At 40.0% G+C, this 61,652-nt stretch overlaps 2 protein-coding genes across 2 annotated transcripts; one reads left to right on the plus strand and one right to left on the minus strand.

Moving 5' to 3' along the window:
• The first annotated feature begins 4,062 nt into the window (after positions 1-4,062).
• LOC139550376 (carbonic anhydrase 4-like) lies at positions 4,063-9,873 on the plus strand. The gene is made up of 9 exons (XM_071361240.1): positions 4,063-4,123; positions 6,571-6,637; positions 6,729-6,755; positions 6,923-7,093; positions 7,237-7,385; positions 8,016-8,111; positions 8,225-8,303; positions 8,477-8,640; positions 9,427-9,873. The coding sequence occupies exons 2-9, from the start codon at positions 6,571-6,573 to the stop codon at positions 9,616-9,618; spliced, it is 945 nt and encodes a 314-aa protein (XP_071217341.1). The 5' UTR covers positions 4,063-4,123; the 3' UTR covers positions 9,619-9,873.
• A 23,112-nt stretch (positions 9,874-32,985) lies between these two features.
• Positions 32,986-47,456, minus strand: LOC139550374 (carbonic anhydrase 4-like). Its single transcript, XM_071361238.1, has 9 exons — positions 47,415-47,456; positions 41,648-41,714; positions 41,530-41,556; positions 41,192-41,362; positions 40,900-41,048; positions 40,158-40,253; positions 39,966-40,044; positions 39,625-39,791; positions 32,986-36,159 (listed from the first exon to the last, which is right to left on the minus strand). Exons 2-9 carry the CDS (start codon positions 41,712-41,714, stop codon positions 35,953-35,955), a joined length of 963 nt encoding a protein of 320 aa, XP_071217339.1. The 5' UTR covers positions 47,415-47,456; the 3' UTR covers positions 32,986-35,952.
• Between the last annotated feature and the right edge of the window lie 14,196 nt (positions 47,457-61,652).

The following is a 61,652-nucleotide window of genomic DNA, read 5'->3' on the forward strand; positions in this document are numbered from 1 at the left end:
TTCTCTGCACGTCTGTCTCACCCCGGCTTGTTTGCAGGATAGAGTTTTTCATCATGAATCTTGTTCTGGAGGCAGCTTTGCAGATTGGTCACAAGCTGGCACAGCCACAAAGTCATAAAATCAGATTTGAAAACTAATCCTACTCACTGAGCACACACTGGTTGCATCAACGTTGTGGAACCAATGTGGAATAGACATTGAATTGACGTGTGTACTCGGTGCGTAATCTTAACCCTAACCTTAACCACACTGCTAACCCCAATGGCTAACTCTAACTTTAAATTAAGATCAAAACGCACATTTTTGTTATAATTAATATTTACAATGTACTGTTGCTAATTTTGACTTTGCAGCTGGCCCATCAAACAGAAATCACTCAATTCTGCTTCCAGGGCAAGATTCATGACAATAAACGTCAACCTGCGTCTCTGTCGTTTTCATTAACCTTCTTCCTCTACCTCCTTCTTTTAAAGTTATCACATAATAGGCAAAGGTTTCTGCAATAGGCCAACACAAAAATGAAGTGTAATGGTACTGGTATTTATGGGAGTTACTATTGGCAATGATCCTGCAGCTGCCCCTCTCTCTCTCTACCTGCATCTGTCTCGCTCTCATTGTCTCTTTATCTCTCTGTTAGATGAAGATGCCCCCCCCCCCACACAGGCTACCACGACATCTACCACGGCTAGCAGTCCCTTCACGGCAGGATAGTGTACACCAGTGCTGCCCCCAGTGTTCCAGGAATGCTGACCCTCCTCCTCCTCTTCCCACAAAGCAGATAAACCTGATAATCAATGCCATGGAATGTGAGTATCTTCACAAGTTAGACACTGATTATCCAACGTCAGAGAGGAGAGGTGGTGCCGGATGTCACAAGTTTAAAATGCATTGATACCATCATTACCGCCATTCTTACTCTCCCTTATCTCAATCTTAATCTCAATCCATTTGTCGCATTCTCTTGACTGTCACATGTACATTCCAGGCGAAATTTCAGAATTTTTAGAGTAGAGCATGACACTGGTAGTCTGGCTGGCTGACAACAAACTTGAAGTTCCCCTGACTTCAGAATCTGGAAAGGCTGTTTCTCCTCTGTGTCTTCTCACTCACAACCCAAATGGACAGCCACACAGCCCCCGAGCACTGCACCCTTCCAATACAACTGTTGGCTTTTCAAATCCATACAACGAGAGGTCTCAAGCCCACAGGATTTTTGTTGTTGTTGTTGAGAGAACCAATCAAAGCTCAAGCTAAATTCTGCACTAACAACGGACTCCTGTCCAGATCAGTGTGTCACTGCTCTCCCTTGCTGTGTACTATGTGAGTTTTGTCAGCCAAGCTACAACGCAGAAATATGAGCATTCACTATGGCCAATGTATTGACCACGCTACAATGAATTTATCAATCATACCTCTCAAGTACATTGACATGTTTGACGTCATGTCCTGGCTAAGTTAACAGTCATCATTGGTAGCAAACTCCGTAACCTGGCTATATTTGCCAACCAAGGATTAAACACTGTAGTACATTTTAGTTGCAGACACCTTGTTAGTAATCTGAAAAGAATGACTAACAACGTAACCAAAATGTCATTCAAGTTATGGATTATGGAAAGTGGGTGTCTGATGTATCTGCCTTGTGCCCTGGGCTTAACAGTATGCTCTTGTTTTTAATGAAGTCTGAGACACTGTACTGAGGGTTTAACACTATCTGCCCTGACAATGACTCAGATTATTGCAATGGATCATAAATAATAAGATGACTTGCCAGTACATATTGACATGCATCTTCAATAGGATCTACAAATCTATGCCGAGAACCAGTTGTCTCATAAAAATCTCAGGGATGATTGATTCAATTGGCACATAATGGTGTCTGCCTGGGTTTCCTTGCTTCTATTCAATACTTTGTTATTTTTATTATTCCCACAGTTCATATCAGTGTGTATTGTAGGTCGCACTTGAATGTAAAAGGTGGAGACAACCAAGCTTGGACATAACGTTCTGAGAACCAAATATTTATCAGAGTTTGGTGAGAGCGTGGTTGTCCTATCGTTATTTTGAGTACAACCTTCCCACAACTTTCTAGTAAAGGTGCAGAATAGTTGCTTGGATTTGGAACATTCTCAGAATTCTCAGCACAGAAAAACATGATTTTCTTGTTGTTTCATTACTTTAACAGGTTTCCTAAAAGTTCTAAACATTTAGTTTCAATTATTGTAATGTTCTAGGAACATTCTGCAACTGGCTTGACATTGGGAATGTTCTCAAATATTTCAGAGAAAGTTATGAAACAACGTTCTTTTGTGGGAATTTCAGTATTTCAGCATAACGTCTCTTACAGGCAGGGACGTATTTATTTATTTGTATTTATTTAACCTTTATTTAACTAGGCAAGTCAGTTAAGAACAAATTCTCAATTACAATGACGGCCTGCAAAAAGGCAAAAGGCGTCCTGCGGGGACAGGGGCCTGGGATTAAAATAAATAAATAAATAAATATAAATATAGGACAAAATACACATCACAACAAGAGAGACAACACAACACTACATAAAGAGAGACCTAAGACAACAACATAGCAAGGCAGTAACACATGACAACACAGCACGGTAGCAACACAACATAACAACAACATGGTAGCAACACAACATGGTAGCAACACAAAACATGGTACAAACATTATTGGGCACAGACAACAGCCCAAAGGGAAAGAAGGTAGAGACAACAATACATCACACAAAGCAGCCACAACTGTCAGTTAGAGTGTCCATGATTGAGTCTTTGAATGAAGAGATTGAGATAAAACTGTCCAGTTTGAGTGTTTTTTGCAGCTCGTTCCAGTCGCTAGCTGTAGCGAACTGAAAAGAGGAGCGACCCAGGGATGTGTGTGCTTTGGGGACCTTTAACAGAATGTGACTGGCAGAACGGGTGTTGTAGTGGAGGATGATGGCTGCAGTAGAAATCTCAGCTAGGGGGGAGTGAGGCCTAAGAGGGTTTTATAAATAAGCATCAACCAGTGAGTCTTGCGACGGGTATACAGAGATGACCAGTTTACAGAAGAGTATAGAGTGCAGTGATGTGTCCTATAAGGAGCATTGGTGGCAAATCTGATGGCCAAATGGTAAAGAACATCGAGCCGCTCGAGAGCACCCTTACCTGCCGATCGATAAAGTATGTCTCCATAATCTTGCATGGGCAGGATGGTCATCTGAATCAGGGTTAGTTTGGCAGCTGGGGTGAAAGAGGAGTGAATGCGATAGAGGAAACCAAGTCTAGATTTAACTTTAGCCTGCAGCTTTGATATGTGCAGAGAGGACAGTGTACCGTCTAGCCATACTCCAAAGTACATGTATGAGGTGACTACCTCAAGCTCTAAACCCTCAGAGGTAGTAATCACACCTATGGGAAGTGGGGCATTCTTCTTACCAAACCACATGACCTTTGTTTTGGAGGTGTTCAGAACGAGGTTAAGAGTAGAGAAAGCTTGTTGGACAGTAAGGACGCTTTGTTGTAGAGCATTTAACACGTAATCCTTCTTTTGAAGCAGGACAGTTTTTCTTCTGAAAAGAGCAAACATCCTTTTATTCAAAAGGGAGTCAAGGAGTGTGAAAAGATTCCCCCAATCTATCTGTTCATCTATGCAGTTTGTCTCTATGTCAGGTTGGAAATAAAGTTCCATTTTGTATGTATTTTGTCTGGAGCAACTGTATTGTTTAAAATACTATGATGAACTTCAGCCCAAATAGCCTACTGTCAAATCATGTCACTTTATTTAGGTTGACTGGGTCACTATGAGGACTACTCTGAAACCAAGATTTTGGAGTTTGCTAAAGCTGCACTGTTTCATTGTTCTTACGGTACAAGTTAATATTTCATTATTGTCATTGTCACGGGTACTGCATACATTTTCCTGGCAAAGCTCACCTGACCTTCTGCTTTCCAAATGGGCGTTATTTTTACAATATTACACAATTTTGAACACACAACTTGAAACCCACCGGCTGAGTGAAAAGAGGAGGTGTGTTTAATATTTCTAGTTGAGGTGTGCCACTGAATATAAAGAGGAAGGATGGGAGTCTGAGCGCACAGTACTGACAGGTAAAGACAGGTGCGGCTTTAAGGTAAGATGATTCTGGCATTGATGCTCACAGACATATACATTTATGGAACAATATGCCCTGCTTTTAAGATATGACATGTTTGAAATGGCACACATCTCATTGACTAGGCTAGGCTAAGAAGTTACCGCTGTTTCACTGCATTTATGCCTAATCATGTGATGGGAAGTCAGTGACTGTTCATTTTTGTTGTTTTCATGCTTCCTAGTAATTTACCAAGGTATGAATTGCAAAGAGTGTGAGGTTGGGGTATCGAAAATACATTGTTTATTAATGTTTAAAATAATTTTCCGGACGTTTCTATGGCCAAATTTCAGCCATACTTAATCACTTATATCTACATGTCAACGAAGAAAGCATTATGTGCATGTTCAAAAGTAACATTTCCAATTAATATAGGATTTTTAGTGTGGAATAAAATATTGCAGTAGGCCTATGGAATATTTAGAATTGCTGCCATCTTTTACTTGCACTTATCAAAAGCATCAGAACTGTCAGTGGTCATGTGCAAAGTTCTGAAGAACCAACAGAACACTTCAACAACGGTTACAGAAACGTTTCTAAAAATTAGTGTTGGCACTCGGGTGACTGGTTAGGCCAGGGGGACTGGTTAGGCCAGGAGAAGAAATTGGTGAACAGGTGAACCAAACTAAGATGGTTTGGCAGAAGGAAGGAAACTGAGTTGGTTAGTCTCAGTCTGGTTGAGTTTTAATTGATTCATTGTGTGCTTGAATGAAAATCTGAGAACAAACAATAATAAATAAAATGCCATAATCCATAAATCAAATCATAAAGATAGTCACTATTCAATAATGGCAAACAATCAGAATTCATCCCGGTAGTTTCAACATGACATAATTCATTCTAACTAATTTCATAACTCAGACCAGAAAAAAATTGCTCTAATTAACAGAATTAATTCAGAAATAAAAGAGATAGGAAACGGAGTAATCAGCTCGATACTTTACCCGGCAACATAACAAAGGAAAATGTGCTCCGGGAGCCGTATATAGGTTTACAAACAATCGTGAAGCAACTCAAAACATTCACCCGCATCAGTGAAAACTGTCAAACAAAATACATGTCTATTTACTCATGTTTGCTTCTTGGATACACAAAGAAAACAAAAAGGATTCAGTGTTGCTGGAGAACCTGACAGATATCCAACAACAGATAAAAGTGGAGTTTTAATGCCAGCCTTTCCCAAAATACATTTTGGTCGCATTCCCCTGCTTAGATGTTGCATACATTAACCAATAGCTGCGTGCCATGTCAAAGACATTCATCGACTGACAGATTGCTATAACATATGATGTGGTTATTTGGTATGTAAAAATCCTATCTGGGTCAAATGAAGATCTTACGTCTGTAGCCAGGACACCGGGGTTAACACCCCTACTCACTATGACTGTGATATTGTATGTGGTTGTTTATCTACCTTAGTTGAATGCACCGACTGTAAGTCCCTTTGGATAAGAGTGTTTTCTAAATGACCAATATATAACAATTAACATGGTCAAAGTGTAACAGTAGTACTTTACGTCTGTCCCCTCGCCCCGACACGGGCGCGAACCAGGGACACTCTGCACACATCAACAACGGTCGCCCACGAAGAGTCGTTACCCATCGCTCCACAAAAGCCGCGGCCCTTGCAGAGCAAGGGGCAACACTACTTCTAGGTTTCAGAGCAAGTGACGTAACTGATTGAAACGCTACTAGCGCGTACCCGCTAACTAGCTAGCCATTTCACATCCGTTACACTCACCCCCCTTTCAACCTCCTCCTTTTCCGCAGCAACCAGTGATCCGGGTCAACAGCATCAATGTAACAGTAGTATAACTTTAGTGCGTCCCCTCGCCCCGACCTCGGGCGCGAACCAGGGACCCTCTGCACACATAAACAACAGTCACCCACGAAGCATCGTTACCCATCGCTCCACAAAAGCCACGTCCCTTGCAGAGCAAGGGGCAACACTACTTCTAGGTTTCAGAGCAAGTGACGTAACTGATTGAAACGCTATTAGCGCGTACCCGCTAACTAGCTAGCCATTTCACATCCGTTACAAAAGCACACTGGGTATTATACTAATGAGCTCCGCCCTCAAACAAGACCAAATTTGGTCGGTCTGGACCAAATCTGAATCAATCATAGATGTCCATGTTTCACAAGTTTGGACAGCACAGTACAGTAGAGCATAGTAGAGTACAGTAGAGTAGTGTCCAAACTTGTGAAATATCAATGCCTATATTTTGGTCAAATCAAGGCCAGTACGGATTCGACCAAATCGCAACCAATCATAGATGTCTACGTTTGTGGACGTTGTGGATGTTAAAATTAAGACCAGAGCGGACTGACGAAATTTCAACCACTTTTCTACGTGCATGGACGTCTCGTGTTGGTCGGTGATTTAGTGGTCTCTCCATTCATAATTGCCTTTATCTCGCTTTCAGATGAATCGACTTGTGGTTATCGTTGCGACACTCTTTGTCCCCACTACATACAGTGCTGCAGGCGGTTGTAAGTGATTATTCCATTATTATGTTGGACTGTGACTCTTCTATCAATGTTGTGACTCTGCATAACTTCTTCCCTTCTTCAATTTTAACAGTGTGGTGTTACCATGATCCTAGTTGTGGTAAGTATTGGTTTTACCTCCTGGTTACAGTGTAATTTGTATTCACAAATTTAAGTGATTGTGATGGCAGTGGATAATAGACTATAGAATTGATGTATTAGCATATTATATGACCCTTATAAAGCGACGGTACATTGACACCATGGTATGATTGATTCCATGTTAAGACGACACCACTTGGTCCACCATTGCCAGTGAACATTGTAATGGATCCCGTCAGTCTCCCATCAACATCGTCTCTGCATCGGCAGTGGGCGATGAAACCCTGACTTCCTTCACTTTCACCAAATACGGAGACAACTCTACGATGAAGAATATCAAGAACACTGGCAAAACTGGTGAGGAGAATGGATGGATGCCTTGCTTTCTCAATCCATACACACAAAGTCCCACTTGAGGATAATGTATGAACCAAACCAGGAACCCTTATGTGCAAAATGTAACCAATTCCTCTGTTTTGTTCCTCCTCTCTTTCTTTCAGTCAAAGTGGAGCTGAGGAGTGGAGTCCAGGTTACAGGTGGGGCACTGTCTGAGGCCTATGACAGCCTGCAGTTTCACCTCCACTGGGGGAATGGTACCTCAGTACCTGGGTCGGAGCACACAGTGGATGGAACACGCTACCCCATGGAGGTATGGGAGGTTCAACGCAACATTACTGCTTTCCGATTCTCTAACCTTCTCCAGAAGTGTCCCCTCATCTACCCCCCCCCCCCCCCCCCCCTTCAAGGATTTGTGCAAGCATGGCTGGAGGGAGTTTCCACCATATTGCAAGCACTAATCCATTACTTTTAAATGCATGTGTGGAAGTGTATTAGTACACTTTGGGAGAAGGGTTAAGAATCTGAATGTAGCCCATGTCACATGGGGTGTCACTTCTCATACTGATGCACATATAACACACTGAAATGGATCAATGTCAAGGTCTTCATTTAGCCTTAGTCCAGTCTGAATTAATTCCCCTCCAGCCAAACTGCATCCCTGCCACTTGGTTTACTAGAAAGCTGACAGATGGGGAGACGTAACCTCTCTCAAATTCATAAATGGTGAAATAATCCGACTGTTGTACTGAGCTCATGAGGCATTTATAAGTTCTATTCCTCAAGAATCATTGGGCATATATGTCATTAATTTAAATGACCCTTGAACAGCTGTACATATGGCAGATTGTAGTCCACCTTTTTAAATGTATCATTACAACATTTGAATTTTCCAATGGATTTAGATAACTTTTTACATCAACTGTTATGCTTCCCCTTTCAGTTGCACATAGTAAATGCAAAGTCTTCGCACAACGGTAACACGACCACGGCTGTTACAGACAGCACGGGACTCGCTGCTCTTGGATTCTTCATAGAGGTGAGTGAATGCTTTAACCTTCCTAGAAATGGCATCCATTTTTCCACAGTAGATTAGCATTTAAATGTTTTATTGATGTTTTTTTATGACTAAAGTCTTTGTTCTTCAAACAGGCCATGCCGGGTAATGCAACTGGTTCCCCAGCAGCATGGAATACTCTGACATCATACTTGGCCAACATCACACTAAAAGGTGAGAGGAGAGATTTGACTGGTTCTGATCTGATCAAGAACTACTTTTTCAAAATAAAGTTTGGAAGAGGATTTGGCATTAGTTTTCTCTTTGAATTCAAAATGAGTCATTTTCTTGTTCAATTTCAGTTGCATATGATTTCATATACGTTGTTTCTTTCTCTCTTCCTCAAGATGATATTGTAAACATTGCTCATGCTATTTCATTGGATGAGCTCCTGGAAGGGGTGGACCGTACCAAATACTACCGTTACCTTGGCTCCCTGACCACTCCAAATTGCAATGAGGCTGTGGTTTGGACCGTGTTTAAGGACCCGATCAAAGTCAGCCAGGACTTGGTGAGTTTGTACAACAATTTCACCAGAAACTGAACACCATTTCTACGTACCAGAAAATAAACATAGCTCCGACAAAAAACATGGACTGTATTCAATTATCTTTAAGTGCAGGATCCATTCCTTTATTTATTCTACTTATGAAACATTATAAAAGTAATGATTCAAAAATATTACCAAACATGATTTCATCTTTCATCTGGGGTGGTACAACAAAATTGATTGTGATGTATTAATTGGCTCTTCAAGAAGTCATGAACATACAGATCCCGTATCTTAATTTGAGACAGTTTCAAACAGCAGGAAATAGACCTGCAGCAAAAGGAAATATGAATTGTTATGTGGATTATAATTAAAGGACTTTTTTTATAGGGGTTGCTACATTTTTTCTTAAGGCAAATCAAGTCGGAAAATGTAATGTGGCGATTACAAACTTTAGAAGCCTTTTAAAAAACTCGAGCACACTAAAAGTTAGCATGTCATGCTGTGCAGGAAAATTCATGCAACAGGATGTACGGCATATGTACACATATTTCATACATTTCTTATTTTAATCACATTTTTAACCGAAATGCAATGACATGCCTTAAAGCTGTTGTTTTTGTGATCTATTTATGTATTTACTTGGAGAGCAATTGCCTCAAAGTTTAGTTGATTTCACATTACTTGGCAGCTCAACTAAAACTAGATGTTTAACTGACGTTTGTGCCCAGTGGGTAAAGCCATTGGACCAACCTGATGTCACACTTATGTCTATGATCCAGTAATTCATTAACCTTCTCCCCTCAGATTGATCTCTTCAGCACAACATTGCACATTGACCACAACTCCACCTCTGCCTTGATGACCAACGTCTTCAGGAACATCCAGCCTGGCAATGACTGGGTGGTGACGACCCAGGGCCGTCCAGCGTCGGGAGCCTCCACAATGTGCTCTTCTCTGGGCCTCATGGCCCTGGCCTGGATGCTGCTGAGGGTTTAGTGACGGCGAATAACTCCTTACCTGAAGTGCACTGCCATATCTCCATGAACCCTTAATCTACCAACACATTTTCCTTATATCGATTACCAACAAGGGTCATCTTGACCCCAAGGAGAAACTATTGGAAAAAGCAACAATCATAGCGAAATGTGTTTAATCCTTGGTTGGCAAATATAGCCCCAGGTTACAGAGTTTGCTACCAATGATGACTGTAAAATAAGCCCGAGCATTGAGTCAATAAAGAATGTAATTTTACTTGAGAGGTATGATTGATAAATTCAATGTAGTTTTGTTATTACATTGGCTATAGTGACTGCTCGTGCGCCCATGTTGTAGCCTGGCTGATGCGACTCACATGGTACACAGCGAGGGAGATCTGTGCCACACTGGTCTGGACTGGAGTCTGTTGTTGGTGCAGTATTCACGCAAAAGTTGGCTTGAGCTTTGATTGGTTCTCTCAACAACAACAAAATAATTCCTGTGGGCTTGAGACCTCTCATTGTTTGGATTTGAAAATCAAACAGTTGTATTTGAAGGGGCAGTGCTGGGGGGCTGTGTGGGTGTCCTTGTGAATGCTTGAGTGAGAAAGATACAGAGGAGAAAAAGCCTTTCCAGATTCTGAAGTCAGGGGAACTTCAAGTTTGTTGTCAGTCAGCCAGACTACCAGTGTCATGCTCAATTTCTCAAATATTCTGACATTTCTCCTGGAATGTACATGTGATAGTTAAGAGAATGAGACAAATGGATTGAGATAAGGGAGAGAAAGAAAGGCAGTAATGATGGTATCAATGCCATTTAAACTTGTGACATCACCTGTCTTGACATTTGCCACCACCTGTCCTCTCTGATGTTGGATTGTCAGTGTCTAACTTGTGCAGATACTCATATTCCATGGCATTTATTATCAGGTTTATCTGCTTTCTGGGAGACTGTGGGTGTGTTTCATGTGATAAGTGCACACGTCATTTCACTGAAGCACTGCCAAGATATCTGAAAGCAAGCTGCATTAGCATCAATGCAAGGCTGTACAGTCAAACTGTATGTTACACTTGTTCACATACCGTGAACTGCTTTGTGTGAATGACAAATGTAACAGATTGGAAGCCCAAATAAGTGTGTGTGGGGAGGTTCAGGGTTCAAAGTTGTGTAATACTGTAAAAGAACGTCTGATTGACGCTCAATTACCGTTGACCTGAACAGGGCCCAGGACCAGTGGAAGCAAAATTGCCCCACGACATCAAAGATCCACCACCAAATTTGAAAGTAAGTATGGGTTTGTTTTCTGCACATGCATCTTTCTTCATCACAAAACCTACCACCGTTATGAGTGGCCAAAGAGCTTTGGTGGGTTTTGCCTCGAAAGAAGTATGCATATGCCGAAAAGAGCACCCATACCTACTGTGCTGGTGGATCTTTGATGTTACTGGGCCATTTTGCTTTTACTGGTCCTGGGGCCCTTGTTAAGGTCAAGGCATCATTAACTTTACCCAGAACCACAGCCTGGTCTCATAGACTAGATGTAACATAGTAAAAGTAAATCCAGGACACTCAAAATAGTTTGATATGTTACGTTTGGTATGGTTACATAAGACAAATGGTTACTTAAGGCAAAAACGAAGTAGGGTGGTTGGTCGGGGTGGATGGGTAGGCATATACCGTAAGTACTCAGACACATTCCCTTTTGTTACGTTACAGCCTTATTCTAAAATGGATTAAATAAAACATTTTCCTCATCAATTTACACACAATTCCCCATAATGACGTAGCAAAAACAGGTTTTTGGAAATGTTTTAAAATGTATTAAAAATGAAAAACAGATAAAGCCTATTTACATAAGTATTGCTATGAGACTCAAAATTGAGCTCATGTGCATCCTGTTTCCATTGATAATCATTGAGATGTTTCTACAACTTGATTGGAGTCCACCTGTGGTAATTTAAATTGATTGGACATGATTTGGAAAGGAACACACCTGTCCTTATAAGGTCCAACAGTTGACAGTGCATTTCAGAGCAAATACCAAGTCATGAGGTTGAAGGAATTGTTCGTAGAGCTCCAAGACACGATTGTGTCGAGGCACAGATCTGGGGAAGGATACCAAAACATGTATGCAGCATTGAAGGTCCCCAAAAACACAGACGCCTCCATCATTTTGGAAGAAGTTTGGAACCACCAAGACTCTTCCTAGAGTTGGCCGCCCGGCCAAACTGAGCAACCGGGGAGAAGGGCCCTGGTCATGGTGGTGACCAAGATGATCAGTCTGACAGAGCTCCAGAGTTCCTCTGTGGAGATGGGAGAACCTTCCAGAAGGACAACCATCTCTGCAGCACTCCACCAATCAGGCCTTTATGATAGAGTGGCCAAACGGAAGCCAGTCCTCAGTAAAAGGCACATGACAGCCTGCTTGGAGTTTGACAAAAGGCACCTAAAGGACTCTCAGACTATGGGAAACACGATTCCCTGGTCTGATGAAACCAAGATTGAACTCTTTGGCCTGAATGCCAAGTGTCACGTCTGGAGGAGACCTGGCAACATCCCTTCGGTGAAGCATGGTGGTGGCAGCATAATTCTGTGTGGATGTTGTTCAGCTGCAGGGACTGGGAGACTAGTCAAATCATATCAAATTGTCTTGGTCACATACACATGGTTAGCAGATGTTATTGCGAGTGTAGCGAAATGCTTATGCTTCAAGATCCGAGTGTGCAGCAGTATCTAACAGGTAATATCTAACAATTCCACAACAAAATCTAATATCTAACAAATTCCACAACAAAACCTAATACATACAATCTAATAAAGGGATGGGATAAAAAATATATAAATATAAAATATATGGATGAGCAGTGACAGAGCGACTAAGATGCAATAGATACACCTTAGCCAAATACATTTAAACTCAATTTTTCACAATTCCTGACATTTAATCCTAGTAAAAATTCCCTGTCTTAGGTCAGTTAGGATCACCACTTTATTTTAAGAATGTGAAATGTCAGAATAATAGTAGAGATAATGATTTATTTCAGCTTTTATTTCTTTCATCACATTCCCAGTGGGTCAGAAGTTTACATACACTCAATTAGTATTTGGTAGCATTGCCTTAAAAATTATTTAACTTGGGTCAAATGTTTCGGGTAGCCTTCCACAAGCTTCCCACAATAAGTTGGGTGAATTTTAGCCCATTCCTCCAGACAGAGCTGGTGTAACTGAGTCAGGTTTATAGGCCTCTTTGCTCTCACACACTTTTTCAGTTCTGCCCACACATTTTCTATAGGGTTGAAGTCAGGGCTTTGTGATGGCCACTCCAATAACTTTGGAGTGGCCATCACAATCTTTCTGGCGCAGGCGTTCCGCTAGCGACCCACCTCGACAACATCCGGTGAAATTGCTGAGCACGAAATTCAAATTACAGAAATAGAAATATATAACATTTATGAAAATACAAGTGTCATACATCAAAATAAAGCTTAACTTCTTGTTAATCCAGCCGCGGATTTCAAAATGGATTTACAGCAAAAGCACACCATGCGATTATCTGAGGACAGCACCCCGCATATAAAAGTATGAAAAACATTTTTCAACCAGGCAGGTGCACAACGAAAGTCAGAAATAGCGATATAATAAATGCCTTACCTTTGAAGATCTTCTTTTGTTGGCACTCCAAAAGGTCCCAGCTACATCACAAATGGTCCTTTTGTTCGATAAAGTCCTTCTTTATATCCCAAAAAACTCAGTTTAGCTGGCGTGCTTCATTCAATAACCCACCGGTTTCCCTCCTTCAGAATGCATACAAATTGAATCCAAAACGTTACCAATAAACTTCTCCAAACAAGTCTAACAACGTTTATAATCAAACCTCAGATACCCAAATACTTAAATAAATGACAAAATTTAAGACGGAGAATCCTTATTGTCTTTACCGGAGATAAACAACAAAGAACACGCTCTCATCCACGCACATAAAAACACTACAGCCAAAACGGGAGCCACAACAAATTCAACTGCCCCCTAGCCCAAAGAGGTTCATCCATTTTTGCTTTAACTTTGGAAGTATGCTTGGGGTCATTGTTCATTTGGATGACCAATTTGCGACCAAGCTTTAACTTCCTGACTAATGTCTTGAGATGTTGCTTCAATATATCCACGTAATTGTTCTACCTCATGATGCCATCTATTTTGTGAAGTGTACCGGTCCCTCCTGCAGCAAAGCACCCCCACAACATGATGCTGCCACCCCCGTGCTTCACGGTTGGGATGGTGTTCTTCGGCTTGCAAGCCTCCCCCTTTTTCCTCCAAACATAACGATGGTCATTATGGCCAAACAGTTCTATTTTTGTTTCATCAGACCAGAGGACATTTCTCCAAAAAAGTACCATCTTTGTCCCCATGTGCAGTTGCAAACCGTAGTCTGGCTTTTTTATGGCGGTTTTGGAGCAGTGTCTTCTTCTTTACTGAGCGGCCTTTCAGGTTATGTCGATATAGGACTTGTTTTACTGTGGATATAGATACTTTTGTACTGGTTTCCTCCAGCATCTTCACAAGGTCCTTTGCTGTTGTTCTGGTTCATTTCTAGGAGACAGAACGCGTCTCCTTCCTGAGAGGTATGTCGGCTGTGTGGTCCCATGGTGTTTATACTTGCGTACTATTGTTTGTACAGATGAACGTGGTACCTTCAGGGATTTGGAAATTGCTCCCAAGGATGAACCAGACTTGTGGAGGTCTACAATTATTTTTTATGGGGTCTTGGCTGATTTCTTTAGATTTTTACCATGATGTCAAGCAAAGAGGCACTGAGTTTGAAGGTAGGCCTTGAAATACATCCACAGGTACACCTTCAATTGACCCAAATGATATCAATTAGCCTATCAGAAGCTTCCAAGCCATGATATAATTTTCTGGAATTTCCAAGCTGTTTAACTTCTACTTGGTCACCATCCCGGATCCGGGAGCATCCTCATCAGTAAAAAAAGCTGACTAGCATAGCCTAGCATAGCGCCACAAGTAAATACTAGCATATAAATATCATGAAATCACAAGTCCAAGACACCAAATGAAAGATACACATCTTGTGAATCCAGCCATGATTTCCAGCGAAAACACAATATGTATTTCTATTAGCTAACCACAATAGCAAAAGATATTTTCACCATTTTTTTACTGCATAGGTAGCTATCACAAAACCGCCCAAATAGAGATATAATTAGTCACTAACCAAGAAACAACTTCATCAGATGACAGTCTTATAACATGTTATACAATAAATCTATGTTTTGTTCGAAAATGTGCATATTTGAGGTATAAATCATAGTTTTACATTGCAGCTACCATAAAAAAATATCACCAAAGCAACCGGAATAATTACAGAGAGCAACGTGAAATACCTAAATACTCATCATAAAACATTTATGAAAAATACATGGTGTACAGCAAACGAAAGATAAACATCTTGTGAATCAAGCCAATATTTCAGATTTTTTAAGTGTTTTACAGCGAAAACAAAATATAGCATTATATTAGCTTACCACAATAGCCAACCACACAACCGCATTCATTCACCGCAAAGGTAGCGATCGCAAAAAAACAGCAAAAGATATAAAATTATTCACTAACCTTGACAAACTTCATCAGATGACAGTCCTATAACATCATGTTACACAATACATATGTTTTGTTCGAAAATTTGCATATTTAGCGGTACAAATCGTTGTTTTACAATGTGAATACGTAGTCAAAATGCACAAAATTATCCAGAGATATTTTGGACAGTCACCTAATCTAATCAAATAACTCATCATAAACTTTACTAAAAAATACATGTTGTACAGCAAATGAAAGATACACTAGTTCTTAATGCAACTGCTGTGTTAGATTTTTTTAAATAACTTTAGTACGACATACAGCTTACGTTATAGCGAGACAGCGCCCGCCAAAACGCTGGATAATAGAACTAAACATTTTCCACAGAAATACGAAATAACATCATAAATGGTTCCTACTTTTGCTGAGCTTCCATCAGAATCTTGTACAAAGAGTCCTTTGTCCAGAATAAATCGTTGTTTGGTTTTAGAATGTCCTCTTCGCCTGTCGAATTAGCAACCATAGCAAGCCATGTGGCGCAAAGATGTCCATCTTCACCAAACGCAGAGAACGGAAAACGCCAAAACTCCCGATAAACGTTCAATAATCTGATAAAACTATATTGAAAAAACATACTTTACGATGATATTATCACATGTATCATGTGATTAGACGTCTATACCGAACGCTATTCTGAAGCCAATGGCGATGTCCTTCCCGCGCCTTGCTTGACAAAGGAAATTGGGGTCACGTCATTCCAAGAGCTCTTGTTCGACCTCAGATCAAGCTAGACACCCCATTCCACCTCCCACTGCCTGTTGACATCTAGTGGAAGGCGTATGAAGTGCATGTATATCCATAGATTTCAAGCAAATGAATAGGAAGGCCCTGGAACAGAGCCTCGATTTCAGATTTTTCACTTCCTGACAGGAAGTTTGCTGCAAAATGAGTTCTGTTTTACTCACAGATATAATTCAAACGGTTTTAGAAACTTGAGAGTGTTTTCTATCCAATAGTAATAATAATATGCATATTGTACGAGCAAGAATAGACTACGAGGCAGTTTAATTTGGGCATGATTTTTTACAAAGTGAAAATAGCGCCCCCCTATTGACAAAATTAAAGGCACAGTCAACTTAGTGTATGTTAACTTCTGATCCACTGGAATTGTGACACAGTGAAGTTTAAGTGAAATAATCTGTCTGTTAACAATTGTTGGAAAGATTACTTGTGTCATGCACAAAGTAGATGTCCTAACCGACTTGCCAACACTATAGTTTGTTAACAAGACATTTGTGGAGTGGTTGAAAAACAAGTTATAATGACTCCAACCTACGTGTTTGTAAACTTCCGACTTCAACTGTAGGTATATTAATGTTCGAATTTAAACTCGATATAGGCTTGTTTGGGTGGAGTAGGCTAAACAGTTACAACCAAATGTTTTATTTGCTTGAGGTAGTCACCTCGAATTATGCTGTCCTCCTTTCTCCACACTCGCCCACTTACATGCACTTGCATTCAAAAGCTGCCCCGAATTAGGCTATCAAAGAACTGTCAATGAATTATCATATCAATGGATGGAATCAATGAATGAATGGCTGCAGCAAACATTAGTGTTGTGGAAAATATTGACTCAAATACTTCTCAGATACCGGAGCTTGTGAATTCAAATAGACGTTATTACAGAGAGTAACAAAGCCGAGCAATTCCATGGAAGAACTGAATCTTCATTCTTAGTGCTTGGTTTTTATACAGTCTTACCCTTACATAACGTCATCACTCCACTTTATGAATCTTGTTGTCTTACTTAGTTTCCATTCTCTTATTGGCTCAGACATTGGGGCATAGATTCTATTGGTGGCGTGACATGCTTACTCCTACTGGTGCCTATCACTGATTAGCTAATGTTCCTGTCCAAAGGTCTTCACAAGTTCAGGTCGATGTTGTCTATGTATGATTAACCTCTTTCAGCTAGGGGGCACTATTTTTATGTTTGGAAAATTAACGTTCCCAAGGTAAACGGACTATTTCTCATGCCCAGATGCTAGAATATGCATATAATTGACAGATTAGGATAGAAAACACTCTAAAGTTTCCAAAACTGTCAAAATATTGTCTGTGAGTATAACAGAACTTATTTTGCAGGCGAAAACCTGAGGAAATGCAACCCGGAAGTGCCTTTTATTTGGAAAAATCCCTGTTCCATTGCCTGCCCCTCCTCCATTTAAAGGAGTATCAACCAGATTCCTTTTCCAATGGCTTCCTCAGGCTGTGACTAGGCTTTAGACATAGTTTCAAGCTTTTATTTTAAAAAATGAGCGAGATTTATCAAAACGCGTCAGGTGTCCTTTGATTAGTTCATGCGCCCGAGAGTTGTAGCTCGACATTTTCTTTCTCTGTAGTATTGAATAGTTTACCGTCCGTTTGAAATATTATCGATTATGTATGTTAACTTCTTATGGCTGCAGGGGCAGTATTGAGTAGCTTGGATGAAAGGTGCACAGAGGTGCCCAGAGTAAACGGCCTGCTCCTATGTCATAGTTGCTAATATATGCATATTATTATTAGTATTGGATAGAAAACACTCTGAAGTTTCTAAAACTGTTTGAATTATGTCTGTGAGTATAACATAACTCATATGGCAGGCAAAACCCTGAGAAGTTCCACTTCCTGTTTGGAATTTATCTGGGGGTGCCAGATTTTCAACCAAGCTCTCATTGAAAAAACAGAGAAATATGGATGGGTTTTCACTTCCTACAGCTTCCACTAGATGTCAACAGTCAATAGAACTTTGTCTGATGACTCTAAGGTGAAGGGGTGCCGAAGGAGACAGGAATGAGTAATCACTTCCACGAGCTGATCACGCATTCACCATGCGCCTTCACATGAGTAGGACGTCCGTTCCATCTCTCAACTGAAGTCAATGTAGTTCTCCGGTTGGAACGTTATTCAAGATGTATGTTAAAACTTCTTGCCACTAGGGGGGTGCCATTTCGACATAGCACAAATGCGTCTCCAAATTAAACTGCCTCGTACTCAATTCTTGCTCGTACAATATGCATATTATTATTACTATTGGATAGAAAACACTCTCTAGTTTCTAAAACCGTTTGAATTATGTCTGTAAGTGAAAGAGAACTGGACTTAGAGCACTTTTCCTATGTCTGTGTGAGAATGGCAAATTTTGTCATCTGCTCTGAGACCTGTCTTTAACTTTGCCTGTCTTCTATTGGTTGAGATGCACTGCATACGCCTTCCCCTGGCTGTTAGCGAATAGGGAGAGTTGAAATGGATGTGCTACGCAGTTCAGAAAGTCTATAAATTGGTTGGAACCGAGGTGTCCTGCCTTTTGGAACTTCACGCTGACGCAGAGAGGGTCTTGCCATGTCTTTTTAGAAGCTCTGGTTTTTGAAACTAGATATATCCGGCTCTATTTTTATTCGCTATAGGCTTTAAAGACATCATAATCTTGTTATTCTAAACCGATTTATACCAGTTTATGTCAGTATATTGCGATTTTCGGGCATTTAATTTTGTGACGTTGTATTTCGTTGGGTATCTCTCTCTCGAATGCCATGGTGTACTGCTAATTGCAACGTCGAAGGAAACATTCTCCAACCCAGCAACGATTCTTCTGGCCAACGGACACCTTTCCCAAGATTCTGATGGGAGTTCAGCTAATAGTAAGTACTATTTATGCTGATAATTCGTTGTTCTGTTGAAAAAGTAAAATGCATAAGACGACATTATTTTCCATGTAGCCTTGCGCTATCGCACCCTGTATTGCACCCAGTATTGCGCAGTAAGGTTAATTTTAAAAATGTAATTCAGCGATTGCATTAAGAACTAATTTGTCTTTCATATGCTGTCCACCCTGTATTTTTTAGTCAAGTTTATGATTATTTATTGATTAGACTAGGTGACTTTTCAAGATGGCGCCCAAAATTTTCTGGGGAGCTTGGCAACTTTTCGCATTGTATAACCACGATTTTTGTGGCTAAATATGCACATTTTCGAACAAACTCTATATGTATGTTGTAATATGATGTTACAGGAGTGTCATCTGAAGAATTCTGAGAAGGTTAGTGAAAAAATTATTATTTTGGTGGTGAATACGTTATCGCTATGTTTGGCTGGAATCAATGCTGTTGTTTGGTTTGCTACTGTACTAAGCTAATATAACGTTATATTGTGTTTTCGCTGTAAAACACTTATAACATCTGAAATATTGTCTGGATTCACAAGATCTGTGTCTTTCAATTACTGTACGCTGTGTATTTTTAAGAAATGTTTTATGATGAGTAATTGGGTAATACACGTTGCTCTCTCTAGTTATTCTAGTCGATTTGTGATGGTGGCTGTAATGGTAAACTATGATTTATACCTGAAATATGCACATTTTTCTAACAAAACATATGCTATACAATAAATATGTTATCAGACTGTCATCTGATGACGTTGTTTCTTGGTTAGTGGCTATTTATATGTTTATTTGGCCCAATTTGTGATAGCTACTGATGCAGTAAGAAAATGGTGGAGTAAAAAAAAAGTTGTCTTTTGCTAACGTGGTTAGCTAATAGATTTACATATTTTGTCTTCCCTGTAAAACATTTTAAAAATCAGAAATGATGGCTTTATTCACAAGATCTGTATCTTTCATTTGGTGTCTTGGACTTGTGATTTCATGAACATTTTATTATATGATATCCCTGTAGCTTTAGGCTAGGCTATGCTAGTCAGCTTTTGTGATGGGGGGGGATCCCGGATCCGGGTTTGGTAGCAGTGAAAGGTTAACAACATTCTAAAGATTGATTCAGTACATCGTTTGACATGTTTATACTGACTGTAACGGAACTGTCCGTAAAGTTTTTTTGAAATCTGACACAGCGGTTGCATTAAGGAGATGTATATCTATAATTCCATGTGTATAACTTGTATTATCATCTACATTTATGATGAGTATTTCTGTTGAAACGATGTGGCTATGCAAAATCACTTGATGTTTTTGTAACTAGTGAATCTAACGCGCCAATGTAAACTCAGATGTTTTTATATAAATATGAACTTAATCAAACAAAACATGCATGTGTTGTGTAACATGAAGTCCTATGAGTGTCATCTGATGAAGATAATCAAAGATTAGTGATTAATTTTCTCTATTTCTGTTTTTTGTGAAAGCTATCTTTCGCTGGAAAAATGGCTGTGCTTATTGTGGTTTTGTGGTGACCACACCTAACACTACACATCGTTTGTAGTGCTTTCGCTGAAAAGCATATTTGAAATCGGACACTTTGGTGGGATTAACAACAAGATTACCTTTAAAATGATATAAAACACATGTATGTTTGAAGAATTTTAATTATGAGATTTCTGCTTTTTGAATTTGGCGCCCTGCACTTTCACTCGCTGTTGACATGTTTCTACAAACATTACGGATACTTTTTGGAATTTTCGTCTGCCCTTCAGGACCGGAACGAGCCTGTGGTTTTCTGAACATAACGCGCAAACCAAATGGGGGTTTTTGGTTATAAAACTAATCTTTATCAAACAAAAATAACATTTATTGTGTAACTGGGAGTCTCGTGAATGCAAACATCCGAAGATCATCAAAGGTAAGCGATTAATTTTATTGCTTTTCTGACTTTCGTGACCAAGCTAATTTGCGGCTAGCTGTTCTTACTGTTTTGTCTAGTGATTGATAAACTCACAAATGCTTGGATTGCTTTCGCTGTAAAGCATATTTTCAAAATCTGACATGATAGGTGGATTAACAACAAGCTAAGCTGTGTTTTGGTATATTTCACTTGTGATTTCATGATTATAAATATTTTTTATTTTTTTATTTTATTTGGCGCTCTGCAATTCAACGGTTGTTTACGAAAATGATCCCGCTAAAGGAAGTTAACCCATGTGCGTATCCAGTAGCCTTCACAAGATCAGATATGGCCCTGATCAGACACGTCTTGTTGGTTTAGCTTGCCTCATCCACACAGATTCTGCTTACGTTCTGTTTTTTACATGTCCAATGGTCATGTAACCTTCTGAAAGGCTATTGAGGCAATCCACCTCTCATTCATTTCAACAACCTTAGCTCCAGTTTCTCATTCACACTGGTGAGTTAGGACCAAACATCTCCTTGTAAATATAGTGTTAACTTCTTTGGGCTGCAAGCCCGAAACCGGGCGCAATATGACAACAGCCACTTCAAGTGCAGGGCGCGAAATTCAAAATATATTTTTTAGAAATATTTAACTTTCACACATTAACAAGTCCAATACAGCATATAAAAGATAAACATCTTGTGAATCCAGCCAACATGTCCGATTTTTTTAATGTTTTGTTAGATTCACTAGTTACAAAAACATCAAGTGACATTTTTCACAGCACAGGTAGCATGCACAAAACCAACCTAACTAACCAAGAACCAACCAAACTAACCAAGAAACAACTTCATCAGATGACAGTCTTATAACATGTTATTCAATAAATCTATGTTTTGTTTGAAAAATGTGCATATTTGAGCTATAAATCAGTTTTACATTGCAGCTACCATCACAGCTACCGTCAGAAATAGCACCGAAGCGGCCAGAGTAATTACAGACACCAACGTCAAATACCTAAATACTCATCATAAAACATTTCTGAAAAATACATGGTGTACAGCAAATGAAAGACAGGCATCTTGTGATTCCAGCCAATATTTCCGATTTCTTAAGTGTTTTACAGCGAAAACACAATATAGCATTATATTAGCTTACCACAATAGCCAGAAACACAAGCCATTTACCAGCAGCGAAAGTTAGCGATCGTAACAAACCAGCAAAAGATATATAATTTTTGACTAACCTTGATAAGCTTCATCAGATGACAGTCCTATAACATCAGGTTATACATACACTTATGTTTTGTTCGAAAATGTGCATATTTAGAGCTGAAATCAGTGGTTATACATTGTGCTAACGTAGCAACTTTTTCCCAGAATGTGCGGATATTTCTATTAGACTCTCACCTATTCTGACCAAATAACTATTCATAAACATTACAAAAAAATACATGTTGTATAGGAAATGATAGATACACTAGTTCTTAACCTGTCTCATTCCCCCGTTCCGCTAGCGTAACTCCTCCCACATTCCACTGAAAAGGCAGAGCGCGAAATTCAAAAAAATGTTTTTTAGAAATATTTAACTTTCACACATTAACAAGTCCAATACAGCATATGAAAGGTACACATCTTGTGAATCAAGCCAACATGTCCGATTTTTAAAATGTTTTACAGGGAAGACAAAATATGTAAATCTATTAGCTAACCACGTCAGCAAAAGAGAGCACTTTTCTAACTCCATCAGTTTTTTACTCCGTCACTAGCTATCACTAATTCGACCAAATAAAGATATATATAGCCACTAACCAAGAAACAACTTCATAAGATGACAGCCTGATAACATATTTATTGTATAGCATATGTTTTTTTTGAAAAATGTGCATATTTATGGTATAAATCATAAATTACATTTCAGCTACAATCAGAAATTGCACCGAAAGCAGCCATAACATTTACAGACACCAACGTCAAATAACTAATTACTCATCATAAAACATATCTGAGAAATACATACTGTGCAGCAATTGAAAGACAGGATTCTTGTGATTCCAGACAATATTTCCGATTTATTAAATGTTTTACAGCGAAAACAAAATGTAGCGCTAAATTAGCATAGCCACGCCAGCCAGAACCAGCTGGGCGCCCACGACCAGTTCACATGCACGACAGATATATGAAATAACATTAGAAATTGGGTCTTACTTTTGCTGATCTTTCATCAGAATGTTGATCAAGGTGTCCTTAGTCCAGATGAGTCGTTCATTCCATTCAGAATGGTACCTTTCCCTCTTCATTTAGCATGGGTACTAGTCGAGTGGCACGGATCTCTCCAAGTAAACAAAGTCACAGAACGGAACACGGCAAAACTCCCGAAAAAATTCAAATAATCTGATTAAACTATATTGAAAAAACATACATTACGATGATATGGTCTCATTTATCAAATCAAATCCGAGCCGGAGATAGTTGACATCCGAAACGGCAGCAAAACAAAACACAATCTCTCTTCCAAGTCGCGCGCTTCAGACTTCCGGAAATGGACGGTCACGTCAAAGAAATAGGTCTTATTTCACGTCAGAACAAGATAAACACAAAATTTCTCCTCTGACGTCCTCTTGACACCCAGAGGAAGGCGTATGAGGTGTGTTTCGGGTCATAGGTGGCATGACCATGTATAGGCAGAGCGTTGAAGCGAGCATAGACATCTTGCATTCTACTTCCTGTTCAGGGAAAGTGCTGCCAAATGACTTCTGTTCCACTCAGAGAAAAAATTCAAACGTTTTTAGAAACTAGAGGTTGTTTTCTATCCAATAGTAATAAACATATGCATATTGTACTAGCAAGAATTGAGTACGAGGCCGTTTAAAAATCATACGATTTTCACCAAAAGTGAAAATAGCACCCCTGGTCCCCAACAGGTTTAATGCAATCGCAGTGTTAGAATTCTAAAAATAACTTCATTACGACATCCAGCTTAGTTATAGCGAGAGAGTGCCCAAAATCTAGGCGCAAACTACTAGTACAACGTTCGACAGATATATGAAATAGCATCATAAAATGGGTCCTACTTTTGATGAGCTTCCATCAGAATGTTGTACAAGGGGTCCTTTGTCGGGAACAATCGTTGTTTGGTTTTAGAACGTCCTTTTTCCCTCTTGAATTAGCAAGCACACTAGCCAAGTGGCACGAAGCTCTCCTTCCTGAACAAAGGCACACAATGCAACACGCCTAACGTCCCGAATAAATTTCAATAATCTAATAAAACTATATTGAAAAAACATACTTTACGATGATATTGTCACATTTATCAAATAAAATCAAAGCCGGAGATAGTAGCCGTCTATAACGACAGCTTTCCAGAAGGCAATCCCAGGTCCCTCCTCGCACTTTCCAGGAAACAGGAAATGGGTGACACGTCATGCCAAGAGCATTTATTCCACCTCAAACCAAGATAAACACTCCATTTCTTCTCTCACTGCCTCTTGACATCTAGTGGAAGGTGTATGACGTGCATGTATACTAATACATATCATGCCCATTTATAGGCAGGCCCTAGAACAGAGCTTCGTTTTCAGACTTTCCCCTTCCTGGTCAGGAAGTTTGCTGCCAAATGAGTTCTGTTTTACTCACAGATATAATTCAAACGGTTTTAGAAACTAGAGAGTGTTTTCTATCCAATAGTAATAATAATATGCATATTGTACGAGCAAGAATTGAGTACGAGGCCGTTTGAAATGGGCACCTTTTTCCAAGTTACTCAATACTGCCCCTGCAGCCATAAGAAGTTAAAGCATGTGCATTTCTTAGCCTTACCTGAGGTTATCTCAGTTGAATACAAGAAAAATAGTAAACAATAAAATCAATAAAGTAAACATCCTAAACCCTTATAATGTTATTCTCAATATGATACCTAAACATATTGCCCTTCCTCACAGACACCTCTCTGACAACTATTTTTGACATAAGTGAAAAACCTGTTTGAAGATTGAGGACAAACCCTATGTCACATACATGTCTAGGTGAAAAGATATTCAGAAGGTCTAACATAATTTATCATTCAACCACTGTTAAATTGAGTACATGGTTATACTTTGTTATACTATGTGTGTACTTTTTGGCTGCCCCCCCCCCGAGCCCATGTATACCAGCCATTTGTAATTGCTTTTCAAAAATGTTGGTCAATGTTTGATTCTGGGGTAGTTTCTTCATTGTGGCTACACCAGTTGGTAACAGATGTCCAGATTTTCTGCATAACCCACTTTCTTGTGGTTTTGCCATTGTCTTAGTTGATATACTAGTCTCTAGTGGAAGGTGACTTTACAATTTCTTCTAGGTGTGTCACTGTTGCTGTCAAGGCCATTCTACCGTTCTTCATCTGTCCTGGTTCTCACACTGTTAGAAAGACCATGTGAGGGCAGAGAAGACAATGGGGACAGCGCCTCTGTCAGGGGTATCTGCCAGAGTAGATATGTCATCAGGAGCACCAGGCATGTCACTCCTCCCCATCCCTGGACTCTCTGGATATTCAGGCGAGAGCATCTGTTGGCTGTTAGAAGATGCTCCTTGATCCGCCTCTCCTTCGGCTTCTTCCTGGCTCCTACCTGGCGCATCGACATCTTGGCTCCTACCTGGCGCATCGACATCTTGGCTCCTACCTGGCGCACTGAACTCCTCTGCTCCCGTTCCCTCTGGACACCCGCCTGGTTTATCAGCATCCTCATGGCTCGGTGGTCGCCTCCTTCTCCCCGCCGGGACTCTGGTGCAGTGGTTCAGATGGTACCAGATGTTGCTTCCTTTCACCTGGACGACTGTTGGTGTTGCTAGGACCACTCCGTAGGGACCCTCTCGCCTTGGCTTGTTCCACTTCCTCCGGAACACTCGGATGTAGTCCTGGTCCCCTGGGAATCACCGGACGTGGAACCTCTGGTCCTGGTTCAGGCTGTTTCCGTGAGGTTTTCAAACTCAGAGACTTATGGCCTCTGTTCTATGATTACACCATACACCATCTTATTTCCATCTCTCATCACACAACAAAATGCCATTCCAGCTGAAGCTGGTGACTTCCTTCACTTCAGCTGAGCTGCTTTTAGTTTCTCCACTTTCTCCTTCTGATTCCTAAGAGACTGATAGCATAAGACTTGCAAAGCAACGAAAAACACAAAACATAACAGTATTAACAATGTGGTAAGTTATGCATAAGTATATTCATGAAAACCGAAGTCTGAGACCATGACAATTCCCACTCTTTCTTCACCTGACTCTCTGCCTCCAGGATACGTTTCTGCTGGACTCCACAAAAATAAAAGCCCTAAAGATGCTTCCTCATGCTTTCGCCCAGTCTTCCCCTTTCGGCCCCAGGTTCTGAGAGGTGTTCCCAAGCCATGTCATTTTAACTTTTTTATTGCCACTTAATAGGCACATCACCTGATAGGCAAGTGCGTATCCCTAATCAACGTTACATCCTCTTGAGGTAACTCAGCACTGTATATGGTTTCACATTAATGCCTTCAACATGTTGTTTAGAGCACAATTAACCTAACATCTATCCTCCTCATGTGATGCATTAATTAACCAATAGAACAAGTAGCTCCTAGACTTAACCCATCTGCATGTATGTCTACAGTGGAATCTAGTCTCTCTCTTTAGCTCCGCTTCCTCTGTCATGGTGTTTTCAAGCTCACCCATTACATGGTGTTTTCAAGCTCACCCATTATGCAGCTGGACCTTACTTCTTGTGAGAATTATGCACCCACCAAAGAGAGACATGACGATCTTTACCACTGCAGGTGCTGTAAGGAGTACCGTATGTGTGGACCAGACCAAATCTATCCCAACACCCCCTCCTGGTGTATCTGGATGTTCACTCAATCTCCGGAATTCAGCCCATTCCCTTGGTGGGCTGTCTCTGTTTTCACCTGAGGATATACACACTGCAACACATGGGATATTTCCTGACAACATCATTTGTGACATTTGAATAACCGCATCCCCTGTACTCCCATCAGTCTCCCAGTTACCAGTTACCAATCCATGTGGCATGAATCTTCATAAACTGATATCCCAACAATGCTACTAAAGTGACCCCTGCTACTACTAACATGGCCCATGCCTATAATCTCCTTCAATTGTGATCCCTTCGGGCAACTGCCGTGAGAATAACTACTGCCTGTAATCTATAAAGTGTTCGCCAGCTGTTAGAAATTGGGAAAGAGATTAATGAATTGGAAGAATATTCAACCTACATATCATTCCATCTAACCCATAACACACTAGTCACTACTCCTAATGCACTTCTACAGTTATAAACATACTAATACATTCTAAAATCATAAGTCAATATACATCAATCCCTTCTCTGGAACAATGATCACTCTCATGTTCTACAAAACCTTAAAACACATTGACTTAATTAAAAGAAAGAAACAGAAAAATAAATATTTGTTTAATAACTTCCCACTACTCTTAATGCAACTAAAACTGGGGAAAAAACGTTCATCCGTTATTCATCGGTTATTACAAAACACAGAATATAAACCTTATATGAAATTATTTGTATTCTATCACCCAGACATCTCTATTTATCAATACAATGTAACATTAAAATTATAATGACATAATAAAACAAAATAAACAAACCTTTATGTTAACCCAAGCTATCATCCAGTAAGTTCTAACAATTTAGAGATAACGTTTCCAGAGCTTCCCTAGGCCTAATACATTTAAACCCTCACCTGTTCAAAAGCAACTCTCTCTTGCTTTATCCAAATCATAACTAAAACATTTTATAAATTATCCAGCCCAAATTCAGAATAACAGTCCTTAGTGCTTACTTTAACTCAAATTCAAACTTCTCAATTTAGCACACATCATCCCTATTAAAATGTACATTTATAAAAATTAAAAATGTAACTTTTAGTACAAGTAATAAGTATTCTCATTACAGCCCCCTTTGCCTTGTTTTCCTGTCATGAGTGGCCTGGTAATGAAAGATCAGTAACTCATTGCATACTTTAGTCCAAACTGTCGGCAGTGTGTAGACTCAGAAGTGCTAAAAGTCACTGTCGTATTGCACGCCCTTGTCGCTCTTTCTCCAGCCGTTTAGCGAGGGCTTTGAGGTTTACATACACTGTTTGTGGTCAAATTATTCCTACCATGCATTAAGACACAATCTGACGTCACCTTCCATGATAACTGCTTTATTCTACTGGCGACCTCTCAGAAGAGTTACCAGATCATGAAGTTATCGCCCTAACCCCCTCCTAGAATCTCACACTCCATAAATCCCAATCTGGTGAAATTTGTATCGAAACAAAAACAAAAAACAAAATCATAAATACATATATCACAATCCATTTGGAGTAACTGTCATCCCTTGTTAACATATATTTTAACTTCTATATGCAGACTGAACAAAGTACATTTTTATATTTACCCAAAGACCATGACCCCAGGGAACTGGTAATTTTCCCTTTGAACACGTGATTTAAAAACATGTTAAATAAAAAATAAACATATTCGAATAACTAGTCAGCTTAGATTACAACTCTTTATAATTTCCTAACGAAATCAAAGAATTTCAAAGTAGTGATACGATTTGAATAGAGATTGGTATTTTTCATTTATTTTATAATTTAATCCCACCTGTTTCGATCATTTCTAATGAGATTGATCAGGTCTCATAGGAAAGAAATCGACACCATTAAAATATTTCCTCTCCCTCTTCTTTCCCTGACCTTCCGAAACCATTTAAACACCTTTCCATTCTTCTGCATAACCAATTTAAAACTGAATTGAAAAGACCCCATCCAAAATAAATCCCACAGTGTCAACAACACTAACCCATATTCATAACCAGTAAATAAATGGTGTGTGCGTGCTGGTGTATGTGTGTGTTAAACCATATGTCAAAAATGTACAGAAATGGCCAGTCCTTCCCATGCTTTATTTAGCATGCACTACTCTTAGTCACAATACACCCATATGATATTATATGATTGGTCTCTCACTGTCATAATCATGTACAAATATGCTGGTATTGTTAATAGACCAATTTCCAATCAACACATTTAATATCTGTTTCACCTTCGATTGTTCCTGTTAATCATTCTAAATGTAATACTTTTTCCTTTGCAAATGTAGTCAATTTCTCAGCTGAAGAAATCAGTGATATTTGATCCTAGGCATCAAATAAAAAGTTTTTTAGACATGGTCACCTATGTCTCCCTTAATTAACATACACACTGTATTGGACTTCCATTTGTCCTGGAAGCAAGAATTCTATTCAGGACCCATCAGATAATACAGTGTTCCATTAAGTGGAATTGACCCCATTTTAAAATAAACAATCCCAGAGCCCCTTTCCAGTAATCATATCAATTTAACCTGTTGCATTAGTTTAGTAAAATACAAAACTGTTGTTTAACAGATGTAGAACCTTCAAAAAGTTGGTGCTGTCTTATCAGCTTGGCAGTCAATACGTATTTCATTCTACTTGTATTACTGGACACTGCTCCACATAATGGAAACATATTATAATTTTATAATACATTAGCTTCCTGCTCAAATTCACTGGAGTTGCCTAACTATAAAACCAAGCAACAATGATCAAACACTGTCAAAGAATGTTTCTCATACCTCTACTTCAAATGTCCCACTACCTGCTTGCTTTCAACCGCAGCTAATATTTTTTACAATCTCATGGCTCTACTCATCCTTTAACCTTGTATTGAAACCTCAGCCTATCAAATTAATAAAATATTTAATCGTTAGAGTGCTATAAAAAGGTACTAATAACATATTACCATTCACATACTGTCAACACTTACATCAATCCTCCTTTTCAATTACTATATTTGTATCACTAACCACTGCTTCATACTCATGAAACATCTATTATTTTAAGATTAACCTGTAATGTGCCTAATGTAGAAAATACATCAGCCAATTCTTAATCAATTCAAATTCGAAATTCTTATTTTCTAAACGACTGTCTTTTGTTACCTTCACTAGTCTACATCTCTTCCCTTAAATTATATAAGAGTTTGTTCTGACACTAGAATAGGGAGTATTGCTGATCTGCCATCAGCTGTTTAACGAACTGGGCTGTCACTGGAATTAGCTGTGTTTGTCCCGAGAATCCTATAGTTTTGGTATATTTGTCAGACATGGGGAGATGAGAGGCATAACTTGGATTTACACATGTGTAAGTGGCTCCAGAATCTATCAACATGGGTGTGCCTCTGTTCTCTATTTGAACCTGCAGCATAAGTTCTTGATCAGCTCTCGTGGATATCATTGGAAACCGACCCTCCCCTGTAGGATTCTCTGGGCATCCCTAGTATCCCTGATTAGGCCCCGCCCATAGGTTAACAGGGCCCTGTGGTTGTCTCTGATTGTTTTGCCAACCATCACAATGTTCATAAACGAACTAAAACATTTTAAAGTTCATTTTAGGTTTAGTAACCTCTTTCCTAATTATTTTACCCCTCCCTTCTATAATCCACTCCTTCTATTAACTATTTTCCAAGGTAGGGCTATCCACTTCCCAGTCAAGCGCGCCAACTAAACTGACTTTTTGGGGATATAAAGAGGGACTTTATCGAACTAAAGGACCATGTGTTATGTAGCTGGGACCCTTGTGATTGCAAACAGAGGAACATCTTCAAAGGTAAGTTATCTATTTTATCGCTATTTCTGACTTTTGTGATGCCTCTGCTTGTTTGGAAAATGTTTGTAATGCTTTTGTACGCGGGGCGATGTCCTCAGATAATCGCATGGTATGCTTTCGCCGTAAACCTTTTTAAAATCTGACAAAGAGGCTGGATTAACAAGAAGTTAAGCTTTTAACCGATGTATAACACTTGTATTTACATGAATGATTATTATTACTATTTATGTCATTTGAATTTGGTTCTCTGCAATTTCAGGGTTGATTAGTGATTCACATAAAAAGGAGGCGAGTCTGAAGGAAATGATAACAGTACCTCACTAATGCTGTTCTCGTAACCAAGTGGGAAGTGAGAATTTACCACATACAATTGAGGAAAACCCACTTGAACGGCCCTCCAGCTAGTGGGAAAGTCATCATCCCTGAGATCCAAATTCTACCACTTGCTGACCTCTGATGTCACCTACTAAGGAAGTTACTTCTATAACAGCATTTTCGGCAGTTATATTATTTTTAATGTATTTATTTAACCTTTATTTAACTAGGCAAGTCAGTTAAGAACAAATTCTTATTTACAATGATGGCTTACCAAAAGGCTAAAGGCCTCTTGCGGGGACGGGTGCTGGAATGAAAAATAAATTAAATAAAAATATAGGACAAAACACACATCACGACAAAAGAAACAACATAACTCTACAGAAAGTGAGACCAAAGACAACAACATAGTATGACAGCAACACAACATGACAATAACATGGTAAAAACACAACATGGCAGCAGCACAAAACAGGGTACAAACATTGGGCACAGACAACAGCACAAAGGGCAAGAAGGTAGAGACAACAGCACAAAGGGCAAGAAGGTAGAGACAACAATACATCACGAAAAGCAGACACAACTGTCAGTAAGAGTGTACATTTTTTTTACCAGGCAAGTCAGTTAAGAACAAATTCTTATTTTCAATGATACCCTAGGAACAGTGGGTTAACTGCCTTGTTCAGGTGTAGAATGACAGATTTTTACCTTGTCAGCTCGAAGATTTGATCTTGCAACCTTCTGGTTACTAACCCAACGCTCTAACCACTAGGCTACCTGCCGTCCCATGACAATACAACATGGTAGCAACACAACATGACAACAATATTGATATTGTCCATGATTATTGTCCATGATTGAGTCTTTGAATGAAGAGATTGAGATAAAACTGTCCAGTTTGAGTGTTTGTTGCAGCTCGTTCCAGTCGCTAGCTGCAGCGAACTGAAAAGAAGAGCGACCCAGGGATGTGTGAGCTTTGGGGACCTTTAACAGAATGTGACTGGCAGAATGGGTGTTGTATGTGGAGGATGAGGGCTGCAGTAGATATCTCAGAGAGGGGGGAGTGAGGCCTAAGAGGGTTTTATAAATAAGCATCAACCAGTGAGTCTTGCGACGGGTATACAGCGTTGACCAGTTTACAGAAGAGTATAGAGTGTTGTGATGTGTCCTATAAGGAGCATTGGTAGCAGATCTGATGGCCGAATGGTAAAGAACATCTAGCCACTCGAGAGCACCCTTACCTGCCGATCTATAAAGTACGTCTCCGTAATCTAGCATGGGTCGGATGGTCATCTGAATCAGGGTTAGTTTGGCAGCTGGGGTGAACGAGGAGTGATTACGATAGAGGAAACCACGTCTAGATTTAACTTTAGCCTGCAGATTTGATATGTACTGAGAGAAGGACAGTGTACCGTCAAGCCATACTCCCAAGTACTTGTATGAGGTGACTACCTCAAGCTCTAAACCCTCAGAGGTAGTAATCACACCTGTGGGGAGAGTGGCATGGCTGCCTTCCAAGCAATGGGAACCTCCCCAGAGAGGAGAGACAGGTTTAAAAGGTCAGAGATAGGCTTGACGATTATAGGGGCAGCAACCTTAAAGAAGAAAGGGTCTAAACCATCTGACCCAGATGTTTTTTGGGGGTCAAGTTTAAGGAGCTCCTTTAGCACCTCGGACTCAGTGACCGCCTGCAGGGAGAAACTTTGTAGCGGGACAAGGGAAAAAGAGGGAGGAGCATCGGGGCTGGTCACATTAGAAGGGGAAGGAGATGACGAATTGTTGGACGGGCAAGGAAGCATGGCTGAGTCAAATAGTAGACCTGTCTTAATGAAGTGGTGATTAAAAAGCTCAGCCATGTGCTTCTCGTCAGTAACAACCACCTCAACTTTAAGGGACATGGCCAGCTGTGAGGTGGAGAGTTTATTCTTCAGGTCTTTAACCGTTTTCCAGAACTTCTTGGGGTTAGACCCACAGAGAGTGAACTGCTCCTTAAAGTAACTGACTTTCAATTGATCAATTTGAGGTAATAAGCTTCTAGTGTTAACGTGCAGAAAACCCAGGCTTTTACGAGAGCATAAATCAGTGAAACAGATATTGGAGCACAAATCAGAAATGGGACTAGCAATAGTAGATGGGCCATGGTGTATATGCACATTTCCAGATATCATCAACAGTAATACAATCAAGGCAAGGAAGAGGACAGGGAGAGCTCTGTAGTGTTGATTTATGACATTTGATTGTGCATTAGATGGCAACAAGATCATACTGTACAGCAATTTCATCAGGTAACATAAATACAAAGCCGGCGAGAGGTGGTTAGAATAGGATGGGAGGCCAAAAGTCTGAGTAACCAATAGAGAGTCAGAGTCCCGAGTGTGGGAACAAACATAGTCTGTCCCACGGTTGGGTAAACAAGAAAGTTCATATTCAACAAAGCATGAAGGAGTCATGTAAAATGTAACAACAAAAAGCTATCTATTAATGTTTCTTTTTTATCTCTATAATTTGTTTACAAACATGATAGCTGGACATTAAATTGTTGGTTGACGCAGCTTGTTGGCCATTAGCCAATCGGGATTTCTCAACGAGTTCAAAGCACATGAATTCATCTAAATGGTATTTACGACTTCACAACTGGTAAATTCCCACCTCCCACCTGGTTGCAAATGCAGCACTACTAAATATACAGAATTCATTGAGGCAATAGTGTAAATGTGGAAAAGTAATTTAGGCACACTGAGACATGCATTCAGGTATAGCACCTAAGTCTACCGCCGCCCTAAGGCTTCTACACTGCTGTTGACATACGATGACTGTTCACGACAACTGGAAAAACTGCATTGACTAAAGGAATGGCTAAAACCCATTTTGCCCATTCCATTTCACAAGAAATGGCAGTTTGTCAATGTTCATTAATTGTCTTTTCATTCTAAGGCAGACACCATGTCAACATCCCTTTAATCCACAGTAACTGTTTTGACCCCAGCCCAAAACACCCAATTCCACCTATTGTAATTTGATAAATAGTAATAATTTTTTTATCAAGCTTTTTCTGTGGACATACTTTAATTACAAGTTATTCATACCACCAGAGGGTGGAGGGGGACCTGTATCAATTATTTTGACCAGTAAGACAGATCATCTGCCTAGATATAGCTATCCACATACTCACCTAAGATTGTACTTTTCTATACCACGTATCATAAGACTGTGTACAAAACCAAAATTACCTTATTTTTGTGCATATAAAAGTCTTCCAATGCATATAAAAATCTTCCAACAAAGTCGACCAAAAAGTCGGCTCTCAGGATCACTTTTTGAAGTGAACTGATGTACTTGTGTACTGCCTCTTTAAATGGCAGTCGCGTTAATAACCTCTTGACGCTAGGGGTCAGATTTTTCTTTATTTTTTAAATAACGTTCCCAAGGTAAACGGACTATTTCTCAGGTCCAGATCGTAGAATATGCATATAATTTACAGATTAGGATAGAAAACACTCCAAAGTTTCCAAAACTGTCAAAATATTGTCTGTGAGTATAACAAAACTGGTTCTGCAGGCGAAAACCTGAGAAAATCTAACCGGGAAGTGATATATTCTTTTTTTAATCTGTGTTTCCTGGCCCGTCTTTCTTCCATTTAAAAGGGTATCAACCAGATTAATTTTCCAATGGCTTCCACAGGCTGTGACCAGGCTTTAGACATAGTTTCAGGCTTTTATTTTGAAAAATGAGCGAGATTTTTCAAAAGTAGTCAGGTGTCCTCTGAATAGTTTCTGCCCGCGAGAGGGGAGCTCTCCATTTTCTTTTTCTCTCTTATTGAATAGGTTACGGTCCGGTTGAAATATTATCGACTATGTTTGTTAAAAACAACCTGAGGATTGATTAAAAAAAACATTTGACATGTTTCTACGACCATTACGGATACTTTTTGGAATGTTCGTCGAACGGAACGAGGCTTTGGTTTTCTGAACATAACGCGCAACCCAAATGGCGTTTTTTTGTTATAAAAGTAATATTTATCGAACAAAAAGAACATTTGTTGTGTAACTGGGAGTCTCGTGAGTGCAAACATCCGAAGATTATCAAAGGTAAGTGATTCATTTTATTGCTTTTCTGACTTTTGTGACCAAGCTAACCAAGCTAATATAAGGCTAACTGTTCTAGCATTGATTGATACACTCACAAAAGCTTAGATTGCTTTCGTTGCAAAGCATATTTTCAAAATCTGACACGATAGGTGGATTAACAACAAGTTAAGCTGTGTTTTGGTATATTTCACTTGTGATTGCATGATTATAAATATTTTTAGTAATATTGTTGAATCTGATACGTCTGGGAATTTTCTTCTGCCTTTCAGCACCGGAACGAGGCTGTAGTTTTCTGAACATAACGCGCAACCCAAATGGCAGTTTTTTTGTTATAAAAGTAATATTTATCGAACAAAAATAACATTTATTGTGTAACTGGGAGTCTCGTGAGTGCAAACATCCGAAGATTATCAAAGGTAAGCGATTAATTGTATTGCTTTTCTGACTTTCGTGACCATGCTAATTTGGGGCTAGCTGTTCTAGCATTGATTGAAACACTCACAAAAGCTTGGATTTCTTTCTCTGTAAAGCATATTTTCAAAATCTGACACGATATGTGGATTAACAACAAGCTAAGCTGTGTTTTGGTATATTTCACTTGTGATTTCATGATTATAAATATTTGTAGTAATATTTTGCGCCCTGCAATTCAGCGGTTGTTTAGGAAAATGATCCCGTAAAAGGGATCCGTGCGCAGATAAGTTAACTACATAAATACAGCATTAATATTACTTAAAAGTTCAGAAAACTAAGTGATACTTTAATAAAATTATGGTAAATTAGCTTCTTAGTATTGTGGGTTGAATTTTGGAAAAAACCTGCACATTACATATTTTTTCATTATACAGTACATTAAAATGTACATTAAAATGTACTGTAATTTTGCTAAAATAAGTCTGTTTCGGTCATTTTTCTTTTTCAGATAACATTAATTACATGTCTAATGATGTTTGGATAATAAATAAGTTGATATTTTGCTATAATTGTTGCTTTTTCAAATAGTTTCTCCTTGGATCAAAGTGAACCCTGTTGGTAATCAATGTATGTATGGTAGTGCACTTCATGTGAGGCGTTACTCGCCGTCACTAAACCCTCAGCAGCATCCAGGCCAGGGCCATGAGGGCCAGAGAGGAGCACATTGTGGAGGCTCCTGACACAGGCGGGGCTGTGGTTGGGCTGCTCTGGGTCGTCACCACCCAGTCGTTGACAGGCTGGATGTTCCTGAAGACGTTGGTCATCAAGTCAGAGGTGGAGTTGTGGTCAATGTGCACTGTTGTGCTGAAGAGATCAATCTGAGTGGAGAAGGTTAATGAATTACTGGATCATAGACATAACTGTAACATCAGGCTGGCCCAATGGCTTTACCCACTGGGCACAAACGTCAGTTCAACATCTAGTTTCAGTTGAGCTGCCAAGTAATGTGAAATCAACTAAACTTTGAGATAACTGCTCTCCAAGTAAATATATAAATATATCACAAAAACAACTTTGAGGCATGTCATTGCATTCTGGTTAAAAGTTGAATAAAAATTACAAATTACTGAAATATACAGTATGTACAGATTGTGGTATCTTAATTTGATCATCCTGTTGTTGCTTTTACTGCATTCAAGGTTTAATAAAAAGGTTTCTAAAGTTTGTGATTTTCATTTCAGACTTGACATTCCCTAACAAAAAATGTAGCAACCCCTATAAAAGAAAATCAAAAATTATAATCCACATAACAATTCATATTTCCTGTTGCTGCAGGATTATTAACCTGCTGTTTGAAACTGTCTCAAAATTAAGATACAGGATATGTACAGTTGAAGTCGGAAGTTTACATACACTTAGGTTGGAGTCATTAAAACTCGTTTTTCAACCACTCCACACATTTCTTGTTAACAAACTATAGTTTTGGCAAGTCGGTTAGGACATCTACTTTGTGCATGACACAAGTAATTTTTCCAACAATTGTTTACAGACAGATTATTTCACTTATAATTCAAAGCATCACAATTCCAGTGGGTCAGAAGTTTACATCGACTAAGATGATTGTGCCTTTAAACAGCTTGGAAAATTCCAGAAAATTATGTCAGGGCTTTAGAAGCTTCTGATAGGCTAATTGACATAATTTGAGTCAATTGGAGGTGTACCTGTGGATGTATTTCAAGGCTTACCTTCAAACTCAGTGCCTCTTTGCTTGACATCATGGGAAAAATCTAAAGAAATCAGCCAAGACCCCATAAAAAAAAGTGTAGACCGCCACAATTCTGGTTCATCCTTGGGAGCAACGCCTAAAGGTGCCACGTTCATTTGTACAAACAATAAACACCATGGGACCACGCAGCCGTCATACCGCTCAGGAAGGAGACGCCTTCTGTCTCCTAGAGATGAATGTACTTTGGTGCGAAAAGTGCAAATCAATCCCAGAACAGCAGCAAAGGAGCTTGTGAAGATGCCGAGAAAACCGGTACAAAAGTATCTATATCTTCAGTAAAACGAGTCCTATATCAATATAACCTGAAAGGCCGCTCAGTAAAGAAGAAGACACTGCTCCAAAACTGCCATAAAAAAGCCAGACTGTGGGCCTCCCGGGTGGCACAGTGGTCTAGGGCTCTGCATCGCAGCGCTAGCTGTGCCACAAGAGACTCTGGGTTCACGCTCTGTCGCAGCCGGCCGCGACAGGGAATGTTGGAATATATCACGGAATATTGTTTTTGAGTAAAGCTACGGTGTGATGAAAGTGATGAAAGAAATAAAAGCTGAAATAAATAATTTCTACTATTATTCTGACATTTCACATTCTTAAAATAAAGTGGTGATCCTAACTGACCTAAAACAGGGAATTTTTACTAGGATTAAATGTCAGGAATTGTGAAAAACTGAGTTTAAATGTATTTGCCTAAGGTGTATGTAAACTTCGAACTTCAACTGTATGTTCATGACTTATTGCAGAGTCAATTAATACATCACATATGAATCATTTTTTGTTGTACCGTGGGGCGAAGCACAATTGGCATCGTCCGGGTTAGGGAGGGTTTGGCCGGTAGGGAAATCCTGTGGCAGGCCGGGCGCAGTGCGCGCTAACAAAGGCAGCTAGGTGCACAGTGTTTCCTCCGACACATTGGTGTGGCTAGCTTCCGGGTTGGAGGCGTGCTGTGTTAAGAAGCAGTGCGGCTTGGTTGGGTTGTGTTTCGGAGGACGCATGGCTTTCGACCTTCGTCTCTCCCGAGCCCGTACGGGAGTTGTAGCGATGAGACAAGATAGTAATTACTAACAATTGGATACCATGAAAATTGGGCGGAAAAAAATTAAAAATTTAAAAATTTAAAAAAGACAGACTACGGTTTGCAACTGCACATGGGGAAAAAGATCGTACTTTTTGGAGAAATGTCCTCTGGTCTGATGGAACAAAAATAGAACTTTTCGGCCATAATGACCATCGTTATGTTTGGAGGAAAAAGGTGGAGGCTTGCAAGCTGAAGAACACCATCCCAACCATGAAGCATGGTGTGTGGGTGCTTTGCTGCAGGAGGGACTGATGCACTTCACAAAATAAATGGCATCATGCGGAAGGAAAAGTATGTTGATATATTGAAGCAACATCTCAAGACATCAGTCAGGAAGTTAAAAGCTTGGCCGCAAATTGGTCTTCCAAATGGACAATGACCCCAAGCATACTTCCAAATTTGTGGCAAAATGGCTTAAGGACAACAAAGTCAAGGTATTGGAGTGGCCCTGACCTCAATCCCATAGAACATTTTTGGGCAGAACTGAAAAAGTGTGTGCGAGCAAGGAGGCCTAAAAACCTGAATCAGTTACACCAGCTCTGTCAGGAGGAATGGGCCAAAATTCACCCAACTTATTGTGGAAAGCGTGTGGAAGGCTACCTGAAACGTTTGACCCTGTCACGACTTCTGCCGAATTTGGTCCCTCTCCTTGTTTGTGCGGCGTTTGGCGGTCGACGTCACCGGTTTTCTAGTCGCCACCGATCCACATTTCATTTTCCATTTGTTTTGTCTTCATTGTACACACCTGGTTTCCATTCCATAATCATTGTTCCACTATTTAACCCTCTGGTTTCCCACTTGATTTGGTGCGTGTTTGTTATTGTCAAGTTGTCTCGTTTTGTGAACTGGATTATTTTGTCTCCTTCATGGAATATTGTTTTTGAGTAAAGTTACGGTTATTACTCATCTCTGTGTCCTGCGCCTGACTCCGCCTTACCAGCATCACCTAGACAATTCAAAGGCAATGTTACCAAATACTAATTGAGTCTATGTAAACTTCTGACCCAGTGGGAATGTGATGAAAGAAATAAAAGCTGAAATAAATCATTTCTACTATTATTCTGACATTTCACATTCTTAAAATAAAGTGGTGATCCTAACTGACCTAAAACAGGGAATTTTTACTAGAATTAAATGTCAGGAATTGTGAAAAACTGAGTTTAAATGTATTTCCCTAAGGTGCATGTAAACTTCGAACTTCAACTGTATGTTCATGACTTATTGCAGAGTCAATTAATACATCACATATGAATATTTTTTTGTTGTACCACCCCAGTACATGTTCTCTCTTCACTTATGAAGCTCATGTTGGGTAATATTTCGGAATCATTACTTTTATAATATTTCAAAAGCAGAATGGATAAGGAATGGATCCTGCACTTAGAGATATTTGAATACAGTCCATGTTTCTTGTCGGAGCTATGTTTATTTCCTGCTAAGTAGAAATTGTATTCAGTTTAGTGTGAAATTGTTGCACAAACTCACCAAATCCTGGCTGACTTTGATAGGGTCCTTGAACACGGTCCAAACCACAGCCTCATTGCAATTTGGAGTGGTCAGGGATCCAAAGTAACGGTAGTATTTGGTACGGTCCACCCCTTCCAGGAGCTCATCCAATGAAAAAGCATCATGAGTAATGTTTATATACTCATCTGGAAGAAGAGAGAGATAAAACGTATACCAAAATAATATGGTACTGAAATGGAACAAGCAATTAACAAATGTTGAATTCAAAGAGAAAAATTCAACCCAAATCCTCTTCAAAACTTTCTTTCGAAGGAAGTAGTTCTTGATCAAATCAGAACCAGTTAAATCTCTCCTCTCACCTTTTAGTGTGATGTTGGCCAAGTATGATGTCAGAGTATTCCAGGCTGCTGGTGAACCAGTCACATTACTCGGCATGGCCTTTTTGGAACAAGATTGACTTTATAAACAAACTCAGCAATAACACACTGAAATGCCCAATCTATTGTGGAAAAATGGATGCCATTTCTAGGAAGGTTAAAGCATCCACTCACCTCTATGAAGAAGCCAAGAACAGCGAGTCCCATGTCGTCTGCAACGGCCGCGGTCGTATTACCATTGAGCGAAGACTTGGCATTTACTATGTGCAACTGAAAGGTGAAGCATAACAGATGATCTATAAATGTTATCTGAATCGATTGGAAAATTAAAACGTTGGAATGATACATTTAACTGCAATCTACAATCTGCCTCTACAGACTACAATCTGCCATACTTACAGCTGTTCAAAATACATTTTAATTAATGATATACGTATATGCTCCGATTCTTGAGGAATAGAATGTATAAATGCCTAATGAGCTCAGTACAACAGTCGGACTATTGCACCATTTATGAATTTGAGAGAGGTTACGTCTCCCCATCTGTCAGCTTTCTAGTAAACCAATTGGCAGGGATGCAGTTTGGCTGGAGGGGAATTCATTCAGACTGGACTAAGGCTAAATGAAGACCTTGACATTGATCCATTGCAGTGTGTTATATGTGCATCAGTATGAGAAGTGTCACCCCATGTGACATGGGCTACATTCAGATCCTTAACCTTTCTCCCAAAGTGTACTAATACACTCTTCCCTGCATGAATTTAAATTCATGGATTATTGTTTGGAATATGGTGGAAACTCCCTCCAGCCATGCTTGCACAAATCCAAGAAGTGGGAGTGTGGAAGGGCGGGGGGCATAATTCTGGAGAAGGGTAGAGAATCAGAACGCAGCAATGTTGCGTTGAACCTCCCATACCTCCATGGGGTAGCGTGTTCCATCCACTGTGTGCTCCGACCCAGGTACTGAGGTACCATTCCCCCAGTGGAGGTGAAACTGCAGGCTGTCATAGGCCTCAGACAGTGCCCCACCTGTAACCTGGACTCCACTAGTGAGCGTCACTTTGACTGAAAGAAAGAGAGGAGGAACAAAACAGAGGAATTGGTTACATTTTGCACATAAGGGTTCCTGGTTTGGTTCATACATTATCCTCAAGTGGGACTTTGTGTGTATGGATTGAGAAAGCAAGGCATCCATCCATTCTCCTCACCAGTTTTGCCAGTGTTCTTGATCTTGTTCATTGTGGAGTTGTCTCCGTATTTGGTGAAAGTGAAGGCAGTCAGGGATTCATCGCCCACTGCCGATGCAGAGACGATGTTGATGGGAGACTGACGGGATCCGTTGCAATGTTCAGTGACAATGTTGGACCAAGTAGTGTCATCTTAACATGGAATCAATCATACCATGGTGTCAATGTACCGTCGCTTTATAAGGGTCATATAATATGCTAATACATCAATTCTATAGTCTATTATCCACTGCCATCACAATCACTTCAATTTGTGAATACAAATTATACTGTAACCAGGAGGTAAAACCAATACTTACCACAACTAGGATCATGGTAACACCACACTGTTAACATTGAAGAAGGGAAGAAGTTATGCAGAGTCACAACATTGATAGAAGAGTCACAGTCCAACATAATAATGGAATAATCACTTACAACCGCCTGCAGCACTGTATGTAGTGGGGACGAAGAGTGTCGCAACGATAACCACAAGTCGATTCATCTGAAAGTGAGATAAAGGCAATTATGAATGGAGAGACCACTAAGCACCGACCAACGTCGGAAGTCCATGGATGTTGAAAAGTGGTTGATATTTGGTCAGTCCGCCCTGGCCTTGATTTCAACATCGCACAAACGTAGATTTTTTTTTCACTATCTTATCTAGAGCAACTTAGTCAGGGAATTCAACTAAGGTAGATAAACAATCACATTTCATAGTCATAGCGAGTAGGGGTGTTAACCCGATGTCCTGGTTACAGATGTAGGATCTTAATTTGACCCAGTTTGCGACAGCAGGAAAATAATCCTGCAGCAACTGGAAATGCGAATTATAATGTGGATTATTGTGTTATTTATTATTTTTATCATCATCATCATCATCTGGAAATTATCAACCTGGCCCCATTTCCATCATTGCCATATAATTACCCCCCTCATTCCTATTTGGCATATATCACTCCTCACTTCTCCACCTGTTAGCTGATATGTGTTGAGCGTTCTGGCACAAGTGGTTTCCTGCATCATCCATGTGGGTAGTACAAATTGGTGGTGGATGAGGTGAGCGCTTTGAGCATCCGGAAAGGCGCTATATGAATGCAATTCATTAAAATGATTTTGTTCTTATAGCAAGTAAAATGTTTCTAGAACTTTTTACTGAGAATGTTGTTGAAGTTGAAATGTTCGGTTGGTTCTGATGCTTTTGAAAAAAGCTAACATAAGTGCAAGTGACAGATGGGAGCAATTATAGATATTCCATAGTGCAATCTTATTTTTTTATATATTTTTTTACATGACTGGAGACCCCAACCTCACACTCTATACAATTCATACCTTGGTAAATTACTAGGCAGCCTGAAAACAAACAAATAATGTATTAGCCCAGCCAAATAAATGACTTGTGCACCACTTAAAACACGTTTGCCTCTATTTTCGGCTCGCAGAAAGGAGGCGCAAGTGTCAAAAGGACATTATAGTTTGCAATTTCGTTAAGTAAAAACTTGCACAGTGGCATTTTCCAGCCTGAACGCCAGGTTCGGAAGTTTTGCTGTCTAACGCCAGGTTCGGAAGTTTTGCTGTCTAACATCAGCTCACTTGCGCTGAGGGAGAGGGGTGGCAATATTTGAGGTGTGTCCTTAAAAACTGACGCAAAGGTGCCATTTCCATGCAGCACTAATGGGCAGTTAAGACCCACAAAAAGTCGGTCTTAACCGTACCGCAGTTCATAATACCAGGTAAAGATAGATTCAAGTTGGATATTCAACTGATATTCGCCTGTAGTTTTCCTTACATCCACAAACAGCAGTTAGGGACCGTCAACATAGTGACAAATCAACATTTTCACATTTCAATGGCTCTTAAACCATTACTCCTAAAACGTTCAAAACGGGTTCTAGCTAACCCGATGGCATAGACACACATTGCACACACTTTTTTTTGTCAGTTTAAATCTCAAACTATTTTAAATTATTTATAAAAAAAAATGAAATTCAATAGCGCCTTGGTCATGTGACCCACACAAGGAAGTCAGGAACCAATACACGCAGTCAGTCAGGAAAGCAACGGCTAGCTTTTTCAAACAGAAATTTGCATCCTGTAGCTCTAACTCCAAAAGGTTTTGGGACACTGTAAAGTCCATGGGGAATAAGAGCACCTCCTCCCAGCTGCCCAATGCACTGTCACCACCGATAAATCCACGATAATCGAGAATTTCAATAAGCATTTCTCTACGGCTCTGCACTCCCCGCAGCTACTTGCCCAAGCCTCCCCAGCTTCTCCTTCACCCAAATCCAGATAGCAGATGTTCTGAAAGAGCTGCAAAACCTGGACCCGTACAAATCAGCTGGGCTAAACAATCTGGACCCTCTCTTTCTAAAATGATCCGCCGCCATTGTTGCAACCCCTATTACCAGTCTGTTCAACCTCTCTTTCGTATCGTCTGAGATCCCTAAAGATTGGATAGCTGCTGCGGTCATCCCACTCTTCAAAGGGGGTGACACTCTAGACCCAAACTGTTATAGACCTATATCCATCCTTCCCTGCCTTTCTAAAGTCTTCGAAAGCCAAGTTAATAAACAGATCACTGACCATTTTGAATCTGACCGTACCTTCCCCGCTGTGCAATCCGGTTTCCGAGCTGGTCACGGGTGCACCTCAGCCACGCTCAAGGTACTAAACGATATCATAACCGCCATCAATAAAAGACAGTACTGTGCAGCCGTCTTCATCGACCTGGCCAAGGCTTTGACTCTGTCAATCACCCTATTCTTATCGGCAGACTAAACAGCCTTGGTTTCTCAAATGACTGCCTCGCCTGGTTCACCAACTACTTCTCAGTTCAGTTCAGTGTGTCAAATCGGATGGCCTGTTGTCTGGACCTCTGGCAGTCTCTATGGGGGTACCACAGGGTTCAATTCTCGGGCCGATTCTTTTCTCTGTATATTTCAACGATGTTGCTCTTGCTGCGGGTGATTCCCTAATCCACCTCTACACAGACAATACCATTATGTATACATCTGGCCCTTCTTTGGACACTGTGTTAACTAACCTCCAAACGAGCTTCAATGCCATACAACGCTCCTTCCGTGGCCTTCAACTGCTCTTAAAAGCTAGTAAAACCAAATGCATGTTCTTCAACCGTTCGCTGCCCGCACCCGCCCGCCTGACTAGCATCACTACTCTGGACGGTTCTGACTTAGAATATGTGGACAACTACAAATGCCTAGGTGTCTGGCTAGACTGTAAACTCTCCTTAAAGACTCATATTAAACATCTCCAATCCAACATGAAATCTTGAATTGGCTTCCTATTTCGCAACAAAGCCTCCTTCACTCACACCGCCAAACATACCCTCGTAAAACTGACTATCCTACCGATCCTCTACTTCGGCAATGTCATTTACAAAATAGCTTCCAATACTCTACTCAGCAAACTGGATGCAGTCTATCACAGTGCCATCCGTTTTGTCACCAAAGCCCCTTATTCCACCCACCACTGCGACCTGTATGCTCTAGTTGGCTGGCCCTCGCTACATATTCGTCGCCAGACCGATTGGCTCCAGGTCATCTATAAGTCTACACTAAGTAAAGCTCCGCCTTATCTCAGCTCACTGGTCACGATAACAATACCCACCCGTAGCATGTGCGCCAGCAGGTACATCTCACTGGTGATCCCCAAAGCCAACACCTACCTTGGCCGCCTTTCCTTCCAGTTCTCTGCTGCCAATGACTGGAACGAATTGAAAAAAGTCGCTGAAGCTGGAGACTTATATTTCCCTCACTAACTTTAAACATCATCTATCTAAGCAGCTAACCGATTACTGCAGCTGTACATAGCCCATCTGTAAATAGCCCACCCAATCTACCTAGCTCATCCCCATATTGTTTTTTTTAACTTTTCTGCTCTTATGCACACTAGCATTTCTACTTGCACATCATCATCTGCTATTTATCACTCCAGTGTTAATTTGCTAAACTGTAGTTACTTAGCTACTATGGCCTATTTATTGCCTTACCTCCTTACGCCATTTGCACACACTGTATATAGACTTTCTTTTTTTTCTTTTTTATATTGTGTTATTGACTGTATGCTTGTTTATTCCATGTGTAACTCTGTTTTGTTGTTGTATCGCACTGTTTTGCTTTATCTTGGCCAGGTCGCAGTTGTAAATGAGAACTTATTCTCAACTAGCTTACCTGGTTAAATAAAGGTGAAATAAAATTCAATTAAAATAAACACCATAAACAAGATTCATAATGTACACTCAGTGGGCCTACACGTTGGACATCCTTGTTTTGTCAATTTGCATATCATGAGTTTTTGCACACAAAAAAGATTAAGATTACAATTTCAATAGCTCCTTAGTCTTATTACCTACAACCCTCAAACTATGTTCAGAATATCCACTGAGTAGCCATATATGTAGCACAACCTTTTGTTTGTCCATTTTCATCTCAAACGTTTTTACATTGATTTTCAATGTTTTTCAATGTTTCTAATTTCAATAGCTCCTTGGTCATGTGACCTACTGGACTCAAACAAGGTTCAGAATGTACAATCAGTGGGCCTACACATTGCACACCCTTTAGTTTGTCCATTTTCATCTCACACGATTTAGATTAATTTTGTAAACTTTAGAATTTCAATAGCTCCTTGGTCATGTGACCTACTGGACTCAACCAAGGTTCAGAATGTCCACTGACTACCCTTCTATATTGTACACCCTTTAGTTTGACAAATTTAATCTCATGCGGTTATACATTCATTTTTTTACTTTTTACATTTCAATAGTTCCCTCATCATGTGACCTACAACCCTCAAACTACTTTCAGAATATCCACTGACAAGCCTTTTACATGTTAGTCCATTTTTGTTAGTCCATTTTAATCTCACACGATTTTACATTAATTGCCAGCTCTGTTCCCCTGAAGGACAGTGTCACTCACACACCTATTCATTTGGGCCTCTAGCCAGGTGACCTCTGACTCCAGGTCTCTAGGCCTACATTCCCTGCCCGCCTGCCTGGCCCTCTCCCTGGACCTGAGAGTGTATAGCTTACTCCCTGGAACTACAGACCTCCAGGCCTACACACCTACTCTCCCTACCTGGTCGACAACCCGGTCGACACCGGTCAACATCTCACTGGGTATCACTCATCCTCGCATCCCGGCCAGTGCTCAGCCATCTCCATAACCTTGCCCACCAGGCGAACCGGGGCAACCAAACTTAAGCACCCCTCCCCGGACACTAATACGTCTATATTTCCGCTGTCAGGAACCACATGAACCTGGTAACCCGAAACAGGCTCTGTGCACCTGGTTACCCTGAAACAGGCTCTGTGCACCTGGTAACCCGAAACAGTCTCTGTGCACCTGGTGACCCACCACACGGGAGCCCCTTGGGAGCCTAGACTAAGTCTCTGAGTGAGGCTCCCAAGGGGCTCCCGTGTGGCGCAGCTGTCCAAGCCACTGCATCTCAGTGCAAGAGCTGTCACTGCAGTACCTAGTTTGAAACCAGGCTGCATCACATCCGGCCATGAATGGAAGTCCCACAGGGACAATTGGCCCAGCGTCGTCCGGGTTTGGCCAGGGTGGGCTGTCATTGTAAATAAGAATTTGTTCTTGACTGACTTACCTAGTTAAATGAAGGTCAAATTAAATTAAAAAAATTAAATCCCCACTCCAACCTCCATGGCCCCTGTGTCCGGCCACCCCTGCTCAGACTGAGTGCCCCCCATATTGAAGCAATGCAGTTAGAACAATGTGGACTACAAACATGTTCAACATATTTTTCAAATATGGGGCAGGCTATTTAAGAACTAGGCTATAACGGACTAACATTCAAATTGAAGTTGATGACAATGCCATACATAAAATACCATAAATAAACAAATGGAAGAAACCACATATTTAGCCATGGAGCATGTAATGATTGGCCAGCCAGTGACGGACCAAGCCTCGACACACCCACAACTTGTTTATTCATAAAAAAACAGACCTTTCGTGCCACTGCCAGCATTGCGCCCATAAAATAAAAATAGCACACATACAGTATATCTGACACACCCCCAAACCTACTGTATAGCCCTACCGCCAGCGCTTACATTTACCATTGCGTTAGTTTTGTTAAAATAGAACCCATCATTTCTTAAAAGCAGGGCATATTGTGGCATCAATGTCTATTTGCATCAATGCCAGAATCATCTTACCTTGAAGCTGCACCTGTCTTCACCTGTCAGTCCTGTGCGCTCAGCCTCCCATCCTTCCTCTTTTTATTCAGTCGCACACCTCAACTAGGTAAACTAAACACGCCTCCTCTGATCACCTTGCGGGAGGGTGTATGTTGAGGCTTCTTTCACCTGGGCCAACTTTAGAGCAGGCTCAACCCTTAAACCTGTGGTGCCACCTCTGCCAGGGGGGTTTCAAGTTCAAGTTCAAATTGTGGGTTAAAAGTTGTGTAGTAGGCCTACGGTTTTAAAAAAAAGGCAGGCAGAAGGCAGAAAGGCAGAAAGTTAGGTGAGTTTTGCCTGGAAATGTGTGCAGTTCCTGTTGCAATAACAGTCATTCAAGATTAACTGGGACCTTAATTGTAGGTAGTCCTCATAGCGGCACAACCAGTCAACCTAAATAAAGTGACATGATTCAACAGTAGGCTATTTGGGCTACAGTTCATCATAGTGTTTTAAACAGTACAACTACTCCAGACAAAATACATACAAAATGGCACTTTATTTGCAACCTGACTTAGAGACAAATTGCATAGATTAATATAGATTAGGAGAATATCTTCACACCCCTTGACTCCCTACTGGATAAAAGCATGTTTGCTCTCTTCAGAAGAAAAACTGTCCAGCTTCAGAGGAAGCAATCCTTCCTCCTTTCCTCTCTTTTTCTATTGAGAAGAAAATAACATGTTGTTAATTCTTCTTTCTCATTATGCTGAGAATGTTCCAAAGCCAAGATACTATCCTACTATGCAAAATAACCACAGGACAACCACACTCTCACCAAGCTGTAATAAACATGGTTCTCAGAACATTATGTGCTAGCTGGGTTGTCTCTCCACCTTTCTCATCGAAGTACAACCTACACCACTCACTGATATAAACTGTGGAATAACATATTGAAATAGAAACAAGGAAACCCAGGCAGACACCATTATATGCCAAGTGAATCAATCATCCCTGAGATTTTTATGAGAAAAATGGTTCTCGGCAGAGATTTGTAGATCCTATTGAAGATGAATGTCAATATGTACTGGCAAGTCATCTTATTATTTACGATCCATTGCAATAATCTGAGTCATTGTCAGGGCAGATAGTGTTAAAAATCAGAAATGATGGCTGGATTCACAAGATGTGTATCTTTCATCTGGTGTCTTGGACTTGTGATTTAATGATATTTAGATGCTAGTATTTACTTGTGACGCTATGCTCAGCTTTTTTACTGATGGGGGTGCTCCCGGATCCGGGTTTGGGAGGAATTAGAGGTTAAATTCTCAGTACAGTGTCTCAGACTTCATTAAAAACAAGAGCATACTGTTAAGCCCAGGGCACAAGGCAGATACATCAGACACCCACTTTCCATAATCCATAACTTGAATGACATTTTGGTTACGTTGTTAGTCATTCTTTTCAGATTACTAACAAGGTGTCTGTAACTAAAATGTACTACAGTGTTTAATCCTTGGTTGGCAAATATAGCCAGGTTACGGAGTTTGCTACCAATGATGACTGTAAACTAAACCAGAACATGACGTCAATAAAAATGTCAATGTACTTGAGAGGTATGATTGATAAATTCATTGTAGCGTGGTCAATACATTGGCCATAGTGACTGCTCATGTTCCTGTGTTGTAGCTTGGCTGACAAAACTCACATAGTACATAGCAAGGGAGAGCTGATGTGTTTTTCATATTCAAAATGTACTACAGTATTTATTCCATGGTTGGCAAATGTCCCAGGTTACAGAGTTTGTTACCAATGATGACTGTAAACTAAGCCAGAGAGTGCCAAACATTAGTACAGTTTCCTCGTGACTACAAAGTCCCTCTAGGTATCACGACTGACGACTTGGGGCAATATAAATCCAATAGATGATGATGATTATTATTATACCATACAAAATCATTACATAATCCACCACTGTATAACTTGTTTCAGGTAAAGTATACACATTTTGTAATCATAATTTGATAATACATTTTGGGGATGACCAAAACAAAGTACAAATTAGATATGATTTTCAAAATGAAATATATATTTATTTAGGTGGAGATTGGATCATTAAACAGCAACACAAATAAATTATGCAAAAAATATACGTTTTATAAATATCCAATCTTCATAACCCCTCCATCTTCCAAAATAACCTCCACTTGCAGTTCTCTCGCTATTTCTGTGTTCACCCATCCATTTCTTCCCCTCACTTTCTTCAATACCGTCTTAGGTCATAGAGGTAGATACAGTACATACAGTACATTGTTAAAAATTATTCACATTACTTTATAAAAATACTCAATCTCATAGTCATACTCAATATTTAGTGATTAAGTCTTTCTTTAAATTAATAAGCTATATCTTTGGAGAAAGTCAGTTGTTCTACTAGCAGTTACACTCATTTAAATCTGAGACTGTTGGCTCCTATTAGCCTTTCACACGATCATGCCGACCCAAACTGCCCTGAACTGGCTCGGCTATTTCACATTCATTGCTCTTTCCAGCGTGATTCCTGCAACTATGGTGGATGCGTAACCAGGCCAGTGCAGCTTGGCTCAGGTCTACACAGCACGGTTCAGTAGTGAGAAAATTTACAAATGTGAAGTGAAAATGAGTCCACATGCAGTGAGTCAACCAAAATAAGTCAATGTGTTTCATCAGAATTCCTGCTTTCATTATTTAAAGGGGTAATCTCAAATGAAGAAATGTAACTACTGAAATGTTTAGGCAAATCTATTGATGCAAGGACTGACCATCCATGAGATCAAAATTATAGTTTAAACCGTGTTTTGATGCTATAAAAAGCATTAGTGCTATTAGCCTTAGCCTTTTAAGCTAGTTTGAATCTGCTAATCGTCAAAGTACCCAAACAAAGGAAATGGAGAGCGATGAGCAGCAGCATCAAACCACTGAGGCCGCTATCAAGCCCAACAGCGATGATTCTACCGAGCTCCAGCTAGCTCTGTGTGCAGAGTCTACCCACCCTTTCACAAATTCCGCCAGAATAACGGCTCAATAGCTTCCTCCACCTCCAACTGTTCCTGATGATCTTGGAACAGAGGAGCCAGCCCAGGTTAAACTAGAATTCTACCATAGCCACAGGTTTTCTGTCCAAAAATGTTTATTTAATAGGAACTGGTTCATAGGCAGAGAGTGGCTGGAATACTCAGTTACTGCAGATGCTGAATTTTGTTTCCCATGTCGAAAGTTCTGTGTTGTCTAATGCTAACGCAGAGAAGGCCTTCACCCAAGCTGGGTATTCGAACTGGAAGAATGCTATTGATAGTACCAAATGATTTGATGCACCACCACTAGCTCCAAGCAAACAGCGACCTTATGTAAGTACAAATCTCCAGCAATGCGTGGAGAAAAGTACAGTAGGCCAGCAGTACAGAAGAGAAGAGACTGGATGTAAAAGACTGTTCTTCAGCATGTTGGATGGTGTCATTGGTGAAATGTCAGAATGATTCAGTGAACGCAACAGCCAACATGGTGGAGGCTCTGTGTGCCCTTGACTCGGGCAGCCATGACTTTCTATATAGAAGTGTTTGCAGACTGAAAATGCCCACTCTGGCTCCAATGAGGACAAATGGACCCCACTTGATATCCTGCAACGATTCCATTGGCCTCTCTCCGCTATTTTTTATATTTACAGTGCATTCGGAAAGCATTCAGACCCTTTGCCTTTTTTCACATTTTGTTACGTTACAGCCATATTGTAAAATTGATTAAATAAATGTTTTTCCTCATCAATCTACACACAATAACCCATAATGACAAAGTGAAAACAGGTTTTTAGAAATGTTTGCAAATTATTTACATAAGTATTCAGACCCTTTGCTATGAGACTCGAAATTGAGCTCAGGTGCATCCGGTTTCCATTGATCATTCTTTGATTGGAGTCCACCTGTGGTAAATTCAATTGATTGGACATGATTTGGAAAGGCCCACACATGTCTATATGAGGTCCCACAGTTGACTGTGCATGTCAGAGCAAAAAGCAAGCCATGAGGTCAAAGGAATTGTCCGTAGAGCCCCGAGACAGGATTGTGTCGAGGCACAGATCTGGAGAAGGGTACCAAAAATTGTCTGCAACATTGAAGGTCCCCAAGAACACAGTGGCCATTGGAAATGTGGTTGATTCTGCTCCTGAAATGCACTGCTCGACAGAGACCTTACAGATAATTGTGTGTGTGGGGTACAGATATTGCATAGTCATTTAAAAATCATGTTAAACACTACTATTGCACACAGAGTGAGTCCATGCAACGTACTATGTGGCTTGTTAAAGATGCACTATGCAGAAATCGCTCCGAGATTTCCTGGTTGCCAAAATTTGAATAGTTTGCCTAATTTCAGTTTATGGGACAAAACAAGCAAGGATAGTGTAGAGAATCATTGTAACATCTAAACTGCTGTGAAATATATTTTACATAACCAAAAATATTGTATTCTCAGCTGTTTGAAGCTGATGTACAAAACTGAAAGTTAGACGCAAAAAGAAAAGTTAAGAACGGGAAGTATTGAATAGCGCACATAGAACAGATCTACTGCTTCGTAGACTTGCTTTCAATGAGAATGACAGATCTATAACACACATTTCTATTTGAATTTCGTCAGATCGTCCAAAAAAGTGACATACTGCAGCTTTAAGCACATTTTTACTCCTGAACCTATTTAGGCTAGCCATAACAAAAGGTTTAATACCTTTAGACTCAAGACATTTCAGCTTTTCATTTTTTATTAATTTGAAAACATTTCTAAAAACATAATTCCACTTTGACATTATGGGGTATTATTGTGTGTAGATCAATTACACAAAATCTCAATTTAATCAATTGAATATTCAGACTAACACAACAAAATGTGTAAAAGTTCCAGGGCTATGAATACTTTCTGAAGGCACTGTAGAGTAGAGTACAGATGAGGGAGAGACTCGTGACCACAAAGCCAGACAAGGAACAGATAAAATACAGTGATTGGCATTTGATAAAGGCAGGAGATAGATGGATCACCTTAGTGTTGAAAAGCAAGGTGTATGTATAGTGGTGTATGTACTGTGTACATTTATTTTTATTTTTAAAGGTTAAAATAATTGTATGACTTTGTGGCTGAGCCAGCTAGTGGCCACTGCAGAGCTGCATCCAGAACAAGATTCATGACAAAAAACACTAACCTGAGAACGAGACAGGGAGAGACAGTTATGTGGAAGAGAAGACAGAGGGATCAAGTACACTGCAGTTAGTTGTGTAAGATGCCACCACCCAATTGGTTTTTCAAATCGCCTGACGCACACATGACGCACACACCTCAACCATGCGAAACAGAACACATGCACAGACACCTGTACGAGCCATGAATCTCTATTGTGCGCGTGTTCCACTGAGGAGTATGCAGGCAGAGTGCAGTACAGATGAGGGCAGATGAGGGAGAGACTGATGACCACGAAGCCAGATAACTCGCAGGAGATCAAGGAGCAGATAAAATACTAATGTCAGTGATTGGCATGTAAATAAAGGCAGGAGATAGATAGGTCACCTCAGATGAATACTCACAGCTTACTTGTGTTGAAAAACTAAGGTGTAAAGAATGTAAGTACAATGACACGGCACTGTGAATTTAAAAGCATTTCTTTGATCGATTAGTGTTGAATTTGAATGTCGCACCAGAAAATGTGCCAATTCGTCATCATCAAGCTAATCTTTCCTCAGCTTTTAAAAACGTACAGTAAATTGTTTGAATGCATACAGTGCTTTGCAAAATTATTCACCCCCTTGGCATTTTTCCTATTTTGTTGCATTACAGCCTGTAATTTAAATAGATTTTTATTTGGATTTCATGTAATGGACATACACGTAATAGTCCAAATTGGTGAAGTGAAATGAAAGAAATTACTTGTTTAACTTTTTTATAAATTTTTTACCTGAAAAGTGGTGTGTGCGTATGTATTCAGCCCCTTTGCTAAGAAGCCTCTAAATAAGATCTGGCGCAATCAATTACCTTCAGAAGTCACATAATTACCTAAATAAATGCCACCTGTGTGCAATCTAAGTATCACATGATCTGTCACATGATCTCAGTATACAGTTGAATTTGAAATGTTTGCACACACTTATGTTGGAGTCATTAAAACTCATTTTCAACCACTCCACAAATGTCTTGTTAACAAACTATAATGTTGGCATGTCGGTTAGGACATCTACTTTGTGCATGAAACAAGTCATTTTTCCAACAATTGCTTACAAACAGATTATTTCACTTCTAATTCACTGTATCACAATTCCAGTGGGTCAGAAGTTTACATATACTAAGTTGACTGTGCCTTTAAACAGCTTGGAAAAGTTTAGAAAATTATGTCATGGCTTTAGAAGCTTCTGATAGGCTAATTGACATAATTTGAGTCAATTGGAGGTGTACCTGTGGATGTATTTCAAGGCCTACCTTCAAACTCAGTGCCTCTTTGCTTGACATCATGGGAAAATCTAAAGAAATCAGCCAAGACCTCAGAGAAAATTATTGTAGACCTCCACAAGTCTGGTTCATCCTTGGGAGCAATTTCCAAATGCCTGAAGGTGCCACATTCATCTGTACAAACAATAGTATGCAAGTATAAACACCATGGGACCACGCAGCTGTCATACCGCTCAGGAAGGAGACGCGTTCTGCCTCTTAGAGCTGAACGTACTTTGGTGCGAAAAGTGCAAATCAATCCCAGAGCAGCAACAAAGGACCTTGTGAAGATGCTGGAGGAAACTGGTACAAAAGTATCTATATCCACAGTAAAACGAGTCCTATATGGACATAACCTGAAAGGCCGCTCAGCAAGGAAGAAGCCACTGCTCCAAAACCACCATAAAAGAGCCAGATTATGGTTTGCAACTGCACATGGGGAGAAAGATCATACTTTTTGGAGAAATGTCCTCTGGTCTGATGAAACAAAAATAGAACTGTTTGGCCATAATGGCCATCGTTATGTTTGGAGGAAAAAGGGGGAGGCTTGCAAGCCGAAGAACACCATCCCAACCGTGAAGCACGGGGGTGGCAGCATCATGTTGTGTGGGTGCTTTGCTGCAGGAGGGACTGGTGCACTTCACAAAATAGATGGCATCATGAGGACGGAAAATGATGTTGATATATTGAAGCAACATCTCAAGAGATCAGTCATGAAGTTAAAGCTTGGTCGCAAATGGGTCTTCCAAATGGACAATGACCCCAAAGTTGTGGCAAAATTGATTAAGGACAACAAAGTCAAGGTATTGGAGTGACCATCACAAAGCCCTGACCTCAATCCTATAGAAAATTTGTGGGCAGATCTGAAAAAGCGCGTGCGAGCAAGGAGGCCTACAAACCTGACTCAGTTACACCAGCTCTGTCAGGAGGAATGGGCCACAATTCACCCAACTTATTGTGGGAAGCTTGTGGAAGGCTACACAAAATGTTTGACCCAAGTTAAACAAATTAAAGACAATGTTACCAAATACTAATTGAGTGTATGTAAACTTCTGACCCACTGGGAATGTGATGAAAGAAATAAAAGCTGAAATAAATCATTCTCTCTGCTTCTATTCTGACATTTCACATTCTTAAAATAAAGTGGTGATCCTAACTGACCAAAGACAGGGAATCTTTACTAGGATTAAATGTCAGGAATTTTGAAAAACTGAGTTTAAATGTATTTGGCTAAGGTGTATGTAAACTTCCGATTTCAACTGTATACTATACACCTGTCCTGAAAGGCCCCAGAGTCTGTAACACCACTAAGCAAGGGGCACCGCCAAGCAAGCGGCACTGTGAAGACCAATGAGCTCTCCAAACAGGTCATGGACAAAGTTGTGGAGAAGTACAGATCAGGGTTGGGTTATAAAAAAACATCAGAAACTTTGAACATACCTACAGGGCACCATTAAATCCATTAGTAAAAAATGGAAAGAATATAGCACCATAGCACCAAGAGAGGGCTGCCCACCAAAACTCACAGACCAGGCAAGGAGGGCATTAATCAGAGAGGCAACAAAGAGACCAAAGATAACCCTGAAGGAGCTGCAAAGCCTCACATCGGAGATTGGATTATCTGTCCATAGGACCACTTTAAGCCATACACTCCACAGAGCTGGGCTTTACGGAAGAGTGGCCATAAAAAAGCCATTGCTTCAAGAAAAGAATAAGCAAACGCGTTTGGTGTTCACCAAAAGGCATGTGGGAGACTCCCCAAACATATTGTCTTGTCTTTGGCATCATTAAAACTGAAGACTTATTTATCAAATAACTCTCTGTAATTAGTATTATGTGATTAAACTAATTAATCATGTAACTGTAATTAACTAGGAAGTCGGGGCACCAAGGAAAATATTCAGATTACAAAGTTAAAGTCTTCTGATTAATTAATTATTCTTTACCTCACGTTAGTCTCATTCCAAACGTCGTAAATTGTTGGTTATCTGCACGAACCCAGTCTTCACTATGAGTCATCCATATATCAATTGTCTTAAATCATTTATTTTCTAACTGAGTAATAACATCATAAATAGTTCTTACTATTTGATGAGCTTCCATCAGAATCTTGTGCAAGTTGTCCTTTGTCCAGAATAATCGTTGCTCGGTTGTAGATTGTCGTCTTCAACTTTGGAATTAGCAGCAAACATTAGCCATGTGGCGAAGACGTGTCCAACTCACCATAACGCAGCACAAATAAAATACCGAAAATCGCAATATACTGATATAAACTGATATAACTCGGTTTAAAATAACTACATTATGATGTTTTTAACACCTATATCGAATAAAATCAGAGCCGGATATATCTAACGCCTATAACGAGAGCTTTTCAGAATGCAATCCTGAGGTCTGTCTTGCGTCATGACGAACGTTGAAAAGACTGCACACCCGGTTCCAAGAGCTTTTGTACGGCCTCAGATCTACCTAGACACCCCATTCCAATTCTCACTGCTTACTGACATCTAGGGGAAGGCGTATGCAGTGCATGTCGACCCATAGATTACATGCAAATTAATAAACTGACCCTGGAACAGAGTGCCCGATTTCAGATTTCTCACTTCCTGACAGGAAGTTTGCTGCAAAATGAGTTCTGTTTTACTCACAGATATAATTCAAACGGATTTAGAAACTAGAGAGTGTTTTCTATCCAATAGTAATAATAATATGCATATTGTACGAGCAAGAATTGAGTACGAGGCAGTTTAATTTGGGAACGTTTTTTTACAAAGTCGAAATGGCGCCCCCCTATTGAGAAAAGGTTAACCTTTTGTCAATAGGGGGTGCTGTTAGCACTTTATTTTTTTTGACATTGCGAAATTAAACTGCCTAGTAGTCAATTCTTGCTCGTACAATATGCATATTATTGTTATTATTGGATAGAAAACACTCTCTAGTTTCTATAACCGTTTGAATTATGTCTCTGAGTGAAACAGAACTCATTCTACAGCACTTTTCCTGATATGGAGTGAGATTTCAGAAATTTTGGCCTCTGGTCCCAGGTCAGTTTTAAAGTCCCTGTAAATCCTATGAGGATACAAACACTGCCCATGCCTTCCTCTAGATGTCAGTAAGAGGTGACAATTTGAATGGAGTCGATTGCGCAATCAGGGCCCGTATAAAACGCCAAAGACCGGATGTACCGTTCTTTTCCTGCTGCGCCTGACGCAAGATGGACGTCGGACTGGCTCTCTTTCCAAGCGTTGGTTTAGCCACTTATATATCGCCGGTCATGTTTTTACTCGTTATAGGTGTTAAAAACATCATAAGGTAGTTAATTTAAACCGTTTTATAGCAATTTATATCCGTTTAGTGCGATTTTGAGGCATTGCTTTGTGATGCACTTTGAAGCGCCGGGCACGTTTCGGGGTCCCGGTCGAACGTTAGTGGGCATTTCGACGGACAAGAGGACATCTTTCGACCAAAAGAAGAATAGACCCAAGAAAGGATACATTGCCCAAGATACTGATGGAAGAACAGCTCACAGTAAGAACTATTTATGATGATAAATCGCTGTTCTGTTGAAAAATTTTAAACGCATATATCGCCATTTTGTTATGTGTAGCTTCGCTTGGCGGACCCGGTATTGCACAGTAAGGATAATTTTAGAAATGTAAGTCAGCGATTGCATTAAGAACTAATTTGTCTTTCGATTCCTGTCAACCCTGTATTTTTTAGTCAAGTTTATGATTAGCTATCGATTAGACTAGATCACTCTCAAAGATAGCGCCCGACATTTTCAGGCCAGTTTTGCTACTATTCTCATTGTATAACCACGGTTTTTTGTGGCTAAATATGCACATTTTCGAACAAACTCTATATGTATGTTGTAATATGATGTTACAGGAGTGTCATCGGAAGAATTCTGAGAAGGTTAGTGAAAAATTTTTGGTGATCATAACGTTATCGCTCCCCTTGCCTTGGATTCATGCTGGGGTAACGTTTGCACATGTGGTATGCTAATATAACGATTTATTGTGTTTTCGCTGTAAAACGCTTAGAAAATCTGAAATATTGTCTGAATTCACAAGATCTGTGTCTTTCCATTGCTATGCTTTGTCTATTTTTATGAAATGTTTTATGATGAGTAAATTGGTAATACACGTTGCTCTCTGTATTTATTCCAGTCGAGTTGTGATGGTGGGTGCAATTGTAAACTATGATTTCTACCTGAAATATGCACATTTTTCTAACAAAAACTATCCTATACAATAAATATGTTATCAGACTGTCATCTGATGAGGTTTTTTCTTGGTTAGTGGCTATCAATATCTTTATTTGGCCGAATTGGTGATAGCTACTGGTGGAGAGAAAAAATGGTGGACAAAGAAAAATTGTGTCTTTTGCTAACGTGGTTAGCTAATAGATTTACATATTGTGTCTTCCCTGTAAAACATTTTAAAAATCAGAAATGATTGCTGGATTCACAAGAAGTGGATCTTTCATCTGGTATCTTGGACTTGTGATTGAATGATATTTAGATGCTACTATTTACTTGTGACGCTATGCTAGCTATGCTATTCAGCTTTTTTACTGGTGGGGGGTGGGGGGTGCTCCCGGATCCGGGTTTCTGACTCGGTAGAAGTTAATTCGTTGTTCTGTTGAAAAATGTTAAACTATTATTCCGCCATTAATTTCGGTGCGGTCTCGCTTTAACGCACGCTGTATGTCGTAGTAACGTTAATTTAAAAAATCTAACACAGCGGTTGCATTAAGAACTAATGTATCTTTCATTTGCTGTCCAACCTGTATTTTTTAGTCAAGTTTATGATTAGTTATTGATTAGATTAGGTGCCTCTCCCAAGATTTCTCCCGACATTTTGTTTGCATTTTGGCTACTATTCATATTGTATAACCACGATTTGTGCCGCTAAATATGCACATTTTCGAACAAACCATATATGTATTGTGTAATTTGATGATATAGGACTGTCATCTGAAGAAGTTTGAGAAGGTTAGTGAATAATTTTATATCTTTTGCTGGTTTATTCGTTATCGCTACTGTTGGCTTGAATCAATGCTGTTGTGTGGTTGGCTATTGTAGTAAGCTAATATAATGCTATATTGTGTTTTCGCTGTAAAACACTTCAGAAATCTGAAATATTGGCTGGATTCACAAGATCTTTGTCTTTCATTTGCTGTACACTGTGTATTTTTCATAAATGTTTTATGATGAGTATTTAGGTAATTCACGTTGGTCTCTGTAGTTATTCTAGCTGCTTTGGTGAGATTTTGTGATGGTGGCTGCAATGTAAAACTATGATTTATACCTGAAATATGCAAATTTTTCGAACAAAACATATGCTATACAATAAATATGTTATCAGACTGTCATCTGATGAAGTTGTTTCTTGGTTAGTGACTATTTATATCTTTATTTGGTCGAATTTGTGATAGCTACCTATGCAGTAAAAAAATGGTGGGAAAAAAAAGTTGAGTCTTTTGCTATCGTGGTTAGCTTATAGAAATACATATTGTGTCTTCCCTTTAAAACATTTTAAAAATCAGAAATGATGGCTGGATTCACAAGATGTGTATCTTTCATCTGGTGTCTTGGACTTGTGATTTCATGATATTTAGATGCTAGTATTTACTTGTGGCGCTATGCTAGGCTATGCTAGTCAGCTTTTTTACTGATGAGGGTGCTCCCGGATCCGGGATGAGTACCAAGTAAAAGTTAATCACAGAAATGCACACACAAACAAACAAAGTACATATGGTTACAAGGAAATGACAGGGGAATGTGCCCTAGTGGGCTAAACCGGCATGGCGAATTGGTGGACAAAAGACTGAGGGGCGCAAAAGATTAAAGACACTACAAAGTTGATAATTATAACAATTGAAATGCTAATCCTTTGCACATGAACGCTCACTCATTCGGGAATAATTGCAATCAATATACAGTGGGGCAAAAAAGTATTTAGTCAGCCACCAATTGTGCAAGTTATCCCACTTAAAAAGATGAGAGAGGCCTGTAATTTTCATCATAGGTACACTTCAACTATGACAGACAAAATGAGAAAATAAAATCCAGAAAATCACATTGTAGGATTTTTCATGAATTTATTTGCAAATTATGGTGGAAAATAAGTATTTGGTCACCTACAAACAAGCAAGATTTCTGGCTCTCACAGACCTGTAACTTCTTCTTTAAGAGGCTCCTCTGTCCTCCACTCGTTACCTGTATTAATGGCACCTGTTTGAACTTGTTATCAGTATAAAAAACACCTGTCCACAACCTCAAACAGTCACACTCCAAACTCCACTATGGCCAAGACCAAAGAGCTGTCAAAGGACACCAGAAACAAAATTGTAGACCTGCACCAGGCTGGGAAGACTGAATCTGCAATAGGTAAGCAGCTTGGTGTGAAGAAATCAGCTGTGGGAGCAATTATTAGGAAACGGAAGACATACAAGACCACTGATAATCTCCCTCGATCTGGGGCTCCACGCAAGATCTCACCCCGTGGGGTCAAAATGATCACAAGAACGGTGAGCAAAAATCCCAGAACCACACGGGGGGACCTAGTGAATGACCTGCAGAGAGCTGGGACCAAAGTAACAAAGCCTACCATCAGTAACACACTACGCTGCCAGGGACTCAAATCCTGCAGTGCCAGACGTGTCCCCCTGCTTAAACCAGTACATGTCCAGGCCCGTCTGAAGTTTGCTAGAGAGCATTTGGATGATCCAGAAGAAGATTGGGAGAATGTCATATGGTCAGATGAAACCAAAATATAACTTTTTGGTAAAAACTCAACTCGTCGTGTTTGGGAGGACAAAGAATGCTGAGTTGCATCCAAAGAACACCATACCTACTGTGAAGCATGGGGGTGGAAACATCATGCTTTGGGGCTGTTTTTCTGCAAAGGGACCAGGACGACTGATCCGTGTAAAGGAAAGAATGAATGGGGCCATGTATCGTGAGATTTTGAGTGAAAACCTCCTTCCATCAGCAAGGGCATTGAAGATGAAACGTGGCTGGGTCTTTCAGCATGACAATGATCCCAAACACACCGCCCGGGCAACGAAGGAGTGGCTTCGTAAGAAGCATTTCAAGGTCCTGGAGTGGCCTAGCCAGTCTCCAGATCTCAACCCCATAGAAAATCTTTGGAGGGAGTTGAAAGTCCGTGTTGCCCAGCAACAGCCCCAAAACATCACTGCTCTAGAGGATATCTGCATGGAGGAATGGGCCAAAAAACCAGCAACAGTGTGTGAAAACCTTGTGAAGACTTACAGAAAACATTTGACCTCTGTCATTGCCAACAAAGGGTATCTAACAAAGTATTGAGATTATCTTTTGTTATTGACCAAATACTTATTTTCCACCATAATTTGCATATAAATTCATTAAAAATCCTACAATGTGATTTTCTGGATTTTTTTTCTCATTTTGTCTGTCATAGTTGAAGTGTACCTATGATGAAAATTACAGGCCTCTCTCATCTTTTTAAATGGGAGAACTTGCACAATTGGTGGCTGACTAAATACTTTTTTGCCCCACTGTATATATTTACGCTCAGTGTGTCACGTAATCTCTGTTGGAATCGTCTTTCTTTCTGTTGAAGTTCATCCGCCCGTCTTTCATGGTTAGAATGGATACTTCAGAGTCCCATTCAGAAATGTTGGATTAGGATAGATGTTTCAGCAGTTGTCGGTCTTCGCATTCAATGATACCGAATTCCTAGCTGCAGACTAGTAATTAATATCAAAGACTTGTTCTTATTCTGTCGGTAT

The sequence above is a fragment of the Salvelinus alpinus genome, chromosome 23 (assembly GCF_045679555.1).
Source record: "Salvelinus alpinus chromosome 23, SLU_Salpinus.1, whole genome shotgun sequence".
In the NCBI taxonomy this organism is placed as follows: domain Eukaryota; kingdom Metazoa; phylum Chordata; class Actinopteri; order Salmoniformes; family Salmonidae; genus Salvelinus; species Salvelinus alpinus.

What these genes read in the sequence shown, in the direction of transcription:
- LOC139550374 (XM_071361238.1), bottom strand. Translation starts at nt 41,714, where the DNA reads ATGAATCGACTTGTGGTTATCGTTGCGACACTCTTCGTCCCCACTACA. An exon ending in ATACAGTGCTGCAGGCGGTT is followed by an intron (nt 41,557 to 41,647) that starts GTAAGTGATTAT and finishes CAATGTTAACAG; the next exon opens with TGTGGTGTTACCATGATCCT. An exon ending in GGCCAACATCACACTAAAAG is followed by an intron (nt 39,792 to 39,965) that starts GTGAGAGGAGAG and finishes CTCTTCTTCCAG; the next exon opens with ATGAGTATATAAACATTACT.
- LOC139550376 (XM_071361240.1), top strand. Translation starts at nt 6,571, where the DNA reads ATGAATCGACTTGTGGTTATCGTTGCGACACTCTTTGTCCCCACTACA. An exon ending in ATACAGTGCTGCAGGCGGTT is followed by an intron (nt 6,638 to 6,728) that starts GTAAGTGATTAT and finishes CAATTTTAACAG; the next exon opens with TGTGGTGTTACCATGATCCT. An exon ending in GAACACGCTACCCCATGGAG is followed by an intron (nt 7,386 to 8,015) that starts GTATGGGAGGTT and finishes TTCCCCTTTCAG; the next exon opens with TTGCACATAGTAAATGCAAA.